This window comes from Cynara cardunculus (genome assembly GCF_001531365.2).
Source record: "Cynara cardunculus var. scolymus isolate 2C chromosome LG 3, CcrdV1, whole genome shotgun sequence".
In the NCBI taxonomy this organism is placed as follows: domain Eukaryota; kingdom Viridiplantae; phylum Streptophyta; class Magnoliopsida; order Asterales; family Asteraceae; genus Cynara; species Cynara cardunculus.
Genome location: NC_037530.1, coordinates 39,445,040 through 39,516,527, shown reverse-complemented (window position 1 = coordinate 39,516,527; position 71,488 = coordinate 39,445,040). Strand labels below are relative to the sequence as shown.

Sequence of the window (71,488 nt, the reverse complement as noted above, 5' to 3'; positions counted from 1 at the left end):
CAACTAGTCTGGTCTTGTCCGGTCCAGTTCAGTCCAGTATACCAAACGCTACCAAACAAATATTTAAAAAAATGTCAAGTTAACAACAAATATTTGCTACACGATCTGCAGATCAACTGCTGAGGTAAGATGAGGTGTTGGGCCACCCACCCACTGACTAAACTAATCTCATAAACTAGGGACTTTGAAGATAAATATATCGTAATAACCAACTCATATGGGAGAAATTAAGGAGATGTTATGGACTAACTATGCTTACATAGGTGGTGTTATGTCATGGGTGCCACAGTTACATGCTTATGGCACCCCATAAGTGGTTCTTGCTTAATATACAGTAAGTTACATATTATGAAAGCGTGTCACGACTACACATGCGGCCATATGTTAAACAAACCAAATGAATTATAAAAACATTGAAAAAGAACAGCTCTTGCGTTCACTAGTTTTCCACAGAGAGAACTTTAATCCATTTGGTTAAGAATGAAAAACCTAAAAAGAAGACAAAAATGGATATTGCTAGGGTTTTTACAATAGGCCATTTTGCATAATTGGCGGTTTCGAGTAACTCAGTTAGTTATTTTACACTTTAGTTATATTTTTTTGAAGTCATTTTTGTCGAGGCTAAATAGATGCATCTTTGACATAGGTGCCAACACTATGAATGGCAAAACGTTTGGAAAGCAATCTTATAGTGTTTGTTCACTTATGCTGTAGGCAATGTGTAATACCCTAGTCCCCAGTAGCGACTTCGCCTGATAACTTTCAAACCAACTAAAATTATGGTATTGGTGGTAACCGGGAAGTTATTAGTACAACTACCAAAGACGGAAGACCAGTGACTTATAATTCAAATGACCAATGTGGGACAGGATGTCACAACTTCGGAACTTACCTACAAAGAAATTCAAAATAGATTCCAATAATACTTATCCTCAATAGAAGCACGAGTCCAGCTTCTCACATCCCGATGGGCCGTTCAGTTGCTTTAGGCTTTGGGAATTGTTAATGGTACAAGAACGCTGGCCACTTAAAGGTGTAGCAGGTTGGACTCGTACATCTAATGGGGTAATGATTTTGGGATTTCGTTTGGGTTTTTGTTTAAGTTTCTCAAGGCTGCCAAGAATTTACGTGTGGAAGTTTTTGATGTCCCATTTCACATTGGATGTGAGTACTATAACATCCCAAAAATTGAGTTGATAAAATATCACTTATTTGATTAGCATTTGAATTCTTTTACCACCATAGAAACTGATGCAATTATATTATGTGGTTTGTTTTCGTAGAATCATTCAGGAATCTTAATCATTCTCTAGTGTTTTGCAAGAATTGACGTGATATCTTGAGTAAATTACGTTTTTAGTCCCTGTGGTTTGTTGAAAATTCTATTTTTGTCCTTGTGGTTTTGAAATTACAGTTTTCACCGTCATAGTTTATAATTCATTTCTGTTTTCGTCATCATGATTAAAAATTTTATTGCTTTTTTCGTCCATATGGTTTACAATTCATTTCTATTATAGTCCCTCATACTTAAAAGTACTATTTAACCTCAGGGAAGAAAATTGAAATGAATTGCAAACCATAAGGACTAAAAGCACAATCTCAAAACCACAAGGACAAAATCTGAAATATATAACAAACCAGAGGGACAAAAAACGTAATTTACTCTGATATCTTTAATGAACATGAGCATTATTTCTCCTTTCCAAAATAAATTGATCAAACTACTTTGTGGTATGGTACTATCGTCCAAGAGATCAAGACAAAATGGTTTTTGGTTATTAGATGCTTAAGCTATGCTGTTATTGCGGTCAAAATACAAAATATCGGTCAGGACCGATATTCGATATTTCGGTTAGATGGGTGCTCCTCATGTTTATGAAGCCATTTTGTTTTGATATTATTAGTGCAAGGTGGAGACCATTTTTGCTTTACCTCATACTCTCAAAATGGAAATTAATGTTTCAATGCTTTACAATGCACAAACATGAAAAAACACCCATTTTGTATTTTGTCAGTTACTTAAATGGTTTATTTTTACAGTATCCAGTTTTTGGTGGATTGGAAATTTGATCAAGAATGAATCTGCAACAAGTTGCACCACCGAGGTCCTCTGCGAATGGATTCAGCCGCAGGAGAGGTGAAAAAGAAATGGGTATTAGAGTCGATAATAAATCTCAGTCAGAAAAGTCGAACTTTAACAAAATGACCACAACTGGTAGACTTTACTGGACCCAATTGCCTTACAAGTTACAACTTTCATGCTCATTATTCTAACTTGTGTTTGCTCAGGTTTACCAACTGGAAACAAAGGGGGAGTTGATAGCCCATCACGTCAGCGACTTGTTTATTTAACAACATGTCTTATTGGACATCAGGTGGAAGTCCAGGTGACAGATGGATCTGTCTTCTCTGGAATATTTCATGCCACAAATGCGGAGGATGATTTTGGTATCTTCTAAAACATTTAAATTGTGAATATGCATGATACATTTGAGCCTTTGCAATTGGAATTGTTTGTGTATTTGATCATATGCCTTTCTTACAACATACTTGGTTGCCCTTTTTCAGGAATAATCTTGAAGATGGCCTGCATGACAAAGTCTAGTTCTTCTCAAGTACAGAAAAACATTTCAGATTCTGCTAACAAGGCTCCTTCTAAAACTTTAATCATACCCGCGAATGACCTTGTGCAAATTGTGGCAAAGGTTTGTTTGTTTCTATCTTTTGTAGTTCCGTACTTTTTTTTGTTTTATTTATATCAATTCTGTGGTTGATCATCTTGTGTCATGTTAATCAAGAATATCCAACTTGTGGAGATGCCTTAAACAACATTATTTGTAGGGATATTTAATCAAGAATAATAGTTGAAATTCTGTAGCTTTTAGGAATACAGTTGCCATTTTGCTTATATGAACTGATATGTTTTTATTTTGTGATTCATATGGGCAGAGTGTACCTGTAACCAGGGATTGGTTGACAAATGAGCTTCAGCACGAAAAACCACAAGACATTATGATAGACTCCTTGATTTCTCGTTCTCGGCATGTTGAGTTGGAAAGAGAATTGGAACCTTGGATCCCTGATGATGATAATATAGAATGTCCTGAGCTGGACAATACATTTGATCGTCATTGGAATAGGTTCTAAGTTCTTTACCTCTTATTGCTGCTATATATGGTCACAGTGATATATCTGATCGTGTAGGATGATTTCTAGACCTAGTGAGATTTAGTTGGTGCCCATATAATGTTTAGAAATTGTAGTCCTTAAGGCAAAGTAGCTGTCCTGATTTACATGTACCTAAGTTCTAGATCATTTTATTTCTGTTAGCCAGCTTATGCCCGAGGTTCCCTGCCTCATTTTATGCTTCTTGCTCCGTGTGGAATCACCTTGAGATGCCCTGACCTACTAACATCCTATTCGTTACATTACGCTTCTTTATTTGAGTAGGCTTTGTTACTGGTTATATTTCAGCCAGACCCTGATGAAAATAATAATAAGTGAATCATGTTTTCGCTATGAAATCCTTCAATTACTTCTGCTGCTTGAAAGTGGCGGCGGAAGTATGGCTCAGTGTTATGTTAATTGAAGCACTATGTTTTAATATCATATGGTGCTGCTCATGTGTGTCTTCTGTCCCATTATAGCATGTTAAGAAGAAACACTTCACATTTTCTATTCTTGACATGAATACGAGCAATGTGAATCTTCTGACATTTTCTATAAACAGCTGGAGAATTATAAAGCTGAGTGGCCTGTTTTTGTATTGTATGGGATGGGTTTCTTATATCTAGAAACCAGTAGCTTCATTATTTTTCTGTAACTTTACCTGTAATGACATATGATTCGTAGCAGACTCTATCTAGCATCCACGCTCTTGGTTAAACTAGCTACATTTGTAGGAGGGAGGAGAAAATACAAGGGGCCCACAAAATGTCATTTATGTGTTAATTCTGTTTAAACTATAATTGGTATAGGATTTTTTTGTATGAGAAGTTACTGGTTGGTACATAGGAACATCTATGACATGTTCTTCTCTTAGAGTGTATCGTTCACATATCGAAAGCAATCTGCATATCTTAGTACTTTTATCATTGGTCTTATACATATTTTTCACTCTGCACATGTAAGTATTCATCTTTCGCTTGATTAGTGGTCTTGTATGTTTTTTCTGTTTGCTTACCTGACCTTGTGTCTATGTACTATGTGTGCCTTCCTGGTGCACTATAAAATCCTCTTCTTTGTTTAAAAGTGAAAATATCAGCTTCAAATTTCAAACTTAAACTGGGCGCTAGTATCATAAAACATCGAACGACATTTAGTTTAATGGACAATCTTGATGTAGACAGGTATGGGATAAATTATGTAAAGAACCCAACTAGGGGGGAACTTACAAAGGGGTTTGAAGGGATATATATATAGGGTCAGGTTCAGGGGAAAACCGCAAAGAAAATGAAAAACTGAGGAACACCCCACTAGCCGTTCATCTTTACAGTATGCACATGTGGATACTAGTAATTTGTAAGTAATTTTTCCGGTATGCACATGGGCATAACATGCACATGTTCATAGAAACCAGGAAACATCTTCAATTACTTGTGTGCATAATGTACAAATGAACTGTTATTAGGGTGTTCCTTAGTTTTTCAATTTTATGAGGGTTTTCCCCTGAACCTCCCCAACCCCTATATATATGTATATATATATGTATATATATGCAAAGCACCAGTTATTATGGCAGAAAGTTGTTGTCTAGATCTTTTTTCCCTAAAATATATAATCTCTTTTACTTACCAACCTAATTGTCAATTATGTAGGGGCTGGGATCAATTTGAAACGAATGCAGCATTATTTGGAGTAAAAAGTACATTTAATGAGGAACTCTACACCACAAAGCTTGATAGAGGTCCTCAGATGAGAGAGTTAGAAAAGGAGGCTTTAAGAATAGCAAAAGAAATTGAGGGCGAGGATACCCAAGATCTTCATTTAGCTGAAGTAAATGTTTTACTTCTTGATTTCCGTATTTGTAGTCATGTATAATCACTCTTTAAGTTCTTACAGCTCTACCTTCTCTTGATCAGGAAAGAGGCATACACTTCCATAATAGCTTTGATCTCGATGAAGAAACTAAATATTCATCTGTTCTTCGCGGTGTTGATGATAGTGGTTATGATGAAAATGAGGACATTTGGGATACAGAAAATATTGAAACCTTTGGAAATGTCTCTGATTCAGTCATGAACACATCGACTGACTTGAAAAGTGGTGGATCTCAATTACCATCAAGCTTTTTGTCATGGGTATTTCTTCAACTTCTTATTCTTGTCCTATGAAGATTTTCTTGTCCATGCTATGATGATGGAGATGATTTGTGGGATTAGATCTGTTGATTTTATGTTATGGAGGTCTTTATTTGGTCAAATTATGATCTGGTGTTTGTCCTTTCTGGGTTATGAGTTTTGCTTTTTTTGGTTTCTTCTTTCTGGTGGGGGTCGGAGAAATAGCTTTTTCTTCCATCATTTGATATATGCATACATCTCCCAATCGCTGCATTGCCTCATTTCGTATGCTAGCATGAACGGATGAAGCAAGCTGGAGAGGTAGAGAGTGGGAGATAGGGTTAATGAGTTGGATTAAGGGCCTGTTGTTAGCAGCTTAATGGGACTCACAGTTTATTCGGTCAGCTACACATGACTGTTAGTGGCTTAATAATATAGAAACTGGCTTATTTAGTAAGCTTCTAGGGGGAGCTTGGCGCAGCACGGAAACGAGTTAATCACACTAACATGTTTTTGAAGAAAATACCTTGGAATCCACCAATGTTTATAAATTGTAATCAATAAATTTTGTCCATAAACAAAGACGATGATCCCTATTTATAGACTAGAGTCCTACCCAAACTTATCTAAGAATCCTAAAAGGATTAAAAAACTGGGGAATTATCCTTAAAATACAATCAGAAACAGGAAACTGACTCAATAAAGGAAACTAAAACTAAAACATAGGAAACTTGGACTTGAGCTTATGGTTTCTTGTCCTTTCGATTCTTTCTTCAAATTCCAAGGCTGCTTGTTCTACATCAGTTCTTCCCACCGTTTACCTCAAAGAACCTTTCGACCTCCGGCAACCAGTCCAAGAACTCTTCAATTTGCAGGTCTCCGTAGAACATTGGTATGTCGGCTTGTATTTTGTATTCAAGTTGGTGGTTGTCATGTTGCTGGTGCATTCCTCTATGGTTGTTGGCTTAATCATCAGAATCCTCTTCGTCTAGGTCAGTTTGGTCTTCAAATTTTTCTGCCCTAGGTTGTTGTACCACAACAGGTTGGGGCTGTCGTGCTAGCAGTTGTTGTATTGCTGCTTCTAGACGCCCCAGAGACTGTTGTTGTTGTTTGATTGGCGCCCATAGTGCTGCTTCCCTGCGACTAGCTTCATCAGGGTCGTTTCTTACGGCTTCGTTGACCATCGAACGAGGCGTGGTAGGCTCTGATACCACTTGACGCAGCACGGAAACGAGTTAATCACACTAACGTGTTATTGAAGAAAATACCTTGGAATCCATCAATGTTTATAAATTGTAATCAATAAATTCTGTCCATAAACAAAGACGATGATCCCTATTTATAGACTAGAGTCCTACCCAAACTTAGCAAGAATCCTAAAAGGACTAAAAAAACTAGGGAATTATCCTTGAAATAAAATAGGAAACAGGAAACTGGCTCAATAAAGGAAACTAAAACTAAAACATAAAAAACTTGGACTTGAGCTTATGGTTTTCTTGTCCTTTCATTTCTTTCTTCAAATTCCAGGGCTGCTTGTTCTACATCAGAGCTTTATGCAAGTTTTTTCAAAACCTGCCCCTCCCAATTAAAAAACACTCTCCTATCTATGAAAAATCCCTCCCAAACAAAAACCTTCCCAATCTATACAAACAGATTAATCTACACAAAACTTTATCCATACAAGACTTAATGAGAAACCAACCAAACAGCCCCTAAGGGTATGTAGTTGCCTTACCTTGTTTATGTTTTGCTTGTACCTGCTTTATTTTGTATGTTATCAAGTTAACTTATTTTTCAAAAAAATTTCTTATATGCCTCTCTATTTCACACACTTCCATAAACCGGGTTTTGACGGAAAGAACCGCTCTATATTTTGGGGTATAGTTCAGACCCATGTATATCTTCCCCCCGGGGGCAGGGCGACCCCACTTCATGGTGGGATATACTGGGCTCGTTTGATTTGGTTTGGTTGCCGCATTACCTCGTATCAATGTTTCAAGCTCTGTCGATGTTCCACGTCATGCAGGTTGAGGGTCACGCTTCTCAAACGAGTTCAAGCACGGACTTCTATCCATCTGGTTATTTGGACAGCGAGAACAGGTTCTTGTCGATATATTGAATTGCGTCATTTCATGCACTTCAAACTATTTAGATTGATTTTATCCATTATCCTCAACACGACTTTATACCATTGTTACTTACAAACTTCTTTATGTTTCTCATGGGTTATCTCAGGATTCAAGACAAAAAGGCTGGAAGTCAGGAGGATACTGGGAAGCACATGGTATATTAAGCTTCTTCACTACTGACCGCATACCAAGTTTTTCAATGGAACTCTATATACCAATATACCGTTTAGCTCCTGTTTCTTGTAGATCGTTTCTAACTATTACACTTCTGTTTGACAAATGCAGTTATTTGAGCAAAACCAGGCTTCAGAATCAGAGGGTTAGTGTCTTTATTCTTCTTTTATTAATTAGAAAGGCGGAACTAACAATACATTCCGAAATTCTGTCATTTGTGAATTCAGATGGTAAGATAGCTATTGTTTCTACTAGAGATGGCCAAAATGGGTCCGGCCCCAGACCGTTTGGGACCGGGATCGGCTCGACTGGTTATGGTTTTTACGAAAATTCGAGGCCCGGCCCCGGTCCGGGTCGCGGTTATACATAGGCCCAAATTTGTTTAAAAAAGTAAGTTCTTATAAATTATATATCAAGTTTTTCAAGATTTCTACATGATCTTCAAGTTTTTCTTTTTTACCAAAAACTTCAAGTTTATTTTAGGTTATCCAAGTTCTTTTGGAAGTTTTTCAAGTTCTTAAAAGTGTTTGAATACTAAATTCCAAAAATCGTAATTATAGAAACATGCACAACATTTTTTAAGATTTTTAAAAAAATATCTGAAGTGTATTTGAATGAATTTTAAAGTGTATTTCAAAAAGATATTATTCAAACAAAAGAAAATCATCAAACAAGATTTTATATATGTTCAAAATTATGTTTTGGAAAAAGAAATTGAACCGATTTGGGCCTGTCCCGGGCCCGGTTCTAAGGACCGTTATGGTTAAAGAAGACCGGGACATGGTTTTTTGGTCGGGATCGGTTACGAAAAGGAAATCAAGGACGGGGACCGATTTGGGCCGACTGGGACCGGTTTTTGGCCATCTCTAGTTTCTACTTGGGTTTGTTAAGGTTTATCCATTATTATTCTGCCTGTCCCAAAAAGAAGAGTCCATATGTTATATCTTAGGTGCGGTAATGGGTAGCAATAATGCCATCATCCACGAGCCGGAGAGGATGCCTAATGTATATCTGAACGCTCTTCTCTTCTTGATCTGAAAAAACTGAAGTAGATAAATAGGCTGTTTTTTGGCTGATCCAGGGTTGTTGTCTTTGTTCTTGTATTTGTATGTGCATCCTAGCTTGCATTTGCTAATCGTATGGTTGCTTCTACATGTGGAATTGGATGTTTGTCATTGTATTGATATGAATTTTGTACTTCTAAGTTTGAATGGTGCTATGTATCGTGATACATAATTGGTCTCTCTCTTAAGGGTGCGTTTGGTGTCCAGATAGGATGGACAGAACAGAACAACTGTCCAGTGTTTGGTAAGACAAAATTGGATAGGATATAACAGATAAAATGATCAATTTACCCCGAATGAGTTGTTATTACATTTTGATTAATTTATGTAATTTATTAAATTATAATAAATAAATGTTTTTATAACAAAATATATCATTAGAAAGTTTTCATTAAGCTTAAAATGACTCCAAAATAAAATTTATATAGTTTCCAATTTTTATTTTATACCTTTTCTATGTTATTTTTTTTATTATCAATTACGTAAATAATCAAAATATAGAAACCGTATAGAAACAATATTTTGAGGACAGTAAAGTGGAAATTTAAAGAACATAAAATACAATATATAACATCTGACGGATGGATAAAATGTAAAGAGAGATGCAGAATTTTTAGATAAGAATTAGGTTTTATTTTGAGGTTATATTGGTAAGATATAGGTCTGTTCCACCTTGTTCCATGAGGTGGGGTGGAACACGCTTGTTTCACTTTGTTCCACTCTGTTTTTGCCTGTTTCTCATAGAAGTCCTGTGGTCCTGCCAAACATGGAACACTGATCCCTGTCCTGTCCTGTCCTATCCAGTGTACCAAACGCACACTAAGTGTCATATGTATTAAGTGCGTTTGTTTATGGTGGTTTTTTTAATATAACCTTTACTTTTGGACTTCTATGTTTCTTTTCATGCAAATCACCCTATTCATTTAATCATGTACATATATAGAGTCGTCATTGAGGCTTAAGAAAGAAAGCTCCGAGAAAGGACTCTCAGCAGACGCGACTGCATATGCTCCATCTAATGTCTTGTCTAAGGCTCCGGAAACGACGGGTTCTAGTGAAGCATCAGAGGGTGCAACCACTCTCAAGATACACGAGGCTACACAACCTGCAATCTCTCGTGCACAACCTGGTAGTTCATCATCTACTTCGGAATGTGGAAATGCTGCCCCGACTGCTAGTGCTCCTGGACTATCCCCTAGCTCGTCAATGGGCTCTCTTAGTTCTGAAAAATCAACATTGAATCCCATTGCAAAGGTTAAATTTAAATATTTGCTCTCATATTGTTGTACACGCGATATTACTAATTGTAACAACTTGTTCCACATGGATAGGAAATGGGATTTATTAGCTCCTTATAAGCCTCAAGTTGTGGGCTACCAATGACTTCCATCATGGCGTTAAGTTTAATATGAAGTTATTGGACCAGCCAATTGCTATGGGATTCAGGGTGTTACAATGGTATCAGAGCCAGGTCCTGGACTGGTGTGCCTGCGAGGATGCTGGGCTTCTCGCGGGGGGGGGGGGGGGGAGGGGTGGATTGTAAGATCCCACGTCGGTTGGGGAGGGGAATAAAGGTTGCCTTATGAGGAATTGGATACCTCTATCAGACACGTTTTAAAACCATGAGTCTAGGTATGGACAAAGCGGACAATATTTCTGGTGCAGTTAGCCTGAGATGTTTCACTAATCCCCCTCCCACTTGAAAACATGCACGGCCGTCCCTGGGGGAGGGTGGCACGGTTGCATGCCCAAGCATAAAAAATATCAGGGCCCAATTTTTTTTCTTCAATACAAAGAATTAGTCTTAAAATATTAATAAATTAAAGAAACCCAAAAAATTGTAGCATATAATAAGAGGTAAAAAGAATTTAGTAGATAATAGGGGTCTAAAAATATATCAACTAATTACATTGGTGAAGAAAATAAAAAATAAATAATTCGTCATTAGTTATATGCTATTATTTATTGCGCCTCTAATTTTTTTATCTCCTACCAAGGTCCAATGCTATTGGCTATTGCTATCTCTGTATGCTTGATTGTTTTCGTGCTTCAACAATTCAACGTTAAGCTCATGTGCTTGCTATTGCTTTATATTTTTGTTGGATATTTTCATCTATTTCTGCTTCTATTGACTATTGCTATTTGGTTATGTTGTTTTAATTGGTTTTGTTGATTATTGTTATCTACTTTTGCTTTTATAGAATATATTGTACTATTGTTTAATGATCAAATCTATTGTTTTTATGAGTTATGACATGTTTCATGGTTTTGTGATTAATCCATAAATTTTTTCCTACTAAATGTATTTATTAACGTCTCATATATATGGCATGTTCCATAAACTTTTAATCATAACATCTTATTTTAGTTGAACACAAAAAGAAGGAAAAGGAAATTAAAATGTTTTCATCAATTGTTTGACTTATACATCTTCCATTGAGATTCCACTACACACCGCAAGATTCTATTTAAGTGCTCAAACAACCATTCATTGAGCTTACAAATTATGTCTCATTCATAATTTACTCTTATTGGATCTCAGTGGATCATCTTTTCTTGCACATTCTTATTATTCTCATTTGTCTACTTGTCTAGAAAACCTTGATAATCTTCTCTATTATTGATCTCTCATTGACTCTCAAGATTGCTTCCTCCACACAAGTTCTCTTTTTGTATCAAAATTACACATATTTCTTATTATGAAAATATATCAACCATAGTTTTTAAACTCTTGGTTGTTAATTACTTTAATAAGAAGTACGTAGGTTTAAGTACTCTTTTATCTATAATAAAGAAAAATAAGATTTCTTTCCTCAATGAGTCATTAGAATTTCTTGTATTCAATTTGTTTATTAAAGAAAAACATTTATTGAATTTTTTTGATACTTATCAAGGACCCTGATTTTACATTTGCCTAGGGCCTATAAAATGTCAGGAATGGGCCTGAAAACATGGAAAACTAATACTTGTAGTATTACTCTTGCGGATGCTGCAAGTTCTACTAGAAATAGTGGGAAAATGATGATGGAAATGATGTTTTGTTGTCATAAATTGTTGCAGTTGCTTAACCATTTTGTTCGTTTTGATGTTTTCAGGAATTCAGACTCAACCCAAATGCGAAGAGCTTTGTTCCTTTGCAGACACCTTTAAGGCCTGCATCTCCGGTATCGGATGGTTCCTTTTACTACCCAACTAATGTAGCTCCAGTCTCACATATGCAAGGCGTGCCTGTTGGCATTGGAGTAAGTTATTCTTGATGCTTTAAAAAATTTGCCTATATTCTGTGTCTTAGAGCATTTTGAATGATGTTAAATGGTAATATTATTCGGTTCAGAGAAGTAGGGATTGTTTCTGTATAACTGGAGCTGTTGGAATCAGCCTCCTTTTGTTCGATTTTCTGCATAGAAACCAAACCAATCCAATATATCCCATTCGGGAATAGGGTTGGTGGTGGGATGTACTCGAATGTGTTCGAACCATCGGTCTCCTTATCTCAATTTATCCTTGATAGGCCCAACTCCCAACTTTGCCAGAAAAAGCTCGATTGATATTCTGTCCAACATGGTTCGACCACAATTACATCTGAACATTCTCATTTATACAACTTTCAACTTCCTTTTGAGTTTTAAGGGACTTGCTTATTATCGAACACTTAGACCCATGCAATATAGCTGGTTTGATGGCTATCCTGCACAATTTACCCTTAAATTCTTTCAAATTCCATTTCAATTACTTCAAGTTCAAATTCCTTTGATGGATTCCAATTCCACCAAATTCCAATATGCAAACCAAACTCCCCCTTGGTTTCAATGGGACCTTGTCACACAACACTTCCGTGGCAACCCTGCACTGTAACCATCTTGTCTTTGTGCGATGTGTTATGTTATTCTCGACCTCTTATTTGAATCATGAGGCCTAAATATTTGAAACTCTGTGCTTTTGGGTTTTTTTGCCTCCTAAAAGTTGACTTTTTACTCGTTAATTCGCTTATTGCTGAAATTGCACTATAGGTATTAGGTCTTAGAGTGGCTAATGCACAAGCCTTGTGTCTTCAATACCTCCATCCATTGCTCCAATCTCTCCTTTTTCTCTACATTCGATTTTGTTACCAACACAATGTCGTCATCGAATAACATACGCCGGAGGACATTCCCTTGGATACCTCGGGTACAAATTTATCCAAAAGCACAACAAATAAGAATGTGCTAGCCCAGGGGCACGGGTGAGGATCCTCGAGTCCTCGAACCTCATAAGTAAAGTTTATATTAGAATAAAAATATGAAGATATGCGGCAATGTAGGCTATTTCTCAACAAGTGAAATGAAGATGCAGAATGTCCCATTCAATAGAAAATTATTTAATTTAAAATAATATATTTCTCGCCATTATGAGTTTAGGGCTAGAAACTTGAGGATCAGGTAAAATGTGAATTTGATAAGGTAGTTTAGTCCAATTGAATTTTTTTGATTCATCTATCATTATAGACAGCACTAACAAGGATAAAGTCACAACTGTATAAATGGGACTTGAGGGATATTTTTGTATTGAATCCCTTGTGAGTTCATGATTGTCATATAAATTTCATGTTCTTCCCCCAGATTGAAGATTCTGTACTGGAGGGGGTGAGGGGCAATGGATCACTAAACGAAGTAAATGCCCCATCCATGAGACTTGATATAGATAAAGCGTGGGGAGCCTTCTACATGGCCTTTAGATAATACAAACCACCTAGGGATGGGGGCTAGATGACATGCCTTTCATAATTAGAACATCTTTTCACAAGCCACGGGTCTTGATGGAAACAACCCTTTTACTCTTTAGGATAGAGGTCAGGTCTGCGTACATCCCAACCTCCCCGGCCCACCTTCGGGTGGGATATACTGGGCTCGTTTGGTTTGGTAATAAAAACACCTAGTGATGAAACTAGAGCAATTGCTGCTTAGCAAGTATTCAGAGAACCTTGTTGTGTGATATTTGATAATTCATTACTGGTTTAAACTATATTGTAGAAAATGATTGTCGTTTTAGGTAAAATTAGGGCCTATTTGTTAGTAGCTTAATGAGCTTATTGGGACTCACAGCTTATTCGGTCAGCTTTTAGGGGGAGTTTTATGCTAAAAGACAAGCTTTTTTCCAAACCTGCCCGTTCCAATTAAAAGACCCTCTCCATCCATCTATGAAAAAACCCGCTCCATCTGTATGGACAAATTAATCTACACGAACAACTTTATCCATACAAGACTTGATGGAAAATCAACAAACAGTCTAGTTGGAAAAGGTTGAATGTAAAAAGGAGGCCAGATGGAAGTATAATCTAGATTCATGCTTCCCGAGGTCAATTTTGTTATCAAAGAAATATATTTCTAGTAGAAAAGCATTTTATAATGCTTCACAAAATTAGCAAATTTTTCCGGAGAATATGGCTGAAACCTATTTGGAACAGGTGTAGTCTTCTAATGCCACATGATTCCTTCTTTTTGTGACGTAATCAAGGTTTTGAAGGGTGGAATCGGGCCCCGAGGCGTTTTCCCTCAACAAGGCGAGGCGTAAGCCCCGAGACAGAAATATATGTACACCAAAATATGTATATGTAGTACTAAATTACTAAGGGCGTTGGTTCTTGACAGAGGAAAAGAGTGAAACCGTGAGATAGGCTGAGAGGGTGTGGAAAAGGCGGTTGCTTGGAGGAAGAGGAAGGGTCAAACCACACTTTTTGATTGAGAGGAAGAAGTACTAGCTTTTTGGATTTTAAAATATTAAAAGTACACATTGGTGCCATTGGGTTTTGACTTTATTCTCCAAAATAAAAAAAGACGCTTATACTATAAAAAGAAGTACTACTACTGCCATAAAACTTGTAAAAAAGCCAAAAAACCTTTACCAAAGCAGATCATTTGAGGCGTACGCCTCGTCCAGGGTCCAAGAGGCCGCCTCAGGTGCGGTTTTGGGCCGTCTTGACTCGAAACGATTTTGAAAACCATGGATGTAATATAAACTTGGAAAATGAATTTTGAATTAGGAGGTTTATTCTTGATCTTCAATTTAAATTGTTTTTGCAGATGGGAACCTCATTTTCCCCACACCAGCCAGCTATGTATGGTCCCCAGACAACGTCATTTCAATCACAGCAAGCCTATTTCCACTCGAACGCCCCACAGGTATGCCATTTGGTTCTCAAGTCATTCGTTTCAAAACCCATTGAGTTTCTCTTGTGGAAATTAATTTGAGACTATGATTCACTCAGTATGGACAGCAAATGCTTCTTGGTCAACCTCGGCAGATGGTGTACATGCCCACTTATCCTCCGGTAAGAAAGTTGAGCTTTCCTCTTCTATTCTCTTCATACTGTCTCGAGTTCAAAGTGAGTTCTTGAAATGCACGAGGACTTTTCGACCTCGCCTTCTTTTTCGGATCACGTTACCAAATAAATAGCGTGGCTCACATGGAGAGGCCTTTTGTATGATGCAAGTGTGGTTTTATAAGGGTGCGTTTGGTATGCGGGATGGGACGGTACAAAAAATTATTGTCCTACGTTTTGCGCGATACTGGACCGGGACAGGACAGGACTTGAGTGGGACTAAAATGCATTTTTTTATCCACCAAATTAGTTGGAGCAAAAATTTGCACCACCTGTGTCAAATTGAAACCTTAAAACCTTTCACAATCTTTCATCCGCCTACCTTACTCTCGCCCGTCTGTCCGTGTACCAAGGGCACCCTAAACGGGATTTAAAGACCCCAATTATTACAAGAGGTATGGTACAAGGTACCTGAATATATATATATATATATACACACACACACACACACACACACAGAGGGAGGTTCAGGGGAAAAACCCCCAAAAAATGAAAAATTGATGAACACCCTGGTAACAATTCATCTATACGATATACACATGGGAATACAAGTAATTGAAGCTGTTTGCTTATAAATTACTTGTATGCATATGTGTATATAGTCCAGATGAATGGTTAACAAGGTGTTCTTCAGTTTTTCAATTTTTGTGGTTTTCCTTGAACCAGACGTCCAGACCCTAATACTCACTCGCATTTATGTACCGGTGAGGGTTGAACCCTTGATCGAGCTACTGGTAACCCGGATACCATTGATGAGTATATAAGCGCGGTAACTCGGATACTGTTGGGCCAATAATCCAAATAGTTGACGAGTTCTATAATATTTATACACGGTAAATGCTCACATACATTCCTCTACCTCCAGTAAAGCTTGAACCCTTGACCTCCAGGGAGGCTAGGATATATTCATAATATAGATACCGCTCTTTTTGGTTTGACGAGTAAATCTTCAAGGAAGACAAAATCACCCCCTTCCGTTCGCTTTCTCATTTTATTCATAGCACTTTGAGTGAAGCTCTTCTTGATATTTGATATTTGTGGTGACAGGAAATGCCTTACAAGGGAAGAGAATTTTAGCATATTCACAGGTCCTCTGCCTTTGTCTATTCACAAGACTGTTAGCATATTCACAGGTCCTCTACCTTTGTCTATTCACAAGATTTTTAGCATATTCACAGGATTGTCTGGAATGGTTTTTGGTTTGAAGAATCCAGCAGTCATTAAGTGAAATCAATCCATCATCTTCTAAAAGGGAATCCCTACCCTTTATTGACCTTTGGGGATTCAGAAGTTTTAGAGAGTAGTTTTTTTATGCCATTTTTTAATGTTGTTTTGTACCAATAGGTTTGAAGTTTGTGAGTTGGGATAAAATTTATTTAGGTATGTTTTAATTTGCAACCTTTTTCTTTCTTTCTGTGTTAAAGATATGAAATTATTCAGGGATATTTTTTTAACTTGGTAGGTGTTTTTTTACCTTTTGTACTATAAGATTCATATTTTAGGTAACGTACTTTTAAAACTTTCATTTTGGTACTTAAGATGTTAAGTTTTAAACATTTAATTATCTGGTAACCGGTTGAAGCATTAATTGGTTACCATGTTGATGTGGTATCCGGCTAATGCTTCAGCAAATAATACTGAGTTAGCTGGATACCACATCACTCTTCACATCAGCATGGTAATCAGTTAATGCTTTAACCGGTTATCTGAGTACTTAAATATTTAAAACTTTACATTTTAGGTACCAAAAATGAAGTTTTGAAAGTACGTTATCTAAAGTAGGAATCAAGTTAAAGTGTGTTATTTTTTCATGCAATTTGGCCTAGAATCAAAATTTGTAGAAAAGTTATATTCGATTTTTTCATTTTCTCTATTTTTGACGTTAATTATTATATAATTAGAATAATATTATAATATTTTAATATATTTTCCACCAATAAAATTGTAAGGTGTATATATTATTGATTTGTTCATAATGTTTTAACAATTATATTCATTAAAATCTAAATATTTTATAATCCATACTATATTATAAAATATTAACAAAAAATTTTAAAAATCATTTTTTTATGTATGCATATTATTAAAAATTGAAGTTTACAAGTAAATTGTACATAACTATAATTTATTAAAACTCCATGTTTGAATTTGTGTAATTAACAATAAATACCCATAATCGTAACAAGATAAACATTTTATTTTAGATATAAAAAAATCTAAAATATAATTAGGATAATCATTCTAATAATATATTTAAGTATAATCTTTATAAAAAGTTATATTATTAAACCAAAAATAAGTTATTTCTTTGTCAAATCTAAATTAAGTTATAATAAAAAATTTGAATTAAAAGAATTACACAAAAAAAAGATAACTTTTAAATAGTTAATTTGATACGATATTTTTTTTTTAAGTTTTATGATATCTTTAAATTAAAAAAATAATATTATTGCTTTCTCAATACCATATAAAACTGTATTATAACATCGATAGTGACAAAAAATAAAATCAAACATTGAAATTAAAATGTATCTCGATGCATTGCACGATTACTCTTGTGGTATAATATAATTAAGGGGCTTAATCATTTCAAAACTTAAAATTTTGTAAGATTTGTGTAATCCATCATAAACCATTGATTTTAGAAAATTCCATACATATCTCTTTCTCTCTCTTATCTCTCCGTAACATAAACATGCAAATAAAATGTGCACACAAAATATATTGTCAAGACAACGTAAACAACTTTAAGAAGAAAAAAAATCTAAGGTACTTCCATAAATATTAAACCATAAAAATTCTAGTAATGTTCTATAAATATTCAAATCATAATAAATGAACTTTAATTATTTTCATAAATATCTCAATTGATTATGTTGTATTAGTTGTACAAATATGATGAATTGCATTTAAAAAGTCATATATATAAAGGTGAGTTATTATATAACAATTTACATTTGTACAACCAATACAATTAATCTCGACCCATCATATTTGTATAACCAACGCAACCCAATCAATTGAGATATTTATGGAAATAATGAAAGTTCATTTATTATGATTTGAATATTTATGAAAGATGATTAAAATTTATTAATTATGATTAGTACTTTATATTAGAAAACAATCAAAACTTTTATGAAATCACATATTCATCAAATTAAATGGACGATTGAAATTGAATTGTATTAGTTGTACAAATGTAAAATGTTGTATAATAACTCACCTCTATGATCTATGTGTGTGTATATATATATAGAGAGAGAGAGAGAGAGAGAGAGAGAGAGAGAGAGAGAGAGAGAGAGAAGGTTGGTTATTATACAACATTTGACATTTGTGCAACCAATATAATCTAATCTCAACGGTCTATTTCATTTGATTAATATGTAATTTTTTAGAAGTTTTGATTGTTTCATAATATAAAGTATTGATCATAATTAATGAACTATATTCATCTTACATAAATATTTAAATAATAATAAATAAACTCTTATCATTTTCATAAATATCTCAATTTATTGGGTTGCATTGATTATATAAATGTGATGGTTTATATTTGAAACAAAATATTTGAAACAAACACTATATATATATATATATATATATATATATATGTTAGGGGTTTAGAGGTTGGTCTAAAATTAGGGCACCAATTAAAAGGAGGGAGAAGTTCCAAAATTGGGGATTTTGTTTTCTCGGACTCATCACCCATAAATCAAATATAGTTAAACCCCTCTTTTATCATTAGATTCAAATCCGCCCTTCCTTCCTTCCTTCCTTCATCTCTCTCTTTCTCTCTCCCCTTCGTACATGTTGCTTTTCATTCTCTGAATGAAACTACTACCAAAGGGGAAGTCGTAGCTCGTTTAAACTGCTACTCTGCTACTGCTTTTCTCTGTAATTCGCTACTACTTTCACCGAAGAATCATCTCCTCGATTTCTACATTTCCATTTTTTCAGCAATCTTCGGGTTTTTTTGAAGCACAAAAGATGGACGGTGGAGCAACGCAGTATAATCCTCGCACAGTTGAAGAGGTTTTTAGGGATTTCAAAGGTCGTCGTGCCGGCATGATCAAAGCTCTTACCTCCGGTGAGATTATATTTTGTCTTTTTCTTCCGCTTTCACTTTTTATTTTCTTCTTCTTGTTTCTTACTGGTTTTTACTTGCGATGATCTCAAATTCTGTACTAATTGTTGCAGAGGTTGAAGAATTTTATCAGCAGTGTGATCCTGGTTAGGGTTCTGTATCTTTTTCCTTGCGACTCTCTTTGCTTTAATTAATCCTTTTTTCTGCATGTCGATTTCATGCACTAAGCTAAAATTGGGAAAAAAATAGAATTATAGAGTGTTAATTATACTAAAAAGCATCATTGCTGCATCCGCAAAACGGGGTATCTTATCCATATATGGTTATATTTTGCACTGTGTAGTGTCTACTACAACATCGTTATTTATAACTGTAAATGATGTCGAACCTTCGTGGAAAATACTTGTTCTTAAACGGAGGAACATTATACGTAGTTAATTATGGGTATTATATACGTATTTGCTCAATTTGTGATTCTGTGGTTTATATTTGCTAATATTATGTAAAGGAAGTTTGGTCAATGGATTAATGACGCAGTTCTATAGAGCTATATGATTTTCTTCTTCTAGGTCACTTCTGGATTCCTGAAAATTTCTAAATCGAGATTGCTAGCCTAATATGCTGTACCTAACCTAACCTAACTGCCAGATACTTCCTTATATACGTTAGCAGATATGGATTACTTCCTAAGTTTTGAGTCTTTCTGTATTATCCTTAACGGGGGGTGTAATTATCACTATGTTACTTTAATTGGAAATGCGATTGGACCCTAATCTACATTGACTGCTTTGAGTGGTTGCAATTCTCTCTTGAAAAGCATCTAGTTTCTTTTGGTCCGTCTTTTTAAGAAATCATATTATGCATTAGAAAATACAGTTTGTCGAAAGCTTTGCATCACTTAGTGGCTAGCACGCCACAAAGTTATGTTAACAGTATTCTCATAAGTAGCCATCATGACCACTGAAGTAATTTTCTCCTCATCTCAGATAATATTTGTACCTTACATGTGTATATGCAAGGCATGCATAAATCAGAATTTCTGTTGAAGTTAATGTTTAAGCTACTTACGGTTTGAACTCGTTTAGTTCTCTGCATGAAAATTTGGTGGCTACAAGCCTTTTGCTTCCAAGAATCACATTATGGTGTTTTTGTGTGATGAGTGAATAAACTACACACCGAACAACATGTCTCCACGTCATGTGTTCTTTTGACTTTGTATGCGTTTATGTCTTAATTTATATCAATACTAATTGCAAGTTGGACAATATACTATGTATCCTGAAAAAGTCAAGGCCTTCTCTTCTTTTTACATCTTATTTCACTGTCCAACGGAAACGAGGGATTGTTTACGTGTGTTACAGCAAATATTTTAGTACTGTATTGACATTCCTTTGAACCCTATCCTGTGTGTATAGCATTGCCACTGACATTTGTCTTAATAAGGTGCTTGGGAATGATGTCCTTGATTCTGCAAGCATGCCTTTTATGATGACATGCTTTTCGCTGGAAATACATGTGCATATGGCACTATATTCAGTTGTCACTTTATTTGTGTAGCTGGATGACATGTTTTTCTCGTTCCTCTGTATTTGTTTTCTCATGTAATGGCCACATTGGATAGACATTTTTACATTTGTTTAAGCTTCCTTTTCAACTATCATAATCCTACCGTCCAAGAAAAGTGTATCCAGTTTACACCTTTTGATTTCATATCTACAACTTCCTAAATGCATAATTAATATGTATTCTGTTACAAATGTTACTTGCTTTAAAGTTTGATGCAATAATTAGTGTTATTGCAAAATATTTAGAACTGAAATTATATGATCGGAGAAATTTGATTTGTATATTTTTCTCAAAGGAAGTGTCCTCCGAAGAATTATCGTGCAGCTACCATTTATTCTTTTACGCTACTTCCATGCATGCAACACAAAGAACTGGTAATATGCCTCAGTTGCAACCCTTGGAGCAGGGAGCATGCACACAGCATCTAGTCTTAACATAGTATTGTATTAATATGGTGATGATTGTCAATTGAATGTTCACATGTGTAAAGGACGAATTTAGAATTCTTAGGAAGTATGAACAGACAAGCCCTAAATAAATTTCACTCACCACTGTTCAAGAAAGAAAGTTGGTTCATCTTCATCTCTCTCTGATATTAGTACTTGATGTCAAGTTGATCCTGCTGCTCAGTATGGTAATAAACAACAACTTAGCCTATGAAGTGCTCATGGTTGACATTTAACCATGTTTAAGAACTCTTTTTAAGCATTATGCTGTTGAACAGATGCATGCATATGGGTAAATTTAATGAGAATTATTTCTAGAAAGAGACTAACATTGGTTTCTCAATCTTATCCATGATGCCTTACTATTTTTATTATTGACTTGTCTTTTTCATGTGAATATTGTGCACTTTGTCTGTACAGAAAAGGAGAATTTGTGTTTGTATGGGTTTCCTAGTGAGCAATGGGAGGTCAATTTGCCTGCTGAAGAGGTGCCCCCAGAACTCCCAGAACCAGCACTGGGCATTAACTTTGCTAGAGATGGGATGCAAGAAAAGGACTGGTTATCTTTGGTTGCTGTCCATAGTGATGCTTGGTTGCTTTCTGTTGCATTCTATTTTGGTGCGAGATTTGGGTTTGATAAGGCTGATAGGTAAATGTTTTTAACATTGATTATATTCTAAGGCAAAAGGGGGCTTAACATCTCCGTTTATGATCAAAATTTCAGACCGTCTACTTTACTTGTCTTTTTAAGTTACTATTTTCACATAATATTGGACATTATCTAAAAGTTCCATTTTTATGCAATAAGTATGGGGTGCCCTTTCAGAGTACGTATTTCAACATGGGTGTAGGTATGTTGGGCTGATTTGATTGGCAATAGTGATAACTACCCTACGATTTGTAGCTTGGAAATTGCAACATTAATGATGATAACTTCAAAACTTGATACAAATTGTTTGATCTTACTTAAAGTCGTTACTGCGATATCCATTTAACCACACAAGAAGCACTTCAATTTAAGAAACAAATGGTTAGATTATGTCATATTGTCTTAGAAGTTGACAAATACTAGGTTTGACATCCATAAATAGAATTATGGAATGGAGAGAAATATACTTCGGTTCAAATAGGATGTTGCATATACTTGCTAGGTTCGTTGACAGTAAGGAAAATTCTAGTCAGAAGTGGCACTGTCCAAGGAAGATAGACCCATAAATTAAAAGTTTATGAGTAAGATGTAACAGAGTTTCATTGTGCATTACATTCCGTTAATTGATATTCACCAAATATGACTAATCAGCACAAGAACCAGTAGTCCCAGATGCATGTGTGTATGTTTATTGTTAAAGTTGATATTCCCTTGGGGCATGGCTTGATGGCTTCTCGTGCTTAGGTTTCACATTAATCATGGTCGGTCTAGTATTCTAGTTAGTAACAATTTGGAAGCTTAATCCTACTGAATTCTCCCAGCGGAAAGGGGGTGAAGCTTCCACAACAAGGTCTCGAGTTTAAATCTGGCCCCACCCACCCTGCCACCGCAATTACCTCTGATGGTTGTGGGACCGGTACCCACAACAATTTTGAAGTATATATATTTATCTTGTGATGTGTACACTCTGTCTTGCAATTGCTAATGGAATTCGTTATCAGCGTAGAACAGCTAGCACATCTGGGACATTGTTCCATTTCTGTTTAATGTACCCACTTCATTTTCACATGCATTTTATCAGGTGTCTGGGAGTTCTTTGTGTTTATTAACTGTTTATCGACTTGTCTAAATATATGTATACAATATAAACATGGTAACAATGGGGCTATTTCTTCCTTCATTCCCCAGATTCCTTTCTTTTCATCTTTCAATAGAGTCTAACAAGAGAGGAACTTCATACATGCTTTGTTAAATTCTTCTACTGTGTTTGTGTTACAATATCAAAGAACTTACGTGTTGACAACATAATCACCTTCTGTTCTTAATCCTTGAAGCCGTGTCTTTACTATCCTGTCCGCTACTTCATGCACAATGGTTTTAGGGGCCATTCACCTAATGTTTACCGGCTAAGTGCTTACTAGCAAGAGAAATTACCCTTACTTACCATATCATGTAACATTGTCAACCATCAAAATGGATTGTTGGTAAGTATGTTAGTCGAAGAGAACTCTTCTTTGCCGTTCTGGTTGGCTTAGGGCGACCGAACCTGCGGGAAAGGCTATGCTAGGGCGTGTGGTCGACACCTTCGGAGTACTTTCCATCTCTTGCTTTCATAGAATATTTTTTACCCTGTAAGCGCTTACCGGTTAAGAGTCGTTTTCCTCACTTACCGGGTAAGACTCTTGATCCTTATTATGCCTCTTACCGGGTAAGATTCTTGATGCTTGTCATGCTCAATTGGTAAGGTAAGTGATATCGGTAAGCGCTTACCCATTAAGCATTTAGTAAACGGCCCCTTAGTGTAGGTCTTCTGGTAGGAATCAAGTGGAGAAAAGGCCATTTCTGATGTTTATCTCATGTTTTGTTCTTGTAATACGTTAAAAGTTGTATCATTTTTTTCTATCTTTGCTGAAAGTGCCGTATACCATGTATATTGAAATTCGTTTTTTTCCTCGATGATGCAGGAAGAGACTATTCAACATGATAAATGATCTCCCAACGATTTTTGAGGTTGTAAGCGGTACTGCAAAGAAAGCCCAGAAGGAAAAGACCGCAGTCTCTAATCATAGTAGCACCAAATCCAAGTCGAACTCGAAAGTGGTAAAGGGATTTCAATGCACAACTTTTTCTTTGTGCTTAATACTATAAATTCTCTAGTTGTCCTATAAAACAAGTGAGCCTGAGAATTATGGGGTAAGGTTACTTTATTACGACTAGAGATGGCCAAAATGGGCCTGTTAAAGGCCGGTTATGTTATTTATGAAAATTCAAGGCCTGACCCGAGACTGGTTACAAGACCGGGACCGGTTATACATAAGACCGATTTTAAAAAATATTGAGTTTTTTATAAATTATGTATTGTTTTTCAAGATTTCTACAAGATTTTCAAGTGTTCTACCAAAAACTTCAAGTGTTATTTTAAGTTTTTATAGTTCTTATTGAAGTTGTTAAGTTTTTTTAAGTTTTCCGATACTAAATTTCAGAAATCGTAATTATAGAAACATTTATAACATTTTTGAGTGAAAAAAAAATTAAAAAAAAGATTTAAAGTGTACTTGAAGGACCCAATTAGAGATTTTAAAGTGTATTTCAATAAGATATTATACAAAAAAAAGAAGAAAATCTTCAAACAAGATCTTATATGTTTAAAATTGATTTTTGGGAACAAAATTTGGGACTGACCTGGGGCTGGGACCGGTTCTAGGGACCGGGGTCTGTATATGAAGAACGGGCCGTGTGTTTTTGGTTGGGACCTGTTAAAAAAGAAAAATGTCGCACCGAGACCTGTTTTTGGCCATCTCTAATTGTGACCAAAAGATCACAGGTTGACATGAGAAGAACATCTTAATTACAAGGCATAATTGCATACGAATATGTTAATCCCCCACCATTGCAAAATGGAGAAGGCTTGGTGCCCCAAGTTCATTGTTAGAAGTTTTCTTTACTGTGGCCCTATGCAATTTAGGTCCAAGGCTGATCTACAATGGAGCTTTTTTGGCCACCTAAGCTTGTGAAAGAACTCTAGACAACCCCCCCCCCCCCCTGCTTGTGCAGTTACAAGCTCTCAAAAAACTTGTTTTTTTGCTTGTGCGTCTCACGTTTTTGAAAAAATCTCTGATAAAAAAGTCCAACCGTTGTGCGTGTCCTTAGACCATCCACAACAATGGAGCTTTTTGGTCGCCTACACTTGTGAAGAAGCTCCCAGCAACCCCCCCTCCTCCCAGGGCCCCCTCCTTGTGCGGCTTCAAGCTCTCGAAAAGTTTTTTTTTTGCTTGTGGGTCCCACTTTTTTGGAAAAATCTCCAATCAAAGAGTCGAACCATTGTGCTTGTTCTTAGAACATCTAAAATGGAGCTTTTTGGCTGTCTAAGCCTTGTGAAAAAACTCCCGGCAACCCCCCTCTCCCTCCTTTTGCTTGTGCAGTTTTAACTTTCAAGCTCTCACAGAACTTGTTTCTTTGCTTATGGGTCCCACCTTTTTGGAAAAATCTCCAATTAAAAAGACCAAATTGTGCGTTCCTTTAGATCATCCACAACGGAGCTTTTTGGCAAGTATACAAATTACAGGAGTGAAAAAAGTTGGATTCTTATAAGAACCTCAATTGGAGATGCTCTTAATTTAAAGTGTTGCATGTCGCGATCCGTCACTGCAACTCGTAATTTTCTTTATTTTCTTGGTTCACCGAGCAGCGAGAACCAGAATCTCAGGGCAAGTATCCGAAGCAGCAACCACCACCACCACCACCCCAACAACCATCACTGAAAGACGATGAAGATGGATTGGAGGATGAAGATGACGACGAGCATGGCGAAACCTTGTGTGGGGCGTGCGGGGAGAATTACGCATCAGACGAGTTCTGGATATGCTGCGATATTTGTGAGAAATGGTTTCACGGTAAGTGCGTGAAGATCACTCCAGCCAGAGCCGAACACATCAAGCAGTACAAATGCCCTTCCTGCAGCAACAAACGAGCTCGTCCTTGATCTTCTCATTCTCATTCTCGTTCTTGTAGATGTATCATGCCGTCTTTAACTCTGATACTACTACTACTACTACGATTTTCTAACTGTCGGTCGGGTTTAGTGATGATGGGTTTTTTTAGCCCTTTGTTGGATGCCTTCTATTTTGCTCAGCAGATGTCAGTTGCTGTATAATTTGGTCAGTAACATGGGCACGTATTTCCTTTTCAAACTTATGCATCCCACGTAAGAATTCTTCAATTGTTGAGAAAAAAGTCATCTTTCGTTAACACCTTAATTTTAAGTCTTCTTCTTGCGATTTCGTTAAGCTTCGTAATCGATCCTGGATGAGTGCAACGATATGAAGCGAAATGTGAGTTAGCTTTTATGGAATCGATTTCGTTTAATTGTACGAGAAAATGTGGAGCTTAAAATGTCTGAAACTGTAAAACCACCATCTTATGCTGTTATTATTACCCACGTTTGTTACTAGATCATTAATAACTATTATTGGCATCGACTTATTTATTATTCCATTGGTCTCAAGTCTACAGTAATAAATGCATATAGTTTTTGGAATTTGTAATTATTAAAGTTTTTGATTGATGAAAAAACAATTTTACCTTCGATTATAGAGAAATTATGAGTTGAAATGTAGAATTGGAAAGTAGTCTTTTATTTCTAAAAGTGGACAATTCTTATTTCGAACAAACTAAAATAATAATATAGACATTAATTTTAAGACGAAGGAAACATTAATTAAATTTGTTTTATAATCATAGATGTCTGGACCATCTTATAGAATAACTTGTTATGATTTATTTTTTCAATCAAACCATAAAAAGCCCCTACATTTTGCAAAATTTAATGATCGTTAATAAAAATATTCCCACTATGATTTCATGCAATTTTTTGGATCCAAATTTTTGTAATTTGTCGAAAACCCTTTGATTATTTCAAAGTAATTTCTACTTTTTTATACATTTGATCAAAATAACTACCATTTTTAACGAAAAATTAATTACTGTAACCGAGAATTCCATTCTAAACCTCCCTAATCCTAAACATGCACCAAAACATGGAATTAGCAGGTAAATTTTTTTCTTCTAAAATATGTGTTCATAATAAAAAAGACAAATAGTTTTAAGAATGTATAAATATTACAACTAAAATAAGAATCAAGTTAAAAGACGTTACTTTTTCATGCAATTTGTATTTTTTCCAATTTTTATCCCAAAACACAAAAATTATTTTGTGACAGGGAATAATAAATTTGGTCCACAATCTGAATCAGCAAGATATGAATACTGGAAAATCCAGGATTCATGGCTATCCACTTGCAATATACAAAATATATACCCACTTGTAATATACAATAACTTAAAAAGATCCCCTTCCCCTTCCCCATTAGTAGGTACTCCCACCAAACTAGTTGTTAGGGTACAAAAATTCCAAGAAAGTTACAAAATTGTCCCTAATTTTCTTCCACCCATCAACATCTGCTCATGGATAATGTAATCTAATAATTGCCATGAATAAAAACAGAAGCAATCCCTCAATGGATGTTATAATCCCTACCAACCAAATTATAATATCACTAGAATCCCAAATCCTAATCCATTATCTACTACTCCCATTCATAAAGATCCAAGATCTACCGAATTGCTTACATATTATATCTATGTACAAGTGTATATCATCCAGATGAATGGTTATCATGGTGTTCCTTAGTTTTTTATTTTTTTATAATTTTCACCTGAATCTGAACCCTTATATATTATGATGTTATACAGATGATTATAGATATAGTGGAAAGACACATTAAAGAAACATAGTTCTTTAATGGTATTAGATATGAACAAAAGATGGAGAATCTCATACTAATCCTGTAACCATATAAACATGTAACTAACAACAAATCAAGAACATAATAGACAAAATGAATTACAGGATAGTGAGATCTCCTAGGACCCAGATAGTTAGTTACCTTGGTTTTCTTCTCCAGTGTCCCTTCTTTCCAATGCCAACCAGTGTTCATCGTATCAAGTTTTCTTGATTCTTAGTCGAGAGTCGCTTGAGAAGCTCGTAAGTTGTGATCATGGTGGTCGCAGATAGAGACATGGAAGCCCACCGCGGACCTAATCCCCTATAGAAAGCCATCCATCCACCCTCCTTCACTAAATTCCTCACAGTTTGACCAACAGTTGGCCCTTTTCTCCCATTATTGTTGTTGTTGTCGTCGCTGCAATCAAGAACCTGTAATCTTGTCTTGATCGTATCCAAAGGCATTGTAACTAAAGCTGAAACACCCCCTGCCATGGCTGCACTAACACCTTGAACGGCCATTACAGTTCTCGAATCAGGTCTAAGAGCAACCACACCACCATTCTCATTGTTCTCATCGTCTTTCTTACACATATATGATCCAATTCCATCCCAAACAAGTCTTTGAGTTACAGAGTATGAGGCCCACCAAACTGCATTTGATGGTGCATATGTCATTATCGATATACCAAAACCTCTGTAAAGACCTCTTGGCCCATCCGTGTTAAGAATTTTCCGAAAAGCATCAATCCCGTTCATATACTTACAGGATTTCAATGAACTCGAGATTTTCGAATTGCTGTAGTCATTTCCTTGGACCATAAGCCTTTGGCTCACCACATCAACAGGCGTCCAAACAAGCTGTGCTGCCAATGCAGCGCTTAGTCCAGCCATGGCGTTGGCAATGGCAGATGCAGTAGGCTCTGGAAACCCTAACCTAACAGTAGTCGAGCCGACATTACTCTTTGTAACCTCCAATGCTGTCATGTACAGCGCTCGAGCTGGAATTGTTCCGATCAATGAAGTTCCGAAGCCTCTGTAAAGGCCTCGGAGACCTTCATACCTAAGAATGGAAAACGCAGTCCTAAGAGATGACAAATGAGAGGATGAAACTTGCTGTCTGGTTTTCAATACGACGACAGGGTAAAGTGTGGCCGATACACATGAGAAAAGCCCGGCGCCGAGGAAGAAAAACTTCGATTTATCGAGCATATGCCAATCGATTTCGGTCGGTGTATGAACATTTTGATCCGAAGATTCTTCCTCGACGGTACTCAAATTCATTTCCCCCACTTTAAATGATCCTTAAACAAAACTCTACTATTCAAAGGTCTATGCTACAACTATACATTAATCAAAAACTGTACAAAAAACACAAAAACCTCTCTCTAATTCCTTTCACCGATTAATGAACAGACACGTAAACCTAAGCTCGTAAATCTAGAATCGTAAAATAGCGATTGATCTCATCATCGTATTACTGAAACGAAAACATACAACATAATTGAAATCACGCCTTATACAATAGGTTTCAACGAGAGTTTTTAACCTTCCTGCGAAACTAGATTCCCGATGGAATGTGAAAACGATCTAGCAATACCATATCGAAACGATTCTTACCATAATAAAGCTATCATCCACCACCGTCCGCTGAACAAGTAGCAGCCATTTTCGAAAGAGCGGTAGTTCGCCGGCGAGAATCAATAGCCTTCCGTCGATCGAAGAATCAGTAATCGGAGGGAGAGAGAGAGAGAGAGAGAGAGAGAGAGAGAGAGAGAGAGAGAAGGGATGGTGGGGAGTGAGAGCTTTCATGCGAATAAGCGGGTGACCAAAATGACAAAAAAAGAGGATAAAAACAGATAACCTGAAGAAACTGACACGTGTCGGTTGACCAGTACCAGATATCTTGTCTTTTCAAGAAATTCACGGAGATTGAGATGAAAATATTATCTCCTTTGTCCTTTTTTTAATTTCTTTTAAATCTATTAACAATAATTAATTATTCGGAATTTTGGATAAAAAGTTGATTATCTCGTTTCATACAAAAACCGCTTTCAAAAATATCAACGTGAGGGACCAATTTGGCTCAATCGGCAATTAATGGGAGAACTCGTTTCATACAGAATCCACTTTAAAAAATATTAATGTGAGAAAACATTTGGCTCAATCAGCAATCAATGGGGGAATATATGACCAGTCTTGTACTTAGAAATGTAATAGCTTTAACAATAATCCATTATGAAAATGAAACAATTTTCAGAATATGTAATTATTACATTTTTTAAATAACTAAATGAATTTTTACTAATTTTTTTGAAGTATAAAATATTTATATATAACAAATAGAACAAATAAACTCACACATTCTCCTCATTTTGACAACGTAGGAGAACAAAGACTCATAAATTACTATGCTAAAGTCCCTTTGGTATGAAATTTTTAGTATTGATAATAAAGAACACTCAACTAATGATAGAATGAAAAAGTGGAAATATCTTTAATAAATAGACACATAAAAAATTAAGTTTTTGGATACTTTTCTTTTGCATATGTAATTATTTCCAGGTTTTCATTAATTATAAGATAAATTGCATGAAAAAATAACGTATTTTAACTTGATTCTTATTTTGGTAACACACTTGTTAAAACTTTTATTTTGATACCTAAGATGTAAAGTTTTAAACATTTAAGTAACTGAGTAACCGGTTTACCATGCTGATGTGGCTAGAGATGTGGTATCCAACTCAGTATTAAGATATCTATGTTAATATCACTCGTCACATTAGTATGGTAACCGGTTAATGCTTCAACCGGTTACCCGAATACTTAATTGTTCAAAACTTTACATCTTAGATACAAAATGAAAGTTTTAAAAGTCCATTACTTTTTTCATGCAATTTACTCTTAATTATAATATAAATTTGTTAAAATAAAATAAATTTTCTATATTATTTTTCAAGATTAAAAAAAAATATATATTTAAAATGTACTTTAAAGCTAGATTTAAAAATTCTTGATTAAAAAACCATTAATGATAATTTTGTGTAAAGCAGTTATAAAAAGAACATTATTTTCTTCAAAAAAACAACTTTGGGACCGGTCCGATTTAAGACCGGTCAGGTCCGGTTTTTATCATCTCTAAGTTTCGTTTCTGTGAAAGAAGGTAAAGCTCAACGTTAGCCTGTTAGGTAGGGGATTGCTTAATTAGCCTTTTCTTTCATTTGCTTTAGAGTAATTTACAATTTTCGTCCCTGTGGTTTGTTAAAAAGTTCAAATTTGATCCCTGTAATTTTGAAATTTTGATTTCTGAAGTCAAAACACTACTTTTAAATACAAAGGACTAAAAAAATGAATCACGTAACCATAGAGATCGAAAAAGCAATATATTTTAAGAATAAGGACAAAAAAGGTAAAGAATTCTAAACAATAGAAATGAAAATTGTAATTTCAAAACTATAAGGATGAAAATAAAAATTTTAACAAACTACAGGGACTAAAAACATAATCTACTCTTTACTTTATTTTAAGAATTGGATTCCTTCGTTAATCTTTGTTTTGCAATGAACAAATTCCTTGTTTTGCAAAGTGAAAGGAATTCAATTCCAATGGAATTAAGAACTGATGCCAATTGAAACCATAGAAAGAATAGTAGCTCCAGCATATATATTATAAAGATTGGGGGTTTTCACTGATACAAAATTTCAGATGAGGAAAGACTTGTATATACAATACAAATGCAATGCATCATCTTCTATTGAAAACCCTACCTACATTTCTTTCAAAACTTTCATGTGCAAAAGCCAACCATCGACACTTTTACGCCCCCGAATGTTGCATAAGCTCGAACCACTGCAAGAAAACAAGGGGGGCATTGGATCAGTCAACTTGTCTTAAGAAGAGAAAGAAAGATTCAGTATTCATATGGCTTACTTGTCTTAATAAATCAGCAAGTGTTCTTGGAAGAGTCTCAATGTCCTTGAGGATCACGTAGAACGGGAATGGGAAGGAATCCATATATTTAACTAGACCGCACTTCCCAGATTCGAACGAAGCTTCCTGAAAGAAACAAGGAAAAATACACATATCTATCAAGATCAAGATCAAGATTCCCGGTTTGAAAGATGGAATCCATATAGATTTAACAAGATCGAGATTCCCGGTTTGAAAGATGGAATCCATATAGATTTAACAAGATCAAGATTCCCGGTTTGAGAGATGGAATCCATATAGATTTAAAAATATCAAGATTCCGGGTTTGAAATTCCTGAACCATTAGAATCCAAATATTTAAAAATCTCACTTTTTGTCTCGTTTTTGAAACAGCAGCAGCTTTATTTCAGCCGGTTGATGTGTGTCGCTATGTTTTGATAATACAGTGTTGTTTTACCAACAAAACAACATACGTGATTGATCTATTTAGAATATAATGTCGTTTCAAAAACGAAACATTGCATCGACCAGGTGATTTCAAATGGGAAAAAATGAATTCCTCTAGGAAACGGTTGATAAGGTAATTAATAAGATAATTATGGAACTTAAAATATGTGGTCAATAATGGTTCATAGAGTTTCTGACTTATTGACGGTCTCTATATCATTTTCCCCATAAAAATATATAAAGAGGGAGGTTCAAACGAGAACAGTAACAAAATAAGAGAGTGCGAAAACAACCAAATAATGTGTAAAATCACGTGACTTTACACCAACAGCCAAAGTCGAGCAAATCACAAGTGATTTTAATGTAAAATCACATGTGATTGGACTGTTTTCTTATTTAGTTATTATTCTCGTATGACCCTCACTATATATATATGACTTGAGATCATGTGAGACCAATGGTTTTTCGTGAGACCCGTAAGACCAATTCTCAACCTTTAGATTAGATCTATAATCTGACAATCTAAACATTCATAAACGCCACAAGATTTCTTAATAATTACCAAATTGCCATCGTGCAATTTAGACCGTTAGATCATTAACTTATAAAGTTGATCAATGAACATAAATGGGTCTTACGGGTCTCACGAAAAACGTTTGGTCTCACGTGAACCCAACCCATATATATATATATATATATATATATAGATATATATATAGATATATATATATATATATATATATAGATATATATATATATATATAGATATATATATATATATACATATATAAAACAAGATGAAGATTCCCAGTTTGAAATTTTATGAAAGATGGAATTTAGATATTTGTATAACAAGATTAAGTTCGAAATTACTGAAAGATTCTATACAGAAGAAAGGAAGAGCCATTACCAATACTTCTGTTATTGATTCCTTTGGATTATCCAACAGCAGAAAAGCAACCATACGTTTTTTGCTCAAGATGTCTCTAACGCAACGCTTCAGATTGTCCTGTGAATACGAAAGAAAAGGAATCAAAAGGTAAGTAAAAGGAAAAAGTATTGAGATACAACCGACAGACGATATAACCAAAAGGCACCTTTTCATGTAGTCGGCCATCAGCAATGATCAAAACAAGCTGCTCTAATGGATTTTGGCCCGATGGTAGTCGTGCATTCATTACAGCAGCATCCAGCGTGTTATTTAAGTATTTCAGTAGGTCAACCATCGGCTCATCGGCAATTGTGTTCTCTTGTTTGAATGTCAGGCTCGAGAGCATCTGATCCAGTTAACAAGATCCAGTCAACATTTGATATCAAATCAACTTCAAATCTCAAGGACATTTACAACCTGGGAACCAACTCTTCACAATGAATATCATGATAGATGTTCATGAATATCATGAATAATGAAACAATGCATGATATTCATAACTTAGGGTTATTAATCATGAATAATTCATGAAATCGTTGGTTCCCAAGTTCCCAAAATATTTGCAGTTCCTAAATTTACTTTACCCTACTAACCTTAACTCCGGCCTCCCCAGTGAATGGCTGATCAAAGTCGTGTAGTAACCTAATATTTCCCTTTTTCCCAAAGCTTGCGACTGCCAAGTTCCCGACTTCCAGTTGAGACATCGCACGACAAACTGTTACCAAAGCTTCAATAGCAACATTCCCGCAATTATTCTCCGACATGCTGCGAGAATCGTCCACGGCAATCACAACTTGATAGTTACGTTTATTAGGACGCGTCCGCTTCAGCCATATTTTATCTTTCCGATAGTGACTTGCAATGTAAGGAATTACCTAGAAACAACCAGTAACATCAATATCGGGAAAACCATAAGAAACACTCCCTCCGTCCCACATATTTAACGTCCACATTTCTATTTTAGGTTGTCCAAAAATAAGCATTCACTTCCAAAAGTGCCTACTTTCCAATTCTACCCTCCGCCCTCCCATGGTCATTTAGTTAATAAAAAATGTAATGATTAACGATGTGCCTTTTCATTGTGGACATTAATTTCGGGAAGAGGAAGTATGACACAAGGGTACCAAAAAATTATACCTTCTTCATATTAATCCGTTTTCCGGTCTTATAGTCCCCTTGAAGCTTGCTAGCAAGAGTCGGTTCCATGACCAAACGCAACTGCTCGGCCAGTTCTTGAGACAATCTCGTTGTCTGCAACTCATATCTTCTCCATAAAGCAGTAGCAGCCCCTTTCATATCAGCGGAAATATCGTCAAGATTCTGGGCTTTCCCCAGATCATCGTCACTGACAGAAAGTTTACCAAATTGGTTTATATCGTCGTTCATACAAGACCTTTTCATGTGCACCAAACTATCCAATTGGCTCCGTTCATCACTTTCACCAGCATCATAAACTTCTGGGGTTTCTTGTGGGATCTCGGCTTCCGGGATTTCAATCTTTTCATGGACAGTATTTCCGATGTTTAATGGATGATTCTTAACAGGTCGAGCTTCAAGATGCTGCTCTTCAATTTCCATTTCCGAAACATCTTTCTTGTCTGCTGTTCCACCATCACCGTCACTATCACCATCCATGGGCTCCTTCCCATCGATATTTTTATTGATTTGGTCGGCTGATGCAGGTCCGAGTGCCTGAGCTGTTCCTTTTTCCAATCCAGAAGTAAATCCATACTCATCTGCATCTCCATCCTCTATTTCATCGATAGCTTCATCATTCTTTTCTTCCAAATCAACTGACACTTTTGCTCTCTCTTTCCAGCCATCAAGTGCATCACCAATATTACGAAACGGGTTAGGCTCGTTTTTCTGGAGAGATGAAGGATCAAACTCTGGTAATTGACTAATATGCTCATCGTTTAGTTTCCCACCTTTGGATGAATCCGCTATATTAATTTCATTCTCTGAAGAATTAGGTAAACCTCGAATAGGAGCCAAGTCACTTTGTATATCATCGCTATTGGACCATGTGACTTCGGGTGCAACGTCTCTCATAGATGCTCCATTTGACCCACCTTTCGACTGAGTAGCAGATTCGGCATTTGACTGATGTTCAGTACCAAAATCAGTCGGAACTGGTGCTGTAACATCTTTCCTCGGTGCCTCCATGTCTGCATCACCATTCTTTTCTTGGTCATCTTCACCAGCATCCATCTCAGAATTTTCACTCAGCTTGGGCTCAGTTTCATCGGGATTTTCTTCCACGGGGTTCATCTTTTCTTCTTCATTATCATCAAGCCCAGCTGGTTCATCCATCGTTTCCGTTCCATCATCTTCATTGTGATCAACATCTTGCTGATTCATGTCAATATCTTCATCTGAACCCACAGCAGGCTCATCAGGCTTCAATCCTGTCGGTTCAGAAAATGCATCATCTTTGTCTATGTTCATATCTTCAACATCATCGTTTTCATCAGGAATTTGATCTACATTTTCTTCATTCGGTTTGTTAGATTCATCAGGATCAAGTTCTCCGGCTTCATCAGTAGCGGTTGCATCATCTTCCTTGGCTCTAAGCTCTCTGCCACTACAATCATCATCCTTAACCGACGGCCCAGTCTCGTATTTCTCATTTTTGTTGGAATTTTCATCATTTTCATCATCCTTATCAGCCCCAATCTTCTCGTCAACAACTTCACCGTCATCTCCAGTCTCTCCCATGGCAGAATCCAATTGTGGGTCATCATTTTCATCGTCAGAATCATCACCAGAATCCTCACTAACACTCAATGCATCAGCCGTGAAATCTTGTTCCATCTCTATACCTTTATCATTTTTACCGGGAACATCATTCAACGCATCTTGTTCTTCACCTGACTGCAAAAAGAACATTAAGGGCCTGTTTGTTAGCTGCTTAATGGGCTTAATGAGACACAGCTTATTCCGTCAGTTATACATGACTGTTTGATAGTGGCTTAATGATATAGAAAGTGGCTTATTCAGTAAGCTTCTAAGGGGGAGCTTTATGTAGAAACCCAAGTTTTTTTCCTAAACCTACCCCTCCCAATTAAAAAACACGTTCCTTCCATCTATGAAAAAAAATCCCAAAAAAAAAACCTTCTCAATCTATACCGATAGATTAAACCATACAGACAGCTTTATCCATAAAAGACTTATCGGGCCTGTTTGTTAACAGCTTAATGAGTTTAATGAGACTCGCAGCTAATTTGGTCAGCTATACATGATTGTTTGGTAGTGGCTTAATGATATAGAAGTAACTTATTCAGTAAGCTTCAAGGGGGGAGCTTTATGCAGAAAGCCAAGTTTTTCCAAACATGCCCCTCCCAAACTAAAAACACGCTCCTTCCATCTATGAGAAAACCCTCCTAAACCAAAACCTTTCTAATCTATACAGACAGATTTATCAACACAGACAACTTTATCCATAAAGGACCTAATGGAAAATCAACCAAACAGCCCCTAAATACATTATAACGAACACATATTCAAAGGAAAGGAAAGGAGCAACAGTTGGGGGATATAAGTACCTTTTCAGTTCCAACTAGTTGATCTTCATCTTCTATCTGTTCACTGACATCTTTAACCCCAACACCCTCACCCATACCAGTTCCACTAGCATCTCGAGCATCATCATGACCATCATCCTCTTGGCTTTCCGTGGAGCTTCCAAAACCTTGCGAGTATAATGAAGCAAAAATCTCCGCAAGCACATGAGTAACTATAGACAACTGTACCAAATACATGAAGAAACAAGGTTTATTGTGAGACACCTTTTGTTAGTGCCGACAAGCATATTATTTCTTGAGAAACAGATTTATGGAAAACCAAACTTACTGTTCTGTGCACCACCATAAAGTCATTAAGAAGACCATTTCCAAAGGTCATCAATAGGTCCAACAGCGAATACAGATGCTTCAGCTGTGCCTCAACGAAACACAGACTCGTTTCTTCATTCCCATAGAGGTTCATGAGTTCTCCCTGGGTGAGTTGAATCAGTAACTCAGTAAGTACTAAAAAAGGTAAAATATATTGCCCAAACCAACAATAACTAAAAAAAGGTGTGGGGGGAGGGTCTTCACAGGAACAAACACAACTCTGTTGGGGTAGAGGCCAGGTTTGCGTACATCTTACCCTCCCCGGACCCCACCTCAAGTGGGATATACCAGGTTCGTTTAGTTTGGTTTAACAATGGCAAAGAAAGATGAAGCACTTACAGCAAAGTCGAGCGTTTTCACTAATTCGTCATGTACAGTGTGCAACTGTAGATTCTCTACTCTAGAAGCAAACAGAAATAGCCAGGTATTGATATTTCCAAGGTTATCTTCCGAAGTATCAAGCCCATTATTCATCAAGTTAACTCTATCAAATCCATCAACAATGTATTTGCATGTTTTCCTAAGAGACTCGCCAAACGCAGCTTCAGCTTTGGAAATATCAATGGCTTCTTTGACCTTTTCTGGCTGATTCCTTGCACCTAAAGCAGAATTATAGTATTCATCTAAAAGGTCGCCCTGAAAGGTTCAACAAAATTCACATAAATGGGTAGAAAACTACATGACTTAAAGAACATTTACGAAAGTTATATAGCATCAAAACTCAGTACAACTATAAAAATATTATACCTTCTTGAAGATGTCCTCAAAATGGTCAAGAAGAACATCCTTTGCTAATCCTGCATGCACATCTTGCTTGCGAAAAGCACGTAATTGCTCCTTGAAATCCCTAATTAACAAAAAGTTATGTTGGACAAACWGTTCCATTTGCTTCGTGATGCCATATGGATACAGTATAACTGATGTGCTTATTAGACTGCCACAATCGCCAAAAAGATAATTATCCAGCAATTCCTGTCAACATGGTGTAAGAAATTGTGAATTATTAAAAACAGCAGATAAAGCAATCAGAATACGGGTCTATTTGTTAGTAGCTTCATGAGCTTAATGGGACCCACAGCTTATTCAGTCAGCCATACATGACTGGTAGTGGCTTAATGATATAGAAAACAACTTATTCAGTAAGCTTATAGGGGGAGGTTTATGCAAATAGCCACGTTTTTTTTCCAAACATGTCCCTCCCAATTAAAAAACACGTTCCTTCCATCTATGAAAAAATTCTCCCGACAAAAACCTTCCCAATCTTTACAGACAGATTAATCCACACAGACAACGTTATCCATACAGGACTTGATGGAAAACCAACCTTGGATTTCTTGAAGTCGAAAACAAACTTCTCTAGGAAAAGACGAATTTGAGTGGCCGCAGCTCCAACACTCTTGCAAGTTTCTACATGGTTGTTTTCAACACTTCTTAGCAACAAACACTCATCATTTAAGGTGTTGAAAATAGTATCAACCAATTGCTGCAACAGTAATTGAAGTATGAGCAACATCATATAAGATTTAATATAAGCATCACTAAATAAAAAGTAAAAGCAACCTTTTGTCGCCAGATGCACTTGGAAACAATCTCCTGATTGTGTGAAAAGGAGCAGACAGAACCGGGCAGACCAGGTGAAGGAAGTGAGCTGGAGAATAAGTTCTGTAGTGGCAAAGTTCGCTTCTTAAAACGTTCCAACCCCTCAGCAAAATCATAGGCAGCAGCTCTATGTGATTTTTGTATCTCAACAAGATGATCAAGGTAAGAAACAGACCTATTAACCTACAAAAAAGAAGTTCCTCAACCGAATAGAAGCTGACACAAATTTGGTATGAATTATCAAAAGCATTTGCCATAAAACATATCAGAAGATCTATTCCCAGCTTACCTGTTCAAGTGTAAAATCCTTGTGAAATTTCAAGCAGACTTGTCGCAAATGGCCCAGGGAAGCTATGCTTTTGAAGAAGTATTCATTTGCCATTTTCCAGTCGGTTTCTAGATTATCCATGTGAAGATTTTGAACCTTATCAAGATCAGCGACATCAACGTTCCCAGAGGACAATCGACCTTCCTTGAGTAGCAAATGCTCCATAATGTAGGCTGGTTGGAGAAACCATCGGCTTGACTTATTTGTCGTAGGCTGATCCTACCGACCAAAAAAAATAATCATTAGAAATAGCTACAATATCAGAACATTAGAAAATGCTACCTTCTCGCTCTATACCGAAGGATAAGGAAAATATTGTTCTAAACTAGACGAGCAAATGTATTTAAAAATTAATCGGTTTTGATGACTAGATCGAAATTTTCAAAAAACAATGTATAGATAATCTGATACCTCCATGAATGTCGATCTATGCTTAGACAGTCCACAACCATCCAATAGCTTTAGAAGTTCAGAAAGAGCCCTTCTCTTTCCTAAACTCTTCTTTTCATCCTTCCAAAGTTCACCACAATCTATGATATTTGTGCTGATCTTTTCAAATGTGTGGCGAACCTGTCTCCACTCTTCCTTTGCCAGATCACTTGAGGACTGGAAATCAATGAACTTGCTGACTATATTTATATTGCCTGCAAAATGCAGTATTAAGCAGTAATTGATGGGATTGAAAATAAAATGAACTGTTTGGTATTATATAATATAATGGGCGCATTCCCTCAGAAGCCTAAATTTTCATTCCGGGTTAAACTTGGGGGGGGGGGGGGGGAACGAAAACTCATCCCCATTTTCATTCCCATTTGCATTCCCATGTCTGAACCAAATAGCCCCTAAATAAAAGAATATGTGAAAATGGATATTGTACAGTGGAAGAGAAGAAAACAAACCTTTAGCTTCTTCCAACGGGATAGTCTTTGCACGCCGCATATCTTCCAATGAAACATCAACTTTATCCCTCCAAGTGGAGGGCCACATGAATCTGCATCGAAATCCAAGTAATGAGAAATAGACACGTAACAAAGGTTTGATAATTGATGGATAAAACCAACACCATATAAATACCTCTTTTTGTTTTTGAACATAGTTTCATGGCAAGCAACACCAAGAACTTGCTTGTATCTCTCAAAAGAATCGCTAAATAAATTGGGACCTTGAACTGCTATCGTTTTTATTCCGCTTCGAGCTGCTTCTTGAGTAAGAATAAGCATCACAGGTTGCTTGAGCACATCCTGCAAGGGGCAAGAAACGCAACTATAATTAGTTGGAACTTTTAGGAAGATATTGCATAGTTCACCTGTAGCACATAGAGAAGACAATAGCAAACTCATGTAACTCGATAAATATCCCACTTCCAAGTTATAGAATCCTAAATAGTCAATTCTACAGTGTAAAAATAAGAACAATCACAACCAATGCCTTTCCACCTCTCATCTTACCCCATATCGCCCGAGGTTCAGACATGGTACACGTAAGTTTTAAGCTGAGTGAGCAGATATAGTTTTCATGAACAGAATGTCTCTCATAATAACATATCATTTTAGTGTAAGATATAACATTTCAAATATAATTTTGCAAAAAGTAATATTTGAAGATCTCAATGCAACATGTGAGTATGCCATATAACGGGGCTCCCAATTCATGAACTAGTTGGCACTTACAGTATACTTTTGAATCAGTTTTTTAAATTTCTCACGTGTCCGCTTTGAAGTCTCCATTGTCAAATACCACTCACTGCGTTCCCACCGGCACAACTTCAGTAGTTCATTCAGCTCCGACTCAATACTCTTTCTATTTGATGCTAACTTCTCCAAAATACTGAAATACAAAAAAACCTTGGCCGTTGATTACAAAACTTATGTGATACCCGAGAACCTCATGTGCTTATAGATTACAAAGTAAAATTGTAGTATGTTAACTTACATAGGCAGGAACTGAATGTAGAAGCCAAACGTATTGTATAGAATCTTCAGATTGTCCTCATGGCCACGGCTGCACATTAAAAAGACGACACAATGTTAGACCACCAAAGACGATATATGAGGAGTCAAGGACTGTACAAGCTGTAAAGTGAGCCCCACCATCTTTGTTACATTATGTTAGGAGCAAATTATGTTTTCCATCCTTGTGGATTGTTAAAAATTGTGATTTTCCTCCCTGTGGATTAGAAATTTTGGTTTTGTCACAGTAGTTTGTAATTCATTGCTATTTCCGTCCTTATGGCTTACAATTTATTGTTGTTTCGGTCCTTGAGGTTTACAACTCTTTACAGTTTTAGTCCCTTTTACTTAAAGGTAGAAATTAGTATAGGGATGAAAATAGCAATAAATTACAAACTATAGGGACGAAAATTGTGATTTACTCTTATATTAGTTTTACTTCTCCAAATCTACAGAAAGAAAGACAGCAGATTGACGAACCTTGAATTACATCCTTGACTTCTAGCAGTACTGATATGGCCATGGAAGGCAAACACAAGTTGAAGACGCTTTTTGAATTCACCAATGTTTGAGGTCTGAATAAACTCCTCCAAGCTGTACGCTAAATAGAGTTAGAGACGTTAAAATTTTTATTAATTTTTTAGAAGTTACTGTCTGTTACATCACAAGCTACCAACTTGCCTCTCCATGGTGGGCTGACTATAGCTATCGGTATCAGCAGAATGACTTTGTCGAAGAACTGAGTATAACGGAAACCATAACTGCAATACCCAAGAAATCAAGTCATGAGTCATAACAAATTATGCAAAACATAAGAACCAACAAGACAGACAACACAAAATAAAAAAAAATAAACCCACAATCAGGAAGCATTCAATTCATGTAATTCCAAAAGGGTTCTCAAATAATTTATTACTCGCTAGTTATAAATTGTAGTTGCATTACATTGTATTCCAATAACGGATGGGTGCTTACCGACCTCTCAGGCACGTTTGAGGCATCGTACACTAATTTTTGGTACCCTTTGAGATCCACATCAATGCATTTAACTCCTTTGGGGCAGTCAGAAACTTCTTTTTGGAAGTATATAATATTTATATACGGCAAAACTCACACACTTGACCATTTGGAAGCAGTCAGAAACTTAGATGCCTCAAGATCCACCGACATTACAGTGCCTCAAAATTTGGCCACACCAAATATATACACACATATATGTATATATATATATGTATGTTTGTGTGTATATATATGTATGTATGTGAATATATATATATATATATATATATATGTGTGTATCTAACCTGTAGTGCCAAATTGATATCTTGGCTTTCTAATTTGCAATGCAATGCTTCAATGTCAAAAATAGATCTCCCCAATAGTTCGAAAATAACAATAAATACCAACCACCATAATCAACTTACAACCTTGATTAAACTAATTTTATAACCTCTTAACTCGATCTAAATTCTTCTTGCATTCTCAATTGGTCAATCTACAAAACTATAACAATTGTCCCTTGCAGTTTTATTTTAAGTAAATTGTAATCATTTCCATCACATAAAGATTAGTACTTTACCTGGCCAGCATTAGTATCAAACCGAGCTTGAACTTCATCCAGCAAAGCAGGCCATGATTCAAACTCCATCTTTTGCCATGACGACACAAGAGCAATGATCGGATCTAATTGATCTGCAAATTATGAAATAAGAAATGAGACAAGGTAGCAACAATTACGGTATTACCACAGCGAAAACGTTCTGAGCTTTTACAGACGCAAATCAGGAACAGGGTGGAAGTATTTCTGAAGCAAGAGCAGCCTGTACCCCCACACCCTTATCCTTCATCTGTATCACAGGCCCATCTTTTTCTTAACTATCCCCTTTCCATGTCGATCAGGATCTAAGATTTTGGCCTTCCAATTTGCAAATTCAACAGAACCCTTAATGCTATAAAACGGGTCTCCAAGTAAATCAGCCAAAAGTAAATGCTAACCAGAAAGCGGGAACTTTGCAACTGTTTCGTGAAGGTTCCGAACCCTATTAAGTAAAAACTGCAAGCCCGACAAAGCCTGTAAAAGGAGAAGAACAATATACATTTAAATATATATGAGAAGCTAATGGGGTTCTCTGCCTATGTAAAAAAGAACTACAAAATGATTACAAAGATTTTTAAGTAACACGAAGCCAAGTGCCTCCATTTTTTGCTTTTTTCTTTTTACTGCAATATCAATCACCAATTGCCTTTTTGTGTGCAATTTTGGGTGAAAAACCAGCGCCAAATAACTATCTAATATCCATCACTGATCAATATCAACTTAAATTAAGTAAAATTATGACCTTAGCAAGAGGGGTACCAAAAGGTATAGACAAGATCATATCAACCACGTCCACAATTTTCTGAAGAGCAGGATGATCATCCCATTCGCTAAGAAGATGACGAATTCGTTGTTGAAGATTCATAACTGGAACCACCATCTTAGCCAACAACGAAGCATTTGAATCCTATATCACAGGTTGAGAGAAGTCATGATTTAAAAAGTAGAAGGTATAATGAACAAAAAAGGAACTAGCACACGAAACCTTGTAGAAGTTGTAAGCATGTGTTTGTAGAGGAGATGAAACAAAATTCTGATCATGCCCCAAGCAGAGGCGTAGTACATGTTCTGGGATAAGCTTAGAATCCAAACTTGAACACAGTAGGCCCTCTAGATCTGAAAACAGTCGAAATGATATGAGATCTGTGTCTTAACGCAATTAGACACATGCATAGTAATTAAACAAACTGCATAATCCCAGAATTAATCACCTTTTATTACTCTAGTACCCATAGCGTAGGAGTCCAAGAAAGAATACAGCCTTTCAGAATCAGATACTTCAACACTTCCAGCCTGAGTAAAACCAACAACAATTGGAACCAGATGAAAAATGTTGTATAAGAGATCTAAAGCCACTAAACTAAGCATTTGCATGGTGAATTATGCAATTTTTATAGCAAAAAATCATGTATGAACTCAAAAGAACCCTTCTGCCTATCACATCTAAGAATCTATTCCAAATTAATTAAGGCAGGCTAATAGCTGGATCAGCATAAACTTCTCAATAAGCGGGTAATATTTTCCCACTTTTCCAGTAATCATGGGAATCATATTAGAAGACAAACAACAAATTTAAATGCACCAAGATAAGTGTAACATCCAGGGCCAACCGTATCAGATATTCTCTGCTTTGTCTACACCTGGACTCACGGATTTAAAACGCGTCTGACGAGGAGGTATCCAGTCCCTTATAAAGCAACCTTATTTCCCCTCCCCAACCAATGTGGGATCTTTCAAAAAGTCCCATAAAGCACAAGTTTCGAGGAAGAAGTTTAACAAGAGCTTTAGTCAACTAACCGGTTGAAGGAGATCTGTTGAACCAAATACTGTAGTATAGACATTCACCATGTTGTTCAGCATAGATTCCAGCAGCACATTCCAATCTTGCTCTAATATTTCATGCTCTTCATCAGCATTGTTCTACAAGTAGAAAGTATTCGCATTAACACTACACTCTAAGCATTAATAGAAGTATTAAGGGAAATGGTTCTTAGCATATAGACATGTTACCCGTTCAACAGATACTTCCTCAAAAGCTAACTCCTTCCACTCTGAAAATGCTTCATTTGCAATTGAACTTTCAAGGGTTGAGACATCCATTTCGATGATATTTTTAATATCGAAAGCACGAGGCCTGAATCTGTACTGTTGGGAATCAAGCTCTTCTTTGGTTCTAACTTGAATTTTCATTTTCATCCAAAGGTCTGCAAACGAATCAAACATCCTATCCAAGAGCTGATGTCGAGCCATGTATGATGATTATACAAAGAGAAACATAACATTGTAAGCACACAACTACTTTGTTTATGGATTGTGAAGACAGGTTTTTTCAATTATTTAAATATAGTTTTCACCTTGAACGATGCATTGTCAAAAAAATGCGCCTGAGCCACATAATGCACCACACGAAGAAGAACATTTTGCTGAATTGAAGCTTTCATTTGCAAAACAGATCCCTATTATAAACATGATACAACATTAGTCATCTTTGATACCATGAATAAAGCAAGTCAAGTAGCATTATTTGCAATAAGAAGCATAAAGAGGAACAGTAACAGACCGCTTCATCATTGTTATTGCCTCTCGAAAAAGTGACCAAACTTTCCACCATGTTCATATCATCTTCCCCAATATAAGTAGGGAACGCGTTATCGAAGCATGAAAGTTTGGCATGGAAACTTTCCTCTATATAAGAAACATCTTTTCTTGTGATGCCTCTAGGGAACCTTACAAATGAATAAATTGCTGCCTGCCATTCAAGAAGTCAGAATCAAGGATCAATAGATCAACTATGACAATAATTGCAATGAAAATGTACTATTGTTTAACAAAAGCAACAAATCTTTATATATTACCAGAACAGCATCGATATTATTCTGCCCAACTCTATCCAAAAATTGATTCCGTAGATTGCTTGACAGAACCAGTGACAAGCCTAATTTCATCTCATATATTGCAAGCTGAATTGGTTGAACAATATCAACATACTCAGAGTATTCATTAGATAATCGGTCCACAAAACGTGTTGCAGTTTCCTGAAAAAATTGGGCATTTGACACATTTGAAAGGCAAAAGTTAGCCACGTTACATAAGGAAATTTCCGTAGTGCTAAATTATCTTTACAAGTATATAATTCATTCAGATAAGCCCATCAATACCTGCCAATTATACACCTGGTCAGCAACTCGTTGCATTTTTAAATTCCCCATGTTCTTTACAAGACCAAAGGGAGTTGAAACTAATTTAAAAAAATCGTCACATTCAGATCTCAACTTCTTAAATTTCCCAGGAGCAGAACGGAACACAACCTGACAATTAGAAGAAGCAATTGGAAGAAATGTTTATATACGAAAAACAAAAAGAACTAAACAGTAGCTTAAGACTCCTGTATTATTGTAACTAAAAGCAACGAGAAAACCGGTAATTGTACCTGTCTTCGGAGCCTGTTTCTTTCAGCTTTAAGATTGTTTAGTAATTTTGTTCTGTCCTTGTCAGCCTCACTTAACGAGAAACATCCTGCAAGATGCACACACTCACGTCGCACCTAGGAAAGAGTTGAGCCTGTTAGAATATTTAAAAAAAATGACTAAAATCACATTTAAAATACGAGAAATAATACTTCTATATCTAGTTCAAGTGAGGCAATCCTCTCCATAAGTTGAAAATATTTGAAATTCTTCTTCACCGCCGGATCCACATCATCGCAGCGTACCAAAAGATGATAACGCAAACCCCCAATTCGTAACCAGGCACAACCGAGATCAAACAAGGAATCTACAAAAAAAAAAACATGGAGTTCAAATAATAAGTACTACAATGATCTGACAACACAAGAAAACACTGATGAAACATGGATCAGCGAATTATCATCTGCTTTTCACCTGTAGAATTCTTGCCATATAGCACATGAAGCAGTGGCTCGATAAATGGATTTATTAAGGACTTCAGAACCTCATGGTTTGATGATGCGAGAAGAGAGGTAATAACACTCACATCAGTTTGCTGTTTTCACCAGAATGAAGGATGTAATCATCAAATGAGAAGAATAACCGACATTTGAAATCAACTTGTAATGAATTTATATAATTACCTTTACCTGAGCTGAAAAGAATACAGATCTCATCAAAGAATAGTCATCATCTTCGAAGGACTTTTCATGGGCAAGTATTATCTAGATGAAAACACAAAAACCATGGTTAGAAATTTGGAAACTTCTTTAAACAATAAGCAACAATTTGTGATACCCTGAAAATATAGTCACCTGCTGAAAGAGAGATCGACCAGAGGACAGAAAGAAACGACGGCACTCAGCAACATGTGGAGAACTTATCCATAGATTATGGGAAGCAACTCCAAGTTTCAAGCTATGCGCATTAAGATCTTTGATGCCAATTGGATGTCGCCTTCATGAGGACACGAAGATTAACAAAATTAAATGCAGCAATTGAAGAGAGCAACTATTAATAGATTCTCAAGATGAGCATTAATATCATCTTTTTTATTATTTAACTTATTCTCAGATAATATTTTGTGCCCTTTTCATTTAAGATTCATGAAATATATGAACAGAATTTTTCCTTACAGAATCTTGTCTAAGGACAGTGTTGCTACCGGCTGAAAAAGCATGTTCGGTACCAGACCTGCACTACCATGTTGGCTCAAAATGTTCTGCATCAAGTACAACAAAAAGTAACTGCCTGCACAAATGGATGGATCATCTTGGCTTTAACTATAATGCACCAAGATGCATACCTTCTCACGATTTGGATGATGCTTCCACAAAGATGTGTGCCAATTAAACCACATCTCTAGAACCGTACTAGAAATGCTTGCATGAGCTGCAAAAAGTTTGAAAAACATAACAATTAAATATTATGGTGCAATCACCTTTGCAGGGAAGAAGTTGCACTGACCAGAATTGACAGAGGTCCATGCATCAAGAATCCATACAACTTTCTGATAAGGAGAGAAATCGCTCGGAGGCCTTGAAGAAAAGTTAAGTGAAAACTTCAAGGTAGATTCCAGAAGCCAACGCAAACGAGATAAACCCTAAGAAAATAAAGTAATGGTCGAGTTAATAGTGCTCAGAGCAAATATATATATATATATATATATATATATATATATATATAGGGTTAGGTTCACAGGAAAACCGCAAAAAAGAACTGAGCAGAACCCTGGTATCCATTGCAGCACCCTGGTATCCATTCATCTGGACGGTATGCACATGTGCATACAAGTAATTTGTAAGCAATTTACCCGGTATGCACATGTGCATAGAATGCACACGTGCATAAAAAGCATGAAACAGCTTCAATTCCTTGTATGCACATGTGCATCTCCAGATGACTAGTTATCAGGGTGTTCCTCAGTTTTTCATTTTTTGGGGGTTTTTTCCCTGAACCTCACCTCTCTCTATATATAGTGGATGTGATAGTGTGCCTAGATTTTCTTCTTCATGAATGGTGTCTGATGGAAACTATGGTCATACAACCATGAAGCTCTTCAAAGTTTAAGAAGTAATAACCATCAAAGCAATAAGGATGCACATCACGGAAAAAACTGCATGAATAACAAAAAGAACCTATCTTTCTTTTCTGTGGCAATTTTCTTCTATGAATTTGTTTTGATGAATAGAATTGAACACAAAAGTAAGGTACATTTACTACACATCTTTTTAACCAACAATAAACTCAAAATAAACAATGCAAACATAACCTAAAGAAAGTCATTAAATCTTACAGATTCCAGTTCCCTCCCATCAAGAGTGACGATATTGGATAGCTCTTGAAGTAGCCTCATATCAAGACCAAAGCTGTTATAATCATTTATAAGCGAAGTATCTAGCCAACAGCTCAAACCAGAAGGTTGACATAGCATGTCTATGTTCAATACACAACAGTTAGATACATCAGCAGACAATGACACTTGCTCATCCGTCCCAGCAGTCCTTTCCAGATTGTCCTTTTCGTAATGGAACTTGCTTAATAGGATCTGAAAACAAAACGAGTCTGTCATTCATTGTTTTTCAAAACTCTGGATACATGGGGTAAAATTGAACTTTCAAGCATGATACCTGAAACATCTCCTCCAACTGCTTTAAGACATCAAGGTCGTCTTCATCCACCTTGCTCATGATATATGCAGACATGCAAACACCTTCATACAGCAGAAATAGAAGATTGTGACGGATGTACAAAATGCTCCTAGATAATTCTTTGTTCAAAATAGTTGATGGAAATGGAAGGAACAATAAATAAGAACAGCAAATGCAGTCAATTGGCCCAAAAATTTATTCAAAAGAACCAAATCAGTAGAAACATATCTGGCACAACGAAGATCAACAGTTACATTGCATACTATAAGTGGAAACTTTTATGGCAAAAAAAGCTATATTGTGGTGATAGTTTACCTTGCATGGCAAGAAAACGTAGTTCACGATTGGTAGAAACAGCAGCCTCAATGAAGCCTTCATGGGCTACAAAAAAACATGAGCAAAAAGCTAGAACTAGTCAAATAGTATGAAAAAAGCAACAAAAAATTGAAGCATATCAGAAGGGTACTAGTAGGCTGATAAAACAAGATAACATAAAATATCAAACAACAAAATAAATTGCACCTAGTTCCTGAAGGCTGATCTCTCTCGTCCAAATTGAATGACAAAGGTTGACAAATTGTTGTTGTTTTTTATATATCTCAACAGAAGAAGGTGAAAATGGATGACCACCATATGCCCACAGCAACGACCTCTGTGAATTCAAAGACCAAGAAAGACCTCTTTCCAAATTTTTGATGTCATCCTACACAAATCGAACTTTATTCTCAGTACAAAGGGAATGAAATATAAGAGGAAGTGACAAAGAACGCGCACCTGAAATGTTTCTACTTCATTTGCACAGAACTCCTTCAACTTTTTGGCAGCCTTTGCCAAAGAGCGCCAAGAAATGAACATGCAATCAAACTGAGACGAAACTAAGCCATTCCAAGCAGATATGTGATCATCAATGAGTTTGCTATAGAGTTCGAAAAGCAAATCAAAGAAAGGAGTCTCAACGAGCATATCAAGAATTCTTTCTTCAAGCCTTCTTAAGGATTGTAAGACAGGAATGAAACACCGTGTCTTATCACCATACTCAAACTCACTCTCGGCATGCCACTGTTGATAGCTAAGCCTTAACAATCCAACACAATTGATGGCATTAGCAAGAAGTTGGCTACACGACTTCGATACTGATGCATTCAAGTTGGCTACATCCAGTGAAAGCATTGGTTCCGATATCAAATCCCTATTATCACCATCATGCGCCATAAGAACCCCACGACAGTGTCTAATACAGCTCCAGATAGAATGGTCCAGTTCTTTGTTCAGAAGTTCTAGGAAAGAACAAAAGAATGAGCAATATCCCCTTAAATAATCACCAAACCGTCCAAACCATATAAGATACACTTTAAGGCCATTTTCCGTAGCCTGTTCAATGGTCCAGTTAGCAGCAAACTGAAGCCTTTTGTATGTGAATGCCACATCAAATCTTGTTTGGTTACCAGCGACCAACCCTGTAACATCTGAAGCTTCTGGAAATATCATGCCACGCAATAGCTCTATATCCGTCAAGTATGTCCTCAAAGAACACGAAAACTTTACCACTGGGCACTGACCCAAAGAAACCCGAAATGAATGTGAGGCCATCTGAGTACCCAGATACTCTAGAAACATGCAGTTTTGTTTAACAGAAGTTTCCATCGAGTGCCATACAAAATCGCGTACCATCAAAGTTGTAGGCCATCCTCCAGGCAAGCATAAAGAACAATCTGAGCAGGATTTATAATTGTAAAGTTCAGGCATTGATAAGTAAGAACCAATTGCTTCATCAATAATACCTTTTCCCTCAATTTCGCCTAAAGAGGAAAGATACGTATGCTCAAAGCTAATTTGCAGGCTCCACAAGGCCTGATTTCCATTTGTGAGAAGCCGCTGAAATAACTGTACCCATCGCATAAGCTCAAGGTTCGAAATGTTAACATTATGCTGCAACCCACCACACTTGGCAGAAAGATGTGCTTTAGCCATTGCATCAACTAAATTGCCACCCGGTATATTTGAGAGGACAAGAAATCTCTTCACGTCTTTGAGTTCATTCTCACCATAGGTTTCACCAAGTAAACCGTAAGGCTGCATCAGATAAATTTCAACACCTCTATTTCGCATTGCTCGTGATACTTCACCATACGCAGGGTTAACAGTGAGGAACATCCGAAAATGAGGATGAGGACGAAGGACCAACGGTTTTCCATCCAGCGTTCCACATTCATTAACTGTTATTGATCCAGACTGCTCGACTAGAGAGTTGATTCTATCAAGAACCTATAGCCAAAAAAAATTGAAATACAGACCGTAAGAATAAAGAGAACAGACGTATATATGAATGTTTATAGGATAAAGAAAACTTTAAACGTAATACAGACCGTAGGGTTGCAGAGGTTTGCATTCTCGAGTACAATCCATTCTCCATTCTCTATAGCCTTAATAAGCAACCCAGTTACCCATTCAAACTTTGCAGGATAAAGCAGTTTCCTCTGATCATCTTGCAACTTTCTAACAGTCTTCAGCAATCTATCGAGATCTTCGCTATCGTTTTCCAAATCCAATTTTAGATCCTCAATGATATCGACTAACAAAGGTAGAGCATGAAAGGGTCCCGTACTACAATTTCCGGCAGAAACGAAACTCGCAGAGCTGTGATCGATACTTGATGAGAAGGAAAGCCAACGGCTGATCAAATCCTTCCGTTTCGTGAATGCCTCGACTGACATTTCCATCTGGTGGCAACAGTATGCGTTCATGTAGCGTTCAACATGTTCAATGGCCAGACGATAATGGCGAATAGCATTATATTGCTCAAAGCATCCAAGTAACTCAGATATATCCGTAGCAGACGAAAGGTTAAGTTCATTTAGCACATTGCCAGTGAGCTCTGACAATAATCTTATCAAAGAAGTTTTACCAGATGCTGCTGGACCAATCAGCAAGACCAACCACTGATGCTGCAAACACTGTGCAACAGTTTCCAAACTTTGACGCATCCCCGGGAGAATTTTTAGTTCACAGGAAGATACCGATGAAGATTGAATATTATTCCTTTTCACACAAGTGCTCCCGACAATCAAGTTTTCTGGACTAAGCTGCACCCTTGGGTATAAATTTATGAACGGCTTTAACCCAAAAACCTGCTCATATAGCTGAATGACTTCTTGACGATCTGTGGATGAACGCATCCTTTGGACATATACAGTGTTCAAAAAGCAATCAGTTTTTGAACTTTCAGGAGCACCTAGAAAGTTAACATTTCATTCAAAATTTAGACATGGCTCGAATAATAACATGAATAGATGAACAAAGTGAAAATATAAAATAACCTTCTATGATCTGACATGAACGAATAACATCTCGTAAATTGAACTCCCATGGGGATCCAGCTTGTCCATATTTATGGTTTAACATGGTATCCTCGTACAGACGCTTATTGAATGCAATCAGCTTTGAAAGCAAAGAAACTGGGATAGATGGGTGCAAAGAAGTACAGATGAACAGATGATCTTCCTCGACCAATTCATCAACATATACCTGAAAAGATGTCAAAACATTTCATAAAGAATGTCTTCCTTTTAGAATAAGCCAACACATAAGGCATCTTAATATGACGTTACAAGCAAGACCTTAGTAAAACGATTGAGGAAAGATTTAGGAAGGCCTTTCCTCCCGCCCCCCTGATAAGAAGGGTTTTGACAAGCAAAAACTCTGAAAGATGAAGGGCACTTGAAAGTATGACCCAACTCCGGAATGAAAACTTCTGCTCGGTGATCTAGAATAGCATTCAACCCCTAAATCCAACAAATGTGTCAGTACAGACATCAATGATAAAATTTTGACTGAATATGCATAGGATATGGAGATCAAGACACACCTCCAACACAGATTGAGGAGCAAGATTAAGTTCATCAAGCAAAACCCAAGATCCATTCTTCAGTGCCTGGTTGATCCAATAGTAAAGATATCAAACATACTTGCAAAGTTGGTTATAAATAAACGAACTGAACGAACACGAACGGAGACTTGTTCGCATTCGTTCATTTAACTTAACCAAGCAAACGAACGGAGGTAAACAAACGAATTTTTTTGTGTTCATGTTAGTTCGTTAAAAAATGTGCTTGTTTGTGTTCGTTTATGTCCATTAAGACGCTAAATGAACGTAAATGAACAAACATAAACGAACGAACACAAATGAAAAAAAAAAAGTAACCACCATTACTCATCATTTCGTTCCTAAAAATAACATAACTAGATGAAAAATCGGGTAAATTAGAAGGGATAAAACAGAATCCTAAAAATTTAAATTAATTAATATTTTACATATTAATGTTATGATATATAAAAATATTTATATATATAAACAAAAGTAAACGAACATAAACAAATGTAAACGAACGAGACCAATATTCATGTTCGTTCATTTAACTAAATGAACAAAAAAATGTGTCCATGTTCGTTCATTTATTCAATAAACGAACATAAAACAAACTTCCCGCCAACGATTCATGAACAGCTCGCTAAACATTCGGTTCGTTTACAGCCCTGATAAAAACTAGATATAAACAGCAGAAATTGTTTCTAACCTGCAACAGGATTCCATCAGACCAAGCAAACTGCATTCCTTCTTCACTTTCAACAGGCAAGTCCGATCCCAGTAAATCCATCATGTCAGTCTATGATTAGATCAGCAATCGGATAAGTTAGCACTGGTGTGAATGGAAACAAGAATGCAATAGAAAAGCCAAGAAAAAAATGGCAGAATTTCAATGACCTGCTCTGATAAGTTTATCCGTACAACAGAATGTCCAGAAAATTTTCCAAGAGCAAGGACTAAGCTTGTTTTTCCAACACCTGGACTTCCTTCCAATAGAACTACAATGCACAAACAGATTGAGACAGTTAAGAACCTTCCATTTGATGGTTATCTTTCATAAATAATTCCGTCTGGAGACAGTAATTAGTTCTAGAAATCGTGACCACATCATTAACGATTACCAGGCTTTTTAAGCTGCATAGCCCGCAGTACACGCAAGGAATTTCTTCGGGTGGTTGGCGCCAGAAACTCAAATCCTTCAGCCTCTATATGGTTATCACCTATAGAAAAAGATGTTGCATTAGATAAGTATTCAACAGTCCAAGAGTAGGTCAATAGCCGCAGAAGACCCCATGTATATCAAAACACAATTACCTTTCAACATTTGTAATACCACTTATTTTGGTTAAATTCTCTAGTATAATAAACAAAATTACAGAAATTCATTCCATCCCGGTATTTTGTTGCAATCTCTTCCTCAGAAATGTACAATTGAATAATCAAACCACAGCCACATCGTCCAATTTTGAAACCTAAATAAGGAACTGCATATATTTTCCTGAAACACAGGCCCTCATCCTATGAAGAATTGTCTACATAAATGGGCCTAAATGCAAACCACACATCCACATTCACTTTATGCAAGAAACAATGTTGTCATCAACCTTTCTCAATGTAGAATGGATGAATTCCAAAGTAATTGTTCGTCTCCATGCCTCTACTAGACAGCGCCTCAGCTGACCTCAGAAGATCGGTCCAACCACAACTTTCCGTTGTCAAAAGGTTTGATTGATTCAATCTCGGTTTGCTCTCCTGTTGCAGCGAACGCTATGCATTTCAGTTAGTCAGGTAATTAGTTACGGATAGAAGATATGAAATACATATGATTTGCAATTAACATACAAAACAGATAGGAGAGAAGAAAAAGAAGAGAATGAAGCAATATATGGCACAATGAAGGATTTTGCTGCATCTCCTCTCACTGTCTCACATAATGAAAATGACCATATATTAAGATGAAGCAAAACCCGCCTAAAAGCATGGAACAGTACCTTTAATTGCTCCATGAGAAACGACAAGCACCTTTCCCTCAACTCTTCAGCCTCAATTTTTGAAATCCCAGTACCTAATAAAAGAAAGGCAATAACACCATGGATATAAGAAAAAGAAGAGAAATGATACCATTAAGAATGTTCCTGTAGATCAATAACAAAGACAACAAATACAGAGAACTGACAGAAACAAATGACACCAGCATGCATTTCTCGCAGAATTACTATTAAAACTAGTTAACATAGTCTAAAAGGCATTAATTGCCAACACGTTAAAAAATGGTTTAAGTCGTACCTAAGCTTAATCCATCAAGCAAAACAAGGAAGGCACCATGCAATAATGAAACCTCTGAACATAAATTTTCCTGAGTCACATTAATAAAATCTACCCAGGACAAGAGATCTCTCACTGTAAGCATTCTTCCAGTTTGTAACTGATTAAACCACTGCAAACAGCAAAAACTATAGTCATAAACTAATTCTGAAAAAATCATCATGTAAAGTATATTTTACGTTCCATAACAGTCCAATAGAACTAACGGGGCATAATTGAAAGTAAATCATACCTCCCAGAAATTTATCATAACATCCACCACAAAAGAGATTTCAGGATTTAAGATTCTGCAAAATGGGATATGCATTAGCAACTTACAATCTACATGATATACTCATGGAATTTTTGGCACATGGGATAAAAAAATCACATACTTCTCTAATGCTATACATTTGAGCTCATTAAGCTCACTCACAGGTGGTACCCATATCTCTGTAAAGCGATTGCGAAGTGCTGGAGATAATTCCTTTTTACCATAATCACCACCAGGATTCATGGTAGCAAGAATAAAAAACTTCGGATGTGCTGTTATTTTCTCAAGATCGGACCCCCCCTTCTCCGCCAAAGACTGATGAAGCCAAAAAAAATTGTTTCAACATATAAAGATTGAATAAGGCAAATAACTACAAGCCTTCAACTAAAACAAAGAAGAGAATATGGGTGAACAGAAACATGGTATTACAAATGTAAATTTCGGAAATTATATAACAGAAATATGCAAACCAAGGTTTGGATACTAACAGGGTGGTGTTAGATATAGCAGAAATATGGAAATTGGAAAGTTAGAGTGGGATACAAGATGATCCAATGGGTCATTCAACAAGAAGCAACAAATATTCTGCAGATGAAGTTCGGTACCAGATATCACATGTCTTATATAACCTGGTAATTGTTCACCAGATATCACATGTCTTATATAACCTAGCAATCGTTCATCTATAATGCACACACACATCAACTAGAGTCACTAGGAGAAATATATGTATTATCACCCAGATGTAGAAACAAAAGAAAAAAAATACCTATTTATTTGTTTTTTTTTTGTTTTTTTGATTAACCTAGATATCCAACCCGCTATGCGAGCCGACTAATCCCAGGGCGACGACCTGCTTTGCGGGTAGCCGGAGTGACCGCATTTGAACCTCCGTGGCCATAAGGGGACTTTTATTCCTCCTTGGGTTTGAACCTGGGACCTCCAGGCACTTTTGACCTTTGAGCCCAAGCTCAAACCAATGAGGCACCACCCTATTAGTGCTTGACCTTTGGAGCTCTATTATTTGTTTAGGATCTGAACTTAGAGAAGAAAATTTAAAAAGCATAGGAATTAGGGCACTGAACCTATTAGTACTTCATGTTTGGTCATAGAACCAAATGGATAAAATGTCATCAGGTCTTAGAACTTGAATAAGGAACAACTCTGAGATTATACAACCAAAACAGCAGGTCAATGAAACAGTAATATTATTATCGAACAGAAGTGCATTGAGGATGAATCTGCCCACTTCTGTTGCAATGGTTATATGTCCCTAGAAGCGCCTATGGCTTTTGAAATTACAACAAACAGATTATAACAAGCAAAAAAATGATAAAATGGGGCAGATAACTATTGAGCATTAAAAATAGATTCCTTATATCCTTAAATAAAGAAAATAAATCCCTCCACACGTCTTATTTATCCATTCAAGCATAAAGTTAAGAGTATATTCTTAGACTGGAATTTAAGAAAAGTGGAAACTAGTTAAGTGTGCATGTATTGAAGAATTCACAACAATTTTCTAGAGGGAAGAAGCAATTTCTGGTAACATTTAGCATAACCTAATCCAGACCAAATTTATGGGATGACAATAACAAAGACTTTGATCAGTAATGAAAGAGTAAATACAGATCACATTATACTCGTGTATTTTAATTAGCATATGATAAACCATCCCCTTACCATATAAGTTATTGTTTATGAAATTGTTGGAACAATTGATGAAAGAATGCCGAAACAGGATAAAAGACAGGCAAGCTAGTGTCGATGGAATGATGCAGCTACATCAAAATAGGAGCTACCTAAAGCCAGTTTTAGCAACTTTTTCTCTATAGCGTAGAAGTATGGAGAGATTGGTGAGGATGTTGGTCTAGTATTTTATGAAGGTGTCTCATTCTTTAGCCACCACAATCATTCTGAGATAGAAGGCTTGCAACTTTTGCAATTGTTTGCCTAAAGAGTCGGACTAAATTCAGAATCTTGCAGCTTTGTTCATACACAGAAGTGTTATGGCTAAAGTATAAAATAACTCACAGGAGCAGGTTCATAATATTTCCTCTAGAAAGAAAAACTCACCAATTTCCTCTCTGGTTCCAAGACACTATTCAATCTTTCAAGAACACTATCATCAGCCAGAGAAATTTCATCCACAAGAAACATATCACCGTTCTTCATTGCTTGAACAAGAGGACCATCTTGCCAATTGAAGATTGTGCACCACTTCCGATGAAGTACAGATAGGCGTTGTCTAATTTCTTCAACAGAATCAACTTCATTTACAGAGACATCTGGATGAAGGTCTTGACCTTGTCTGTAATATTCTATCATCTTAGTCACTTGATCAAGTGACTTTGAAGCTTGATTAATGTCTAAAGAGATTGGCTGAAGCAAATAATTGTAGCGTTAAGGACCATAAATACATCACAGAGAGAGGCATAAACTGTAACACAATAAATCTAAGTCAAAACTTACAGTTTCACAAGGAAAGTGCTTATAAGCTTTTGACTGCAGCAATTGCTCACACAAAACTTTGAAGTCCAAAGCTAATTCCGATCTTTCTCGAACAGGATAGAATCCCTATTGTATAAAAGTTTATAACGTAACCGCTCAACTAGTCAATAAGCTTTGTAAAGTGACAAGAAAAGTGCATAGCTGATAATTGGTTATTCTGTAAATTAGACAATGATGAGAACTTGAGTAAGAGTAAGACGAACCCCAAGAAAATCAGAAGTTTCAGTGTATTGATGGCAATTTAAGATGTGCAACTTGGATCCCAGCGCAATACTTAGCATCTGGCATACTGTCGTCTTCCCACCACCAGTTTCTCCAACCAGAAGCACTGGTTCCCTTAACCTATAACAGCGCTCAACAAGAAAGTWCAAGCGCCACATACTATCAGTCCAGACAACCCTGCATGACAATGAAAAGGCAGTTAGATATGGTAAGCAAAAAAGAACTAACATAAACAAATAAGAATACATACCCCCCAAGATCCTCAGAACCGACCAAAGATTTTTGCACGTTCAGAACTGCATCGCCAGCTGCATTTTCCTAAGTTCCACCAGGAAATCAGTAACATAGCCCATTAAAACATATCCAATAATTGAAAACTTCAGTTAGATTACCACTAAAGCAAATTCAAGATTAATGTCAGGAATATTCTCATGAATCAAAAGCTAGAAAGCAGAGATACTTCATATTTGTTGATGTGCACCAGATACCTCATATATACTTTTATAATTGGGGATTGGGATGCTTCAGAAACCAATAATAGCCTAAGAATGTAAGTACTTGGTGTCTTCCAAAGATATTCAAGTTGAAGTCAGCCAACATGAATATGGGGCTAATATTTTAATCTAAACAAGGTGATGATATTGATGAATATGAAGTTAATATTTTAGCCTAATCAACTTGATTATTTCTAGTACTTACAAATTGTGTAGAGTGTATGAATATGTTGGCTAATTTGTTACCATCTCTTGACACTTCATAAGACTTGGATGTTTGTAAATTCTTAGAAAAGAGATCATAATATTCAGTAGCAGCTGACAGACCGGACAAATTTTGGGTAATAATTAAACAGATAATGCATCCCATCCATACTTATTATATACCCAAATTTGGCAGCTTCCCCCCTGGTGCATCCCCATACCTGCATGCTAGTTTGAGAGTTTCTGAGACCAAAATGGAGCAATCTAGAAAAGTTTGAGGTAGGTTTGGTCTTTGTAATATACTGTATCATATACGACAGAAGATAATTTATGACAAGATGCAAAGTGCCAACAATGTTTTACCCTCTTGGATCCTTAGCAATGCATGTGAGGATTGGTGGTTGGGGGTCTCTAGAAAGTATTCTTCTTCATCATGGTACAACATGGAAAGAGAACTATCGACCTAAAATCCTTTTGAGTGCACATCTTTCATCAATCATTATTCTTCATCCTATTTCTTTTCCTTTCTATGCCTAGTTAGGATCAAACAGATAAACAGGACCCCTTTGACTTTGGTCATTGAATTGGGGTTTTGCAAGATGTATATGTGCTACAACTAAATGTTAAAATAGAGGATTAGATGGTTGCTCAAGGGTTTGAAGCAACACCAAGATAGTATCACTTGTGTTTTAACTTTTGCCTCCATATTGAAGGGTTCTCTAATGTTGAGAACTGGAAGGGGTTACACAACTATCATTTTGCCAAATTTCCTTCCTCGGTTAGGCACTAAGATGTTTAGACTTGGATGTGTCACTTCATTTGAAGCTGTTTAGTCGACTGTACATTCTCCATAACTTTAATGTCTCTACTGTTTTTATTGCCTGTAATGTACCACATTTCTTCGTTTTGTTGTTGCGCACATTCTGTTTTACATCTTTTCCACCTTATCAAGCTATTCGATTACTTTTTAAAATCTGCAATTTTTTGGAATAAATATGTAATAACAAATGCATGGGAACACTTAAAAACTAAAGGATCAAGTAGCAGGCTGTGATGCAACACAAAGTCTATGCATTAAGGCTACCAAAAAATAATAAAAATTACCATTATCAAAAGGAACAGAGAATTGTAGTAAATTATGAGATGTTACCTCTTTGTACAATACATTACTAGAAAGTTTAATTCGAAGTTGCTTCTCCAGAACTTCTAGAACAACTTTCTTCTCCTTATCATCACGCAGTCTTTCTGCCAATAGATAATATCCATCACGTGCTAAATCTTCATACGATTTTCCAAACGTCCTGAACCGATCAGCCCAGCGAAACAAATCACGAGGAGTAATGAACCCATGTTTTCCAGCAAAAACTTTACTACTCTGCCTATGTAACTGTAAATCTTTCATAACTCCGATCATTTTCTTTGCATAGCTAGCAGGGATTTTGCAACGGCTCTCCAATATTGTGCTCAGTTCATCTTGTGGAATTTCATCCACATGGATCTCCACAAATCTATTGCGGAATGCTCGAGATAGCATCTTGCGCCCACCATAAAACGTAGGTGGATTTTGAGTTGCAAACAGCATAAAATCTGGATGGGCATGGATAGTTTCACACAACTCAGGTACATAAAGTTCCCTGTTATCATCAAGCAACCTATTTAATGCTTCCAACACATCAGATGGAGCCAGGTTAAGCTCATCCAGGACTATCCAATAGCCATGCCTAACAGCCTTAACCAGCACCCCTTCCTGGAAGACAAGTTTCCCCGTGCCATCAGTTATGTACGAACCCAAGTATTCCTGAAGATCGGTGTGTTCATGATTATTAATCCTCACAAATTCATGGCCAGTTATTGCCGCAAGATACTGAACAAGGCTAGTCTTTCCGCTAGATGTGGGCCCTTGTAGAAGCACTGGATATCTTCCTATAAATATAGCGCGAGCCAAGTTGCTAAGTTGCTCCCTGACACTTCCAGTCAAAACATAGTTCTCCAAGAACTCAGCGGATCTGGAGTCCTTCCCGACCACGATGTACCTATCAAAAGGGACATGTGGGGCCACTTTTCCCTCCAAGAGGTGTCTCACTATTAATGTGTTCATTAACTTGGCACTAGGAACATCTAACATAGTAAGAAAGAACATCGAAAATCCATCATAAATAGCTTTCAAGAATCCAAAAGTGCGTCTCGCCTTCTTTGTATATTCCAGGGCACGATAAAGAGACCTTAAACTGTACTGGGGCTTTTGATTAGCCCCATCCTGCAGCCTCTCCTCCGATTCCTTCCTTGCTATTTTATAAAAATTTAAGACTTTATTGGTTGATCCTTTAACTGAATGATCGCCATCCATAAATCGATTGATAAAGAGAATCAAATCTTCATCTTCCAACACATCATCCATAAAATACTCTGTAAAACGGCTTCTTAATGGCAAGGGAAGATCTCTTTTACCAGCATCAGTTGCTGGATTCATACAAGCAAATATGCGGAAGTTCGGGTGTCTAGAAATGTAATCGACGTCTCCTCTCTCTGCTAAACAAAGAGACCCACCTTCATCTTCAAGAACGCCAATAACCCTCTGAAGAGTCTCCGGAGGAGCTAAATTGACCTCATCTAGCAATATCCAGTCCCCATTTTTTAGGGCCGTGATAAAAACTCCCTCAACAAATGAAAACACCATCCCGTCTGAGCCACCAATCTGAGCATGAGCTGCTTCAAGTTTTAAAGAGAAACTCTCCCATGATTTTATTAATTCTTCACCCAACGGCCTTTTTCTTTTTAAACCAGACTTGTGTTTTCCTATTCTAACTACCGTCCGAACACCCTTTTGAAGACCACTAAATAACATGTTCCAATTTTTGTCACTGACAGATTTTCTTAAGATGGCAAGAAAATTCTCATTATCCTGTATGTGATCAAGAAAAAAATAATGTATCATCGCTCAAACATAGAAGCACCCACGTAGAGAGCAAGTAGAAAATGCCAAGATAGACCATACCTTTGAAGAGAAGGTGCTTCTAAACAGACTTTCAAACTCCTGATAAAGAGGGAGGCATAAAAATTGTGCATTCATTGGCTTAAACCCTCCCAACAGATCTGCAATATCACTTTGCTGGCTCAAATTCTGCAACATGAATTTTGAGGAAAAATATATTATATGATGGCCATAACAATTCTTTCCATTATCAAACTGATTCTATCACCTAGGAACGTTCAACCAGCCTTTGTCTAAACATACCAAAACTGTAAGTTTCTGACCGAGCCTTGTAGCCAGATTCTGTACCAGCGTTGTCTTCCCGGTACCAGTTTCACCAACCAAAAGAACAGGTTCGTTATACTTAACAGATCCAGCTACTCTTTCCAAGACATGCAATGAAGTACGAATCTCAACGAATGGCTTGCTCCCAAGAGATGACTTTAAGAAGCACGTTAAATATAATTAAAAGAAGAAGCGAAAGGTTTGATTGTATATTTTTAAACATAATAACGTTAAATGGTAACTCACAGGCATCGATGTCCGCTGAAGAGCTACTCGTCCAATACGTATATCAGTCCGCATGTCCTGCAGAAAAATATTCAATGTTAAGAAACTAGTAACTGAACTTTCTAGCACCAATATATCTTACGTTATAAGAAGGTAAACCTGAACAACAGGTTTGTCAACGGGAAATAATGTATTGGCACTTGAAATCGGTATTGCCCACATCTCTGCTAACTCTCTCATAATTCTCATCCGCATTTCCACTAAGCTTGAAGAGGTTGCAAAAACATCCACAGCCTGTGAAACAAAATCCTTATATCAACCATGAAGTCGAGAATATGATCAATAGATTAAGCGAAAAGAAGAGCAATGCTTATATCAAACCTCTTGATAGATGCACTTAGACACATAAGCTGATAGATTATCCCCCAGAAAATGGAAACCCAAACCAGCAATTCTTTTGCACCACTTCAATAGATCCCTGCCAGTACAGAAGGATACATAAATACCAGTGCATAAGAAATAAGTTATCACGTGAAATAGTAATCCAGAATCATGGCTCATTACCTCAATGAAAACCTGCCTGGAGATGCAAAAGTAACAGAAGTTCCAAGTTGGAAGCCTGAAAGCTGATTAACCTTTTCAAAGGTTTCTGCAAGGAGGCAAAAGACCATAATATGATATTGTTCTAGGGCAACAAGTATGAACCATTCCGAAGTAAATTAATTCTGATGAGCACCTATAAGTTTTCCACAAAGAGATTCCAATTCCGGGTACCAGGCTTTCACAATACTTTGCAAGTCGCTGCTACTTGGGGGGGCAACCATTACTCTCCTCCATAATGCACCAAGGGAGTTCCTAGCTACATATGAAAGGACAAAAGAAGCTGATCATGATGATTTAAGCTTTCTAACCATTTGTACAACACTACTCAGGAGATGGGTATTTTGGTAATATATAATTGACTGAACTTCAAGTACAAACATGCCACAGCCCTTCATCCGCAAAGCATTAACAAAAAGAAACTAGCATACCAACAAACTACATAAAGAAACACTATTGTCATAGGGAACAATAAATTTACTGAAATTCTATTAATCTAACACCAAGGAAAAAATACAAGGAAAAAAAATTAAGAGGGCATTTGATTTAATGAAATGATTTTGAGGGATTTGGATTTAGAAGGATTTGAAATCTTTGGTGTGTTTGGTTTGTAGGATGGAATGGAATTAGATTCCATTCTTCATAAATAATTTACAAAAACAAATTATAAATAATTATAAAAATAATTTATTAATTGATTACTACAATACAAATGTTTATAACATATTTTAAAGCATTATTACACACAAATCCTATGAATTCCCATAAAATACCAATCATTCCCGTGGGAGTTCAAAATTCTATGTGTGGGATTTCAATGAAATCCCGGGATTTCAAATCCTGGAAATTCTTCAAATCAAACATGGAATTGGAATGGAATTCAATTCCAATAATCTCCAAATCCAATCCAATCCTGCAAATCAAACGGGACCTAAAAGTTTACTGTTTTAGAATTATGAATGCCATAAGACTCCAGAGTTCAGATGTTAATATATTTCCCTATTCATGAAACGCTCAATTTTCTATAAACATGTGAGAACATACCTGTTGTCACATTGGATGCATCTAACCTTGAGCTCGATACTGTGGAAAAAAGACGAAAGCCTTCACTAACCCTTATTGCCTGCAGAAAGTACAAATTGTTTCAAAGTGTATCCTTAAACGAGTCCTTCGTGTAAACATCAAGAGTAAATACAGCACACCTGAGATTTTGAACCTTAAGAACGCACCATTTTAATGATTATTAACAAATAAGGGTCTTGCATACAATATCCAGAAAGCACAAAGGTGAGAACTGCTTATAGAAATCTCCCTTTTCTTCTTTCATAATCAAATACAATCATTGCTCCAGAATAACTAAAAAGTCTGAACATCAAGTACAGACATGATATATCATCAAATATGGTAAACATTTTGTCTAAGAGTTGTTCCCATTTTGATGGAGCCGGTTCATATCTTAGGGACCATTAGTGAAGGACAACAAACAATCACACAAAGGTTATCATGACTTAAGAAGTCAACCAACAACTTTTATTGCGTTAAGTCCATTAGAAAAAAAATATCAGGAACTTTAAAAGCTTCTAAGCCAAGCAAAAGATGAGTACCTCCCCATGGCCTGTTAAGAACGAACTAGCACCCTCCAGCAAAGGTAACAAGATGGACTGTACATCTGCAGGAGCTTTATCAATGTCCTCAAAGACAACCCAAAGCCCATTAAGGATAGCCTGTAGATAGCAAAGAACGGCATTAAAGCTAAGGCTAACATGATCAAGACTCAACAAATTGAATGCTATGAAAAAAGAAACAAAAATGAACTAACCAACCTGAGTAAGGGAACCAGGCTGCCACCTAAATTCACCAGGTTGTTCAGCACATACGTAATTCCCAATTAGTGTTTTTCCATCAATTTGCTCATCCATGTGAATAGAAAGAACTGGAAGGGGGAAAACATCTCATTTAAAAACGAACTACATAAGATCTGTGAGAGAATTAAGAAGTTCAAACACTATAAACAAAACCAGATTAAATAGGGAATGGCAACACATACATAGCCATCACAAAATAATCACCTCTCTTGAAGCATATATGTCAAAAGCATGAAAACAGTATTACAAAGCAATTTATTTAATCCTATGATAAAGGACTTTGTGCCCTCACCTTCAAAATAAATAAATTAAACAATCATGATCCATATTGGAAGTTACTACTGACAGCCATATAGATCAAATAGTAAACTAAACCCTGGACCTGGCATGATTTGGGTTGTACTTGTCACTTAGAGGCTTCAGCTTGTACATGTTCTGTGCCAAAAAGCACATTACTCTAGAAGATGCAGCAACTAAAAATTAATAAAAGTTAACTTCCAGGAAATCCTCCATCAATGATCAACACAATGGGGTGTCAATCAGCCAAGACTAGATGGTTCTTCTTTTCTTTCAGTATATATGTTATTGTTCCTTATAATTTAAGTGTGATTCCCGTACACCTTAATAGTAATATAGTATTGAATATTCTTTAATTGGGTTTCATAAGACATTCTGAATAGCACATAAATACAAGAAATTTACACATCTGATTTGGGGTTTATTTGGCCTATAGTAATCGCAACTGAAGTAAATATTCTTTAGCTGGATTTCTTAGGAAAAACTGGAAACGCAAAAAAATAATTGGCATGGAGAAGCTTACACATTGTATACAGAAACTGATAAAAGACAGCTTGGTGGGAAGGCTAGAGAGACGGAAGATATTAGTTTAGAACAACATACACAAAGGTAAGGTATTCTATTATTTAGGTGGAAAGGAGCATGATAGGCAAAATACCTGTAATACAACATTAGCTTCTGCCAAGACTTCAAACTTAAGAGATAATTTAAATTAAATAAACTTTGTCATATTTGATAATTGGGGAAATGTCCAGTGTCACTTGTTGCAGCTATCCTGGCAATTAAATGCAGAAACAACATACCTTGACTCCCATGACCCTGGGCTAACCTGCTAATGAGAGCAGTTTTGCCTGCACCAGCTGGACCATAAAGAAGAATAGGCCACCTCTGACTCACCGCCAACAGCACCATCTCAAAACTTTTCTTCACAGCAGATGTTAAAACAAAAGGTCTTCCAGTTTTAGGCATATCCCTAACGTAAGATAAGAAAGGAACTTCTATGTAAAATAAAAAAGAGGCTAGAAACAACATTAGAATACATGGGGTACAAACAGCATTATCATACATTTAAGTTTACAAAAATTCAAGTAAGGAAAAAGGGAGGATGCTTAAAAGGTCGGCCATCACCACCATTTGCAGGGTGGTAGTGACTAACTAGAGATATCCTTTCCAAACCCCTCCACTCCATTATGATGCTTTTATAATCACTTCAGTTTAGTTATTCTACCATGTCCCATCCATGTTGCTCCAATTTAGTAGCCCAAGTTCTGGAAGCTTTGACCAGGAAACAGCAGATGAGTTTTGGCCCAGAGATTGTGAGTTTGGTCCTCTATCAAAATTTATGTTTTCCTCAGAAGAATCCAATTTGCTTTCCCTAAATGGTTCAAGATACCAGCTAGCCTTCTCCAAAGATACATCCTGAAGAAACTCCTTCCACCTATAAAAATAAAGAACAATAATAATAATGTTAATAAAAAGAAACAAGAACCAAAAACATAGCCACACCTTTTGAAGAGAGCTCTTTTTGGGGTGGATCAAATGGAAGTCAAACGTTCCTATGAACATAGCAAACAAATCCACATGGAAACTTCCATAAAAGATTGATTTGGCATCTTTTCAGGATGTGAAATCCCTTCTGTACCAAAAAAAATTATTTTCACAATAGTACATAGGACAGTTAGGAAAAATGTTTTTGAAAAGAAGCAGAATCTCAAACACAAATTTGTACATATGGGAGAAGCACAAATTTCTTGCTCCAGATTTCCAAATAACCAGTAAAATGAATAAATTGGAGGATTTCCAAAAGACCAATAAATCCATGTCGGCTTTTCTTAAGTCAATAGCATACTAGTTCTATAATGTTTAACCAACCGGGTATAGTATGATGCTGCCAGCTAGAACAACATATTACTTTAGGGTCTAGAGAAAATAATTTCTTACATCTATACCAGTGATTTTGGGTCATATCTGTCATGTCGTTCTATCGGCACCTCATGCTGGTGCAAAAATACACTTCTACTTGTTCATAACATTAAAAGTAAGCAAATCAGAGATAATTTTAACATTGGACAAAACTAACCTCAGTAAACACCCAAATGCTTCTTCATCGTCAAATTTTAAATCTGAAGGTGCCATGTCACTCATCTTTTTCCGGATAAATCTGTCACTCATCTTCAAAACCACTGTTAATGTTTGTAACGTGCACCATCTTACGTCCACCAAAAGCTCTATATGTCTTCCATGAAAACAAGTGATCTCATGTACGAGGTCCAAATAACAGGACCAATCCCATAGCCTGGTGAAAAGCTCGGGTTCTGCTAAAAGAAGACGATGTGATACTCGCACAGCATCTAATAGATGAGCTCCTGCCTGATAAAAGCAAAAGGCACAATTAGACAATGGCCAATATCTATAACGAAGACATAAATATGCACAAAAAACAGAAATCCAATCCCCATAACCTGGTAATTTCCACCAACATAAATATAACGTCCATAATCAAGATGTTTACAAGTAACATGTATGGAATAGAGGGATTCCAAATGGCCCATGAATGACACAATCTCAAATGATATAGAACAGAGTAATATTTACAAGCAATTATACCTGCACTAACGACTGGGCCATTAATTCCTTCTCCGTAATCCTTTTGAATGGAGGTGGAGCAAATTTGAAGTAATCCCTTACAGACCTGCAGAAGTAACCGAGGTATGTCAATGCACCCATGCATGTGAACATGAGCCCTGAAAGGTTTTGATTAAACAAAAAGAAGAGAAAGTGAAATTCATGACTTGGCAAAAGAAAAGACATGTTTTGTCATCTCATGCATGAACCCAAAGTAATCCACAAGTTAAAAATAAACCATGACGCTTCCCTTTTTCTCTTATCTCCAAATTTGTTGGAAGGTAGATCAGTTGTATTATAGGGTCGGCATTTAAAAATGATTTATCAAGAAAAACCGTAAAGGTTAGTTTATGGCGGACCATTCCAGGAAAGATGATGTAGAGACTAGAAAATCTTACCATGAGAAAATTGGAGAACTAAGTAGAGAAGTTAACTCAAAACCACAGCAAAAACAGCCATTGATAGAAGCTGAACTAACAGCCCCCAAATGTCTACTGATATACACATACATGCATGCATATACACATATAAGTACAAAACCTCGAAGTTATTCTCCTTTTGGAAAGAGATGCTTAGCATGAATTTGAGAAATATTCAAACATTAGGCATGACCTAAACACTCATAAGAAATAAGGATGTTTTGTGGAACACCAAATGAAACCATGTCTGGAGCATAGTTGAAGAGAGTAGGAATAGCGTACAAGTGAGCTTACCCGGATAGATAAGGTATCAAATCAATTGTTCGTGAAAATGCCAAACAGGAAAGCTCATGAAGTCTCAGACCTCTCCCACATTTGATGTATAAATTAATAACACAAATAACCTCTTCACAGTTTGAACTTTCAGTCTCCTTGAATAATACTCCTTCATCAAACTCGAGCATCGAATCATTGGAATTGGACGTCAAATCAGGTACCAAACGTAACAAAGCCACAACCCGGTCAACAATCTTTCGTGCTATCGGACGAAAGCATCCCACCAATGGAATTGTGTAGCGAGGATGTAAAATTAACTCGGCTACCCCATCAATCAACTCTTCCTCTGTCAAATATTTCCCCTGCAAATAGCCATGCATAAATACACATTTAAACATTCTACAGCATAATCAACTCCCTCCAATTAGATACTTTGAATTCCAGAAGTGATTTCCAATTTGCAGGAACAAAATGGATTTTGTGGCATAATCCTATGTTATTATCTACTATGAAGCTCAATGCGGTTGACTCTATTTCTCAAAAACTTTCAAAAAAAATTAATCATGAAGTGCATCAGTGCAACATGTATAAAGGTTCTTCAAGAAGATACAGACTTCTTCCATACCTTTTTGACCAGATTATCTAACTGAGGAACCATTGCAAGCCTGGGGCACCGACGAAGAAACCTTCCCAATTCATATTCAATACTGAAACTCCCGTCAATCGCCATTTAGACTTCCAACTACGTACAATTTGAACTCAACCTTTCTTCTGCAACATAAAGACCCAAATTTCAACCAAAAACGTGTAGCCTTTTCTCAATAAAATAGACTGTGATTACACACAGAGCATGCAGATTTAACACGTAAGAACAACAAAATTTTAGATTGAATAAAGAAAAAACTGACCTGAGTTGTCGAGGCAGTTCTCAGAGCGATGTTTCTCGATTGAAGACCGCCACAGACAGACTTCAAAAACAAAATATGTTAGGAAAAAAAAAAACAGAGAAGACTGACCTGGACTGTAGATACGGTTATCAGAGTAGAGGTTCTTGATTGAATACCGCCACAAGCACCACTTGAATTAACAAACTATGCTTATAAAGGTGATTCTCAGGTGAAAGGTGAACGGAGAGTTTTAGGAGTGACTGGTGTTCTTGCTGGTTTCTTTCCTCCACCAAGTAGGGCGAGGGTTTAGGGTTTAAGACTAAGATGAGATTATAAATACATTTCTGTGCGTGCGTACGTTAGACACCACCAGTGACAAATGTCAACTGGGCCGGATCTTTCTGACGTTCGGCCCAACAATTTGATTTGAAATGTTTTTTTTAGGTATACCACAAGGATACTCCTACAATGCAACGAGATAATCTCGATTTTAATTTGTAGTTTATGATTATATGTGGTTTTAAAAAAGTAATAATATTTTTATTTTTGAATGAAATATAAATTTGAAGATAACATGAAATTTTAAAAAATTAAATCGATATTAGTATCAAATTAACTATTTAATAGTTTTCGTTTTTTTTTTGTAACTTCTTTAATTCAATTTTTTATTATAATTTAAATTAGATTTAGTAACAAAGTAATTTATTTTTTGTTTAATAATATAATTTTTATAAAGATAATAGTTAAGCATTCTGTTATAACTTAATGATTATCTTAATTATATTTTAGATTTTCTATATTTAAAATTGATGTTTATCTTGCATTTGCTTATGTTTATCTGCAGTTGGTTACACGAATTCAAATATGGAGCTTAATAAGTTGTATTTACGCATAATTTACTTGTAATCTTGAATTTTAAGTAATAAGCATCAATAAACAGTACTTGGTGCATAAGAATGGTTTTTATCAAATACTTTATAATATAGTATAGTTGATATTTATATACGACAACTAAAATAAATAAACTCACACACCCTCTTTGCATTAAAAATGGTTTTTAAAAGTTTTTATCAAATTAATTCCTGTGTGTTTGGATTCTTGTCATTGATCAATAATGAAAACAAAAAGGAAGTAAGAAGAATACATGGCAAAGTAAGGTGGAGAAGGGCGAACACCAAATCCAAAAAATAGGGCAAAGGTTAAGGAATTTTTCATACATACCCACATAAAGATGTTCCAAAATGGCATTATCCAGTCCAATCCGATTATGCATGAAGGAGGAAACTTAGTACCAAATGCTTGAGATTTGTCTGTTTGTTCTTCATTAGCGAGAGAGATAGAGTCGCAACTCTTCTTGTATAAACCGCTTACTCGTTATGCCAGCCCCAAGTCCTGCACCCACCTCCACCTATTTTTGAGCTATTGACTTAGGCGTTCCGAAAATCCACATCCCCCAACCAAGGGAGTGGTTATTCCCCCTGATTGCATCATAGATAGCAGTTATAGCTTCCGACTCTGAGGTTGACTGAAATCTTCTTTGTTGCATACTCAGATAAGAGAAAAGAGGCATTCGTGAGTAACCAATTCCTTTCTTACGATTTGTCTTAGGCGCAAGTTGCTAGTTGGCTTTAGTATTGCATTGATAGCTTCCTCTTCATTCTTCAAGAGGAACAAAGACTTGCATGGTGGTGCCGCAGGACACTTGTCAGTGGGGAATTCGCTCCTGAGTCATTGCTTTGTTACCTTGTCAAGGCGCAAGGCTAGTCCACTCTCGTGGCATACAACCGAGATGACTCCCGCTATATAGCAGCTCAAAAGCCTTATTCTTCAACAGGAGTTGGTCTACTACTTCAGGGCAGTCACTCAAAGTGGTAACGATTCAATCTTTAACTGTCTGTTAACTCTCCAACTTGAAATACACCACTTCGAATGAAATACCATTAATGGCTTCCCTCCTCGGTCTCTAAAAAACTTTGACAGATGAGACTACTTTAACGAGGAAAGAAGCATCGGAGAGGATGGTCTTTGAGACCATGCTATGACAAAAGTTAATAAAGGAATGCGTATGGTCCCTTCATAAGAACATGGACCAGTCCAATTTTTTCAAAATATATATCAAAAGAAAATGTCATGTTTTTATAGTCGTTGGAATGGTCATATGACTGTTTTTTTTTTCTTTTGATTTTTTGACCATTTTTTGTCCTATTGACCATCTATACACAATATATAAGTTATGTGGTATGTGAGAGAAGATATCAACTAAAAAACGCAAAAAAACTTTCATAATTCTCACTATAATTTGTAATTTCGACTCGTATTCGGTTTCTGTTTTTAACAAATTATAATAAAACTTATTTGTAAGTATATTTTATTGACTCAATTACATATTTTAAAATGTATTATAATAACATTTTTGTATTCTTAAAAAAAAAAATATTAAAAACTTATATGTAAAAATTGATTTTTTATTTAAAAAAAGCGGGACCGATTTGAGTCCAGCTCAGGACTATGAGCAGTTACAAAGTAAGTTAACTGGGTCTTGGATTTTTAGTCGGGACCGATTACGAGAATAGTGTTTAAGACCGGGACCGATTTTTGACTGTCTCTACTCCTGACTCTACATTTCATTTTGTGGTGATTATATTGGGTTTTATAACTCTGCTATATTAAAAAAAAAAACTTAAAAATATTATCTATATTATATTATAAAACATTTGACAAAAACTCTTAGAGATCATTTTTTGTGCACAAAATACTGTTTATTGATGCATATCACTTAAAATTTAAGATTAAAAATAAATTGTGCATAAGTACAACTTATTAATGTTTCATATTTGAATTTATGTAACTAACTGCAGA

At 36.3% G+C, this 71,488-nt stretch overlaps 4 protein-coding genes across 26 annotated transcripts in view; 2 read left to right on the top strand and 2 right to left on the bottom strand.

Annotated features, from left to right (window-relative positions):
- Nucleotides 1-16,457, top strand: part of LOC112508792 (polyadenylate-binding protein-interacting protein 3-like) — a 17,822-nt gene extending 1,365 nt beyond the window's left edge. Inside the window, exons 2-16 of one of the 3 annotated variants that reach the window (XM_025113549.1) lie at nt 2,041-2,215; nt 2,290-2,448; nt 2,569-2,705; nt 2,950-3,140; nt 4,818-4,995; nt 5,082-5,300; nt 7,306-7,379; nt 7,515-7,563; nt 7,694-7,727; nt 9,590-9,900; nt 11,742-11,888; nt 14,706-14,804; nt 14,891-14,953; nt 16,052-16,092; nt 16,183-16,457. In XM_025113549.1, the coding sequence (XP_024969317.1) occupies nt 2,077-2,215; nt 2,290-2,448; nt 2,569-2,705; nt 2,950-3,140; nt 4,818-4,995; nt 5,082-5,300; nt 7,306-7,379; nt 7,515-7,563; nt 7,694-7,727; nt 9,590-9,900; nt 11,742-11,888; nt 14,706-14,804; nt 14,891-14,953; nt 16,052-16,081 (1,830 nt within the window). In that variant the 5' untranslated portion in view covers nt 2,041-2,076 and the 3' untranslated portion in view covers nt 16,082-16,092; nt 16,183-16,457. Of the gene's footprint in view, nt 1-2,040; nt 2,216-2,289; nt 2,449-2,568; nt 2,706-2,949; nt 3,141-4,817; nt 4,996-5,081; nt 5,301-7,305; nt 7,380-7,514; nt 7,564-7,693; nt 7,728-9,589; nt 9,901-11,741; nt 11,889-14,705; nt 14,805-14,890; nt 14,954-16,051 lie in introns of all 3 variants that reach the window. The other 2 variants (XM_025113550.1, XM_025113547.1) reach the window with 2 other exon arrangements.
- A 2,327-nt stretch (nt 16,458-18,784) lies between these two features.
- Nucleotides 18,785-26,005, top strand: LOC112508827 (PHD finger protein ALFIN-LIKE 4-like). 2 transcript variants are annotated; one of them, XM_025113618.1, is made up of 6 exons: nt 18,789-18,901; nt 18,987-19,094; nt 19,205-19,237; nt 21,524-21,752; nt 23,717-23,852; nt 25,441-26,005. In XM_025113618.1, exons 2-6 carry the CDS (start codon nt 18,995-18,997, stop codon nt 25,732-25,734), a joined length of 792 nt encoding a protein of 263 aa, XP_024969386.1. In that variant the 5' UTR covers nt 18,789-18,901; nt 18,987-18,994; the 3' UTR covers nt 25,735-26,005. The 2 variants fall into 2 exon arrangements, with proteins under 2 accessions (XP_024969387.1, XP_024969386.1); XM_025113619.1 differs by lacking the exon at nt 19,205-19,237 and having other exon boundaries at nt 18,785-19,094.
- A 1,114-nt stretch (nt 26,006-27,119) lies between these two features.
- Nucleotides 27,120-29,296, bottom strand: LOC112510505 (solute carrier family 25 member 44-like). 5 transcript variants are annotated; one of them, XM_025115936.1, is made up of 2 exons: nt 27,698-29,296; nt 27,120-27,284 (listed from the first exon to the last, which is right to left on the bottom strand). In XM_025115936.1, exon 1 carries the CDS (start codon nt 28,816-28,818, stop codon nt 27,745-27,747), a length of 1,074 nt encoding a protein of 357 aa, XP_024971704.1. In that variant the 5' UTR covers nt 28,819-29,296; the 3' UTR covers nt 27,120-27,284; nt 27,698-27,744. The 5 variants fall into 5 exon arrangements, with proteins under 5 accessions (XP_024971704.1, XP_024971705.1, XP_024971703.1 ...); XM_025115937.1 differs by lacking the exon at nt 27,120-27,284 and having other exon boundaries at nt 27,566-28,187; nt 28,302-29,296; XM_025115935.1 differs by lacking the exon at nt 27,120-27,284 and having other exon boundaries at nt 27,566-29,014; nt 29,155-29,296.
- A 1,866-nt stretch (nt 29,297-31,162) lies between these two features.
- On the bottom strand, nt 31,163-68,906 carry LOC112510315 (midasin). Of its 16 annotated transcripts, XM_025115692.1 has the most exons (80): nt 68,651-68,906; nt 68,368-68,513; nt 67,761-68,104; nt 67,030-67,114; nt 66,503-66,792; nt 65,651-65,860; nt 65,226-65,395; nt 64,084-64,193; nt 63,865-63,984; nt 63,305-63,383; nt 62,397-62,519; nt 62,225-62,309; nt 62,042-62,138; nt 61,820-61,954; nt 61,682-61,738; nt 61,415-61,591; nt 61,175-61,300; nt 59,330-61,081; nt 57,732-57,799; nt 57,463-57,658; nt 57,221-57,325; nt 56,825-57,130; nt 54,870-55,063; nt 54,728-54,782; nt 54,457-54,607; nt 54,162-54,235; nt 53,775-53,937; nt 53,292-53,390; nt 53,068-53,168; nt 52,880-52,969; nt 52,171-52,236; nt 51,923-52,087; nt 51,623-51,830; nt 50,672-51,537; nt 50,087-50,570; nt 49,974-50,017; nt 49,080-49,859; nt 48,828-49,008; nt 48,621-48,710; nt 48,285-48,367; nt 47,951-48,202; nt 47,122-47,257; nt 46,961-47,046; nt 46,791-46,876; nt 46,470-46,611; nt 46,299-46,379; nt 46,090-46,210; nt 45,828-45,982; nt 45,639-45,752; nt 45,367-45,516; nt 45,064-45,243; nt 44,769-44,957; nt 44,563-44,664; nt 44,219-44,443; nt 44,006-44,128; nt 43,420-43,501; nt 43,194-43,324; nt 42,951-43,115; nt 42,607-42,682; nt 42,191-42,303; nt 41,293-41,372; nt 41,092-41,205; nt 40,595-40,663; nt 40,333-40,489; nt 39,737-39,903; nt 39,562-39,653; nt 39,074-39,306; nt 38,624-38,881; nt 38,296-38,517; nt 38,060-38,218; nt 37,483-37,707; nt 37,075-37,371; nt 36,695-36,838; nt 36,388-36,588; nt 33,980-35,716; nt 33,436-33,717; nt 33,009-33,188; nt 32,822-32,920; nt 31,465-31,590; nt 31,163-31,383 (listed from the first exon to the last, which is right to left on the bottom strand). In XM_025115692.1, the coding sequence occupies exons 2-80, from the start codon at nt 68,470-68,472 to the stop codon at nt 31,351-31,353; spliced, it is 16,218 nt and encodes a 5,405-aa protein (XP_024971460.1). In that variant the 5' UTR covers nt 68,473-68,513; nt 68,651-68,906; the 3' UTR covers nt 31,163-31,350. The 16 variants fall into 16 exon arrangements, with proteins under 16 accessions (XP_024971460.1, XP_024971459.1, XP_024971457.1 ...); XM_025115691.1 differs by having other exon boundaries at nt 49,974-50,570; XM_025115689.1 differs by having other exon boundaries at nt 49,080-50,017.
- Nucleotides 68,907-71,488: the final 2,582 nt, after the last annotated feature.

What these genes read in the sequence shown, in the direction of transcription:
- LOC112510505 (XM_025115936.1), bottom strand. Translation starts at nt 28,818, where the DNA reads ATGAATTTGAGTACCGTCGAGGAAGAATCTTCGGATCAAAATGTTCAT.
- LOC112508827 (XM_025113618.1), top strand. Translation starts at nt 18,995, where the DNA reads ATGGACGGTGGAGCAACGCAGTATAATCCTCGCACAGTTGAAGAGGTT. An exon ending in GATCAAAGCTCTTACCTCCG is followed by an intron (nt 19,095 to 19,204) that starts GTGAGATTATAT and finishes TAATTGTTGCAG; the next exon opens with AGGTTGAAGAATTTTATCAG. An exon ending in GGGTTTGATAAGGCTGATAG is followed by an intron (nt 21,753 to 23,716) that starts GTAAATGTTTTT and finishes TCGATGATGCAG; the next exon opens with GAAGAGACTATTCAACATGA.